Source organism: Sander vitreus, chromosome 15, assembly GCF_031162955.1.
Source record: "Sander vitreus isolate 19-12246 chromosome 15, sanVit1, whole genome shotgun sequence".
Taxonomy (NCBI): Eukaryota; Metazoa; Chordata; class Actinopteri; order Perciformes; family Percidae; genus Sander; species Sander vitreus.
In genome coordinates this window covers 3,847,724-3,919,812 of record NC_135869.1, presented here as the reverse complement: position 1 = coordinate 3,919,812, position 72,089 = coordinate 3,847,724, and the positions used below count along the sequence as shown (strand labels likewise).

General features: G+C 42.0%; 1 protein-coding gene across 2 annotated transcripts; it reads right to left on the bottom strand.

The window, feature by feature from the left end:
* Positions 1 to 16,889: 16,889 nt before the first annotated feature.
* rarab (retinoic acid receptor, alpha b) lies at positions 16,890 to 46,740 on the bottom strand. Of its 2 annotated transcripts, XM_078269209.1 has the most exons (10): positions 46,549 to 46,740; positions 45,506 to 45,732; positions 28,317 to 28,471; positions 27,376 to 27,517; positions 25,941 to 26,101; positions 25,582 to 25,758; positions 25,199 to 25,403; positions 24,870 to 24,937; positions 19,815 to 19,905; positions 16,890 to 19,253 (listed from the first exon to the last, which is right to left on the bottom strand). In XM_078269209.1, the coding sequence occupies exons 2-10, from the start codon at positions 45,702 to 45,704 to the stop codon at positions 18,970 to 18,972; spliced, it is 1,482 nt and encodes a 493-aa protein (XP_078125335.1). In that variant the 5' UTR covers positions 45,705 to 45,732; positions 46,549 to 46,740; the 3' UTR covers positions 16,890 to 18,969. The 2 variants fall into 2 exon arrangements, with proteins under 2 accessions (XP_078125335.1, XP_078125333.1); XM_078269207.1 differs by having other exon boundaries at positions 45,506 to 46,740.
* Positions 46,741 to 72,089: the final 25,349 nt, after the last annotated feature.

The following is a 72,089-nucleotide window of genomic DNA, read 5'->3' as shown; positions in this document are numbered from 1 at the left end:
CAGTGGTGGAAGGTAACTACATTTACTCAAGTAGCTACTGTACTTAAAGGGGTGACAGAATGATTATATAGGTTATTTCACACTGTTCCCTAAGGTCTCCTAATAGGGCATGTAACATTGGTTGGGCTGAAAATTGACCGAATGCTATTTTATTAGGCCCTTAACTACCCTGTGAATATGGCCCTATTTGTAAGAGAGCTTTTCTTCCAAATATGGTATGCTCATGAATATTTAGATGAGCTGCGCGCTGATTGGTTTGAGCGAACCACATACAAACACATTGGAGACGAGACAGCTGGGGCCTGTTGCACAAAAGTGGAATGAAGAAATCCAGGATAACTGATTAAGCGCAGCTTGACTTGGTGTGGTCCGCTCATCGCGGCTTAATCGGTTGCACGTTTGCCGAGCCAGGATGAGAAGGTGAAGCTATGTCAAGCCAGGTGTAGATAGCTGGGATAAGTGCACGTTCACGGCTTTCTTAAATAGACCACGGTATTGATCACAGATTTACTGATGCAGAAATGGAGAAGATGCGTGCGTGTGAGCAGCAGCTGTTAATGGAAAATTACGAGGAGGTGAAACATAATATGCAAAAAAGGGAAATACGGCTGTTATCAGAGAGAAAAAGTCCAACAGACAAAACAACCGACTGAATGCGTAAGGATTTAAAAAGATCTACTTAGGGCCTTCTAGTCACTCCACATTTTTAGAAAAGTTTTAATATGCTTGTTTTGTGTTGGTTTTATTGCTGTATCTGTTTTTATGTGCTGGTTTTACTGTAGTGTCTTTGAGTAGCCTGTAAAGCACTATATAAATAAAATGTTTTATTATTAGCCTACTTTGCCATAAAAGTGAGCAGAGGGAATTAATGTTCCTCGGGCAATTTACCCTAAGGACTAGGCTTAATGTCAAACCCTTATTCATAATGAGAGAATATGTTTTACAACCATATCCACAAATCTCTATAAGCTGTCCAATTCTAAATATCTTTCTACAATTAATGTTCATACAGAACAAACATGACTGGACAACAACTAGAAAAAGAAGTAAGTGACTTCAATACACACTGTAAGCATATCTGTAAAACAATATAGCCTATTATTCATGTTTTTTTCTCACTCCCAAGCTCCAAGATGCGTGACGGCACCAAAATAAAAAAAGATTAAGAAGCTTTGTGGCATTCCAACACATTCTCACTCCCATCTCGTAAAATACGGACGTTTGGTCAGGTGCCATTGTCGTCGTTATTGACGCTAAAAGTCTCCTTTAGAGGCCGCTGTACGGTGTGGGAGGATCCCCCTGCCTCCCCCCGCCTCACGGTGCATATTCACGGGGAGAGCAGCGGAGGAAAAGCCCATTTCCTCCGCATTGTCCCACTTTATCTCCGGTGAATGTGCAACCATTTCTTACCATCCAAACAACTGCAATAGTAGGATTTAAATCAAACTTGTGACCGCAATAGTGACAAGTAATGCATGTTAATAAAAAATAAAGCAGAACACATTCAGAAGACAACGGAAAAACTGTTGAAGACGTTTATTTCGGATCAGAGCAGCAGCTGACTTAACACGTGAGACTCCAGGATTAATGTTAGCCTGGCTGTTAGCCTGGCTGTTAGCCTGGCTGTTAGCCTGGCTGTTAGCCTGGCTGTTAGCCTGGCTGTTAGCCTGGCTGTTAGCCTGGCTGTTAGCCTGGCTGTTAGCCTGGCTGTTAGCCTGGCTGTTAGCCTGGCTGTTAGCCTGGCTGTTAGCCTGGCTGTTAGCCTGGCTGTTAGCCTGGCTGTTAGCCTGGCTGTTAGCCTGGCTGTTAGCCTGGCTGTTAGCCTGGCTGGCTGCAAAGAATAAATCTCCATGGTTACTTGGCTGGGTTTAATTCAACCCGCTTTTGTGCAACCACATCAAAGCTAAATTCATCCAGGATAACGTGAATATCCCGACTTAATCCCTTATCCTGGTTTTGTGCAACAGGCCCCAGGTCTCATATTTCAGACACTGCAAAGTTATACATTGTTTGTCTATTTCATTATTAAATTCACTTCTGAGACATTTTTATGCGAGAAGTCAACTATATGAAGCCCAAATATGGGCCGTGGACTACCGGGGCGTATATTTACAGTTTGAATTTTGTCACGCCACTTATATTACAGCTACCCCAAGGTCTTATAAAGCTAACAATTGTGTCTGATTTCAATTTAATGCATTTTTGTGAATTTGAGGGGTGTCCTTAGGAGGAGCTGCTAGCTAGGCTGTGTGTCCCATTTAATCCTATGGGAAAAGATCGTTACTACACTTGGCATAACTATCGTATATTTACAGTTTGAATTTCGTCACGACATGTATATCACAGCTACCCTAAGGTCTTAACAAAAATCAAATTCAACGTGGAGCCATATTTGGTCTTTGGGGGCAATGCAAAGTCAGGCACTTTAGCAATAGAATTGTCAAAATCTTCATTTCTTTGGAGCTGGGTTTTCTCCATAATTCCAGGGTAGATATGGACACGCTGGGCATCAACGGGAAGTAGGCCTGGTAAACTCGATTCCTTTTAAGGATTTGGGTTATTCTGAGTCACTCACTAAACTGATCCAGGTTGTGCGAGTCACTTGAGTCACTATTGTATGCTACATCCAAGGCGAGCTTTTGATTTGGATAAAATGCCATGTTTTCATTTAGAATCTTAATTTTATTTGGAAAACGTTATATCCATAAATGTAAATGGTCTGAAAGAAAACCGAATATTCATTTAAAAATGACATGAAATTATATTTTGAAACTTTAATAGGAATGACAAATAAGAAAGCCATCCAATGACTTACAACCTCTTTAATGTAAATTCCATGCGCCCCTTTTTCCTGTATGTATGTATTTAATGTTTTCAATGTGTATCTGTACTTGAATAATAAAGTTTTTTGAAGACAAAAAAAAATAAAAACGAGTTGTTGGTGAGGTGAGCTTACGGACTGTCCGCTCGCCCTAACTGCATTTTAATATACTACATTTATACACCAGACCTACAGTAGGCCTAGCTAGGCTACGTGCAGAACATTGTATGTTATTTCAGAAGTGAAAGAATGGCTTTTGTTGTTGATTTGCTTTACCCTGAGCTCGAGGAGAGACTTCACTCGCTATGCTCGCTCGTCTGAATCAGATTCACTCATGACAACGTAGCCAGCTGATTCGGCTGATGCGCGGGATTGACCGACTCCCACGAGAACTCACGAGTCAACAACTAATGAGTCATCGAGGACTCGTGAGTTGTCGGCAACTCATGAGTTGTCTGCGAGCTGAGCCAGCCGAGCCGAGGCAAGCTTGTAATGTTTCGGACTGTCTGCTCGACCTAATTGCATTTAACATACTACATTTATACACCAAAACCTACAGTAGGCCTAGCTAGGCTACGTGCAGAACATTGTATGTTATTTCAGAAGTGAAAGAATGGCTTTTGTTGTGGATTTGCTTTACTCTGAGCTCAAGGAGAGACTTCACTCGCTCGTCTGAATCAGATCCACTCATATAGCCGGCTGAGTCGCGGGAGAACTCATGAATCACCGACAACTCATGAATCACCCGACAACTCACGAGCCCTCGTTGACTCGTGAGTTCTCGAGTGAATCCCATGGTCTGCGAGCTTCCGGCTCTGAGTCTGCGGGTCGGGACTGTCTCTCTGCTCACTCAAGCACTTGAGTTGACTTGTGGAGTTGCTGTTGCCTATGAAATTGTAAGTTATAAAGCTTTTTACAGCTAAGATGGCTAGCATAGTAGAAGCTAATGTTGCAAGAGGTTTGTGTGTGGCGCTGTTATCATTTTAGATTGAATTGTAGTAGGACTCAACTGAACTGTGTTAATGAAACTAGAGACTCGCGATTGGTGAGTCAATTTAAAGACTCGGGATAAAGATCCGAGTGAATCACGACTCCAACAGGTCTAACGGGAAGGCGAGGAACTGTAGTATGTGAATCAGTTTTCAAATTCAACGGGGAGCCATATTTGGCCATTTGGGGCAGTGCAATGTGAGGCACTTTAGCAATAGAATTGTCAAAATCTTGATTTCTTTGCAGCTGGGTTTTCTCCTTAATTCCAGGGTAGATATGGACATGCTTGGCATCAATGGGACCATGAGGAGCTGTAGTCTGAAACAGCTTTCAAATCCAATGGGGCGCCATATTTGTCCAATTGGGGGCAGTGCAAAGTCAAGCACTTTAGCAACAGAATTGTCAAAATCTTGACAAAAGCCAACTCAAATAAATCCAGATTTCGACAATTATGTTGCGATGCCCCCAAACAGCCAAATATTGGTTCCCGTTGAATTTGAAAGCTGAATCACATACTACAGCTCCTCACGTTTCTAGGGATGCCCAACATGTCCATATCTACTGTGGAATTACAGTGGGGCAAAAAAGTATTTAGTCAGCCACCAATTGTGCAAGTTCTCCCACTTAAAAAGATGAGAGAGGCCTGTAATTTTCATCATAGGTACACTTCAACTATGAGAGACAAAATGAGAAGAGGAGAAAAAATCACATTGTAGGATTTTTAATGAATTTATTTGCAAATAAGTATTTGGTCACCTACAAAACAAGCAAGCAAGGTTTCTGGCTCTCCCAGACCTGTAACTTCTTCTTTAAGAGGCTCCTCTGTCCTCCACTCGTTACCTGTATTAATGGCACCTGTTTGAACTTGTTATCAGTATAAAAGACACCTGTCCACAACCTCAAACAGTCACACTCCAAACTCCACTATGGCCAAGACCAAAGAGCTGTCACCAGAAACAAAATTGTAGACCTGCACCAGGCTGGGAAGACTGAATCTGCAATAGGTAAGCAGCTTGGTGTGAAGAAATCAACTGTGGGAGAAATTATAAGAAAATGGTGCCAGACGTGTCCCCCTGCTTAAGCCAGTACATGTCCAGGCCCGTCTGGAGTTTGCTAGAGAGCATTTGGATGATCCAGAAGAGGATTGGGAGAATGTCATATGAAACCAAAATAGAACTTTTTGGTAAAAACTCAACTCGTCATGTTTGGAGGAGAAAGAATGCTGAGTTGCATCCAAAGAACACCATACCTACTGTTATCTCTCTCTCTCTCTCTCTCTCTCAACGTGCAGTAGGTGTCTGCAAAAAAACATTGTGTCAGCCTTCTCATACTCTTGGAAGAAAAGGAGGGACCTGGGGTCTCATTTATAAAAAACTGTGCGTAGGATCCTTACTATAAGTGTACCTACGGCCAAAAGCCCAAAATGGCGTACGCCAAGAAAAAGTCAGATTTATAAAACCATGGGTACGCACACCTGTAAGCAATGTTCCCTTTATAAATCACAGATTACCTACAAGTGCGGGTACGTGAATCAGCCTCTTATCCCGCCCTTTACACGCCCATTTTTAACCATAAATAGTCAATGCAAAGCACCTCGTGAATGCTGATCAGTATATGAATGACACTGGCAGTTGTTACACGTCGTAATCATGACAACTGGCGGAGAAAAAGCTAAACACTTCAGACGTTCAGGATTGCTGCAAATTGAATTACAATTTCAGTCTGTTCTTGCACAGTGTAGGGAAACCTGATCTATAACTACATGTATTAATAATACATCCAAAAACGGCAGGCATTAGGGCACTCAGGGACAGCTTCGATACCAGAAGTATATAAGATTTACCAGAACTATACATTATATCCAAACAAGCCTTAGTGATAAAGTTGAATATTATATATAAATTTTTTTTTTTTAAAAACACTTAGTCTGTTTCCAGAGGGAAATGTCAGACAGCTGTTTCCCCCAGAGTGGCGAGGACCTGTATTTGGACCGGGATGGCACGGTTCCGGTGTGTTGCCCTCTTTCCTGGACCCAATTCAGTACAGAGATCCAAGAGCTCAGCTTTAGGGAATCTAAATCGGTATATTAGCCAGTCATCGTCATGGTCCCTGAAGTCTTTTTTTCTCCTGACTCTTCCATTAGCGTGTCCTCCTGCAGGCCACCAGCAGTGCCATCATGCAGCATTACGCATGGGTTCACCGCAATATTTATGTTTACAACAATTTGTCGTTAACACCTTGTCAACACAGCAGCAACTAGTGGAATCCCCAACCCCGAGATACAATTTGAAGACGAAAGAGTGTAATAGGCAAACACACTTTTCTTCATGCAGGTTTTGTCATGGACAGTATTAAAGTTCGGACCTATAACGAGGACTTTAAGTGTAACGATTGCGCGAGAGCTTAACGGCTGTATTTTCAGACTTTGACATTTGATGATATATGCGCAGTATTAAATATATATATTTAGTTATTTAGGTTACACTGTTCTGCCGTTATCTAATGCTAGGGTATTTAAATGTTATGTATTCCATGCAGTCGGGCCATCACCTCCTCCTGCGCTCCGTAGCAGACAATGAGACGGTGAAACAGCGCCGATTAAACATTAAGAACACATTTTTTATTAAAGATTTGAGTTGGAGGGGTTTATGGAACAATTATCACTCAGTAAAAGCGCAAATAACACTGCTGGATTTAATCTTCATGGTAACGTGGATAGTATAGAGTGAAAAAATGTGCGTGAGGCATCAATACTTAAAAATTCCCCATTTACTTTCTGCAGTCTGACTTCAGTTCACCACCTCACCATCTGCGTCACCAATTCCTATTTTGTCTCCAAAATGTGCGTACACATGGGGCAGAGTTTGCGTGGAGGACCACACAGTCTCTCGTCAAGTTAGTTTTTTATAAATCACATATATTTTCAGAACCCCGTTTTGTGCGCATGCCACATTTATAAATGAGACCCCCGGCCATTGTTCAGAACGATCTGGGTCTTCCAAAGCATGTGCTCACCACTGAGACGAGTACCAGGTAGGGATCACGTCAAATGATGATTCAAAGATTACTTGAGCAAGAGAGGGCCATGAGTCAGGTTCTAAAAGCTGACAAGAAATCAAGGCACTGGGTCTTTAGCTGTCAAGATGTGGATGTCCTAGAGGCCGTCAACAAGGTGTTGAGCCCACTCCAGGATTTCACAAATGTCTTGTCAGGAGAGCAATACGTCAGTGTCTCCTACCTCAAGCCAGTGCTCAGTCTCTTCAACACATCCATTCTTGCTGAGGAAGAGAGTGATACTCAGCTGACGAAGGATGTGAAGAGAAACATTCTAGCTTGAATGAGAAATATTCAGATCAGGTCATAGATGACCTGCTTGACATTGCATCCCTTCTTGATCTTGTTTAGAACCAAGTATATGGATAAAGAAAAGGTGGTGCAGGTTCTATCTAGAGCAGTCAAAGGGATAGTGTCACTAATAAAGGCTCAACAGGACACTCTCTCAGGGGCTGCTGGTGCAGCCGCAGCAGAAGCAGAGCATGTTCCTCCTCCTCGATAATAAAGCCGTAAAGTAGGCTCTTTCAACTAAGGATAGGATTGGAGATAAAAAGTTTAACTGACACATAACAGCGATCAGCTTCGTGGGTGCTCAGTATTAGCGGAGCACCAACGGTATTGACGCCTATGCCCAGCAACCCTTTCGACCCAGAGGTGAACTGTCCCCCCTCCACTTTCCCCTTCTCAAAGCTTCTCTGTGCACGGTACCTCCTCAGCAAGCAGGGGCACCAATTTGCCAATTCCCCACACGGTGAAATGATAGATAATACAGTAGAAAACTGCTTTGAGGATTGTGCCGCCCGCCCATGCTGCCCGCTTTACCTGTGCCAAAAACCACTACTGGGTTACTTTAAACAAGATGCTGAGAAAGGCGAGAATTTGCTTCTTTTTTTCAGCTTATATCCTTGAATAAGCACAATCCCAGAATCTTATTTGACACAATTAATGCATTAGTGTCTCCTTCTGGCCCTCAAGCAACTGTGTCATCTAAATCGGACTGTAATGAATTCCTCACTTTTTTGTAAATTAGATCAGAGATGTTGATGTTAGGGCTAACATCTCACCATCACTTTCTCAAAACTCTGCCTGTGACTTGTCTCCCGCTCATTCTTGGTCCACCTTGAAACCTGTGACATTACATGAGATCACCTCTCTGCTACATACTGTACTTTGAAACCCTCATCTTGTCCTATTTGTACAAGCTTTTGACTCCATTGGCACCTGTATTGTTGAGATGCTCAATACTTCACTTTTAACTGGTGTCGTTCCTAGTTTTTTTTTAAACATGCTGTTGTTAAGCCTGTACTTAAAAAGCCCAGTTTGGATCCACTACAACCTAAGAGCTACAGGCCAATATCCAAACTTCCATTCATGTAAAAAATTTTAGAAAAAGTTGTAGCAGAGCAACTCACCCTTTTCCTAGAGAATCACGAGTTGTTTGACAAATTCAAGTCTGGTTTCAATAAAAAGCATTCTACGGAAACTGCACAACTTAAAGTTTCCAGTGATATTATGTCAGCTGACTCGAAGGAATATACAGTTTTGGTCCTATTGGACCTTTCTTCGGCTTTGACACTATTGATCATAACATTATGATAAATAGACTGTGATCTGGTTGGGATGTTTGGATCAGTTTTAAAATGGTTTTCATCCTACCTTTCTGGTAGAAGTGAATCAGATCATGTCTGAAACTGCAGAGTTGTCATGTGGGGTACCTCAGGGTTCTGTCTTGGGACCTATTCTGTTCCTCTTGTACATATTCCCTCTAGGACAGATAATTAGTCAATTTAGCGACATATCTTACCATCTGTATGCTGATGATATCCAACTGTACTGCTCGTTTAAGGAAACTGAGTTCTCTAAACTGTCTTCTTTTATCAACTGCTTGTCTAGTATCATACAGTGGTTATGTGACAACTTTTTGCCTCTGAACTCTGAAAACAGAAACGCTAATTATCGCCCCTGAAAGTCGAATCCCCCAAGATAAAACAGCACATTGGTGACATACGCTCGTCTGTCCAGCCGAGCCTCAGGAGTTTAGGTGTTTTTGATACAGCTATGTCCCTGGAGCTCCACTCTAAACAATTAGTTAGGAACCATTCCTTCCAACTGAGAAGTATTTCCAAATTAAGAACACTAGTGACTAAAGGGGAGTTCGAGATGATCATTCATGCTTTCATTTCTTCACGTTTGGATTATTGCAACAGTCTTTTTTACCTGTTTGAGTAAGAAGGAGCTTTACCGTCTCTAGGCTGTTCAGAACTCTGCTGCAAGGCTTTTAACTCACTTTTAACAAAAGGGCACACATCACGCCTGTTTTAGCAGCACTTCACTGGTTACGAGTCCTATATAGAATTCAATTTAAAATCCTGGGGTCTCATTTATAAAAATGTGGCGTACGCACAAAACGGGGCTGAAAATGTGCGTCCACGCAAAGGTTGGGATCTATAAAAAACAAACGATGGGAGAATGTGCGGTCCTCCACGCAAACTCTGACCCATGCGTACGCAAATTTTGGAGACAAAATAGGAATTGGCGACGCAGATGGTGAGGTGGTGAACTGAAGTCAGACTGCAGAAAGTAAATGGGAATAAGATTACTCGTAATATTTTCTAGTATTGATACCTCACGCACATTTTTTTCACTCCATATTCCACGTTACCATGAACATTAAAGATTAAATCCAGCAGTGTTATTTGCGCTTGTACCGAGTGATAATTGTTCCATAAACACCCCAACTCAAATCTTAAATAAAAATTTGTTCTTAATGTTTAAGTCGGCGCTGTCTCGCCATCACATTGTCCGCTACAGAGCGCAGGAGGATGCATGGAATACAGGATAGCATCAAATACCCTAGCATTAGATAACGGCAGAACACAGTGTAAATAACTAAATATTGGTCTAAAAAAAACTGTGCATAGATCATCAAATGTCAAAGTCTGAAAAGCCGTTAAGCTCTCGCGCAATTGTTACCCTTAATGTCCTCGTTATCAGTCCTAACTTTAATACGGTTTGTAACAAAACATGCATGAAGAAAAGTGTGTTTGCCCATTACACCCTTTCGTCTTCAAATTGTATCTCGGGGTTGGGGATTCCACTAGTTGCTGCTGTGTTGACAAGGTGTTAACGACAAATTGTTGTAAACATAAATATTGCGGTGAACCCATGCGTAATGCTGCATGATGGCACTGCTGGTGGCCTGCAGGAGGACACGCTAATGGAAGAGTCAGGAGAAAAAAAGACTTCAGGGACCATGACTGGCTAATATACCGATTTAGATTCCCTAAAGCTGAGCTCTTGGATCCATGTACTGAACTGACAGCTAAGACAGACTTTTTTTGTTTTTTTTTAAATATTATATATAATCTTCGAACTTTATCACTAAGGCTTGTTTGGATACAATATATAGTTCTGTTAAATCTTATAGACGTCTGGTATCGAAGCTGTCCCCGAGTTCCGTAATGCCTGCGGTTTTGGACGCATTATTAATACATGTAGTTATAGATCATGTAGATTCCCTACACTGTGCAATAACAGGCCAAATTTATAATTCAATTTGCAGCAATTCCTGAATGTCTGAGAAGTGTTTTGCTTTTTCCTCCGCCAGTCGTCATGACTCGGTGTAACAACTGCCAGTGTCATTCATATACCGATCAGCATTCACAAGATGCTTTGCATTGACTATTTATGGTTAAAAATGGGCGTGTACAGGGCAGGATAAGAGGCTGATTCATGTACGCACACTTCTAGGTAACATTGCTTACAGGTGTGCGTACACATGGTTTTATAAATCTGACTTTTCTTTGGCGTATGCGTATTTGGTATATGCCATTTCGGGCTTTTGGGCGTACGTATACTTATAGTAATGAGCCTACGCACAGTTTTATAAATGAGACCCCTGGTCCTTACTCTTTGACCCCACGGTCAAGTTCCTCCTTACATCTCTGACTTGATACAGCTTCATACTCCCACCCATAGTCTGAGGTCATTAGGTCGGCGACGTAGTGGTTCCCCGCACTCAATTTAAAACTAGAGGGGATCGATCATTCCAAGCGGTGGCTCCTAGGCTGTGGAATGTCTTGCCTCCCTCTCTACGTTGTGTGAATTCTGTTGAATCTTTTAAAAAGCAAACGAAGACTGTTGTTCAAGCAGGCTTTTAGTTAGTTGAGGGTAGAGCTTAGATCGGGCCCGACCACGTTGCGTCCGAGCCCGGCCCGGAACATTAACTGTAATTATGAGCCCGAGCCCGATTTAAACCCGACAATTTTTTAATCCGTGGGCTGTTATAACTTTGATCAAGCATTTGTGTTTTTTTAATCATTACTTTATTAGCCTTATTTGGTGGGGAGAAAACTATGCCTCTCCAGCTTCTCCCGTAGCTCTGGCTATATGTCCTGCACTGATTTGAATGTGAGGTAAACTGTGCAACATCGTGTCTCCCCCGTCTCCAGCACTGTTGTCGGCCAGTGTGTCAGCATGCAGACCGTGGCGAAGGACAGTATTAATTAGGTGATCGAGACAAGAAAGTCTCCTGTATGGTTCCAGGGCTTTGATTATGTTGCTGCCTTGATCGGTTACCCACACTATTCGGCTGAGGGAGCTTATAGGGTCAAGTTTTTTTTACGTTTCTTCGTTCAGATCCATTTGCGATCCATTCCATTCTGAATAAACAAACAGCGCAGTTTACAGGCTTTGTCCTTGTTGCATTACCTGTATTTATTAAGATAATTCTAAACAGATTTCTGTAGTTCAAACAACTCGGAATTGTAGTTGAGAACGTCAGTTATAACGGCCCACGTAGCCTATTAAAAAATTGTCGGGTTTAAATCGGGCTTGGGCACAGTTAATGTGTCGGGCCGGGCTCGGACGCAACGTGCACAGGCTCGGGTAGGGTCGGGTTTGATTTTTTGGGCCCAATCTAATTGTCACTTGCCACAGGGCCGTACTCAAAGCAGATGCTGTGGACCGTCTGGTTTTCCTAGCTCAAAATTTGTAAATGTTGAAATGTGTGATTATTGTTTCTATTATACAGGATAATCCTGTGAGCCAAGTTGCACTTTATATATTTTTATATGTTCAATACTGGTTTCGAAGCAATACTTTTGAAGGAAGTAATAACTAATGCAAGTTGCATAATTAGGGGTCCAAGCCAGAGGGGGCATGGGAACCGTGTATGAAAGGCAACGTGGTACACATCTCCAGCCGAACCCTATTGTTTTTCTAAGGATTATATTCCATCATTATTATTCTTCTCCGCCTAAAACTCAGACTACAGCCTAAACCGTACATGGTGGGGGGTTGCCATTTTCAGGACTGGTCCGAATCTCTGCAAGGACCTCAGGCGCAACAATTGACCCACTTCCACCACTAGGTGGCGCTATAGCAGAAAAAACACGTTTGGCCCTATAACTCCCACACCGTACATTCAAAAACCATACATCCATGCGTTCGCTGGATCCAACTGAATCACGTGATATAGGCCACACCCATTTCCGCCTACTTTTTCGATCTCGTCCTAGACCGTGCGACCGATTGGCACGAAACTTGGCAGGTAGCATCTACAGATTGGCCTAACAAAGTTATTAAAAGAATTTTGATAGGATAAAAATTGCGCATATTATGCACAAACAAATTTGTGTAGCGAACTATGACAACACCAACTTTGCCATATCTCGGCCAAAATAAATGCTATCAACGCCAAACTTTAGCTTCTTGTTTACCATGACCCTCTGAAGGTCCCCCATGCATTTTACGAAAATTGGTCACTAGGGGGCGCTACAAGTACAAAAAGTTTATATCATAAACGGCTCATCCGATTTACAAAATTTGATGGGTACCATCTAGGGCCACCCCTGAGGCCAACCCTAGAGTGGGGTACTGAGGGGTCAAAGTAGGCGTGGCCTATGGGACCCAAGTCTAGATTCATCACTTACACTAATGTGAACAACTTTAAATTTACAGGGTAGATGGACAATGGGTCATGGACCACACCTACCAAAAAAATACACACGTTGACCACTAGGTGGTGCTATGTTTTTTTTTGCCTTCAACTCCCACATTACACATCGCACATTAGAAAACCATACATCCACGTGTTCCTTGAATCAAGCTGAATCACATGATGTAGGCCACGCCCATTTCTGCTTAAAATCTTTTTCGCAATACCAACTTTTTCAAACTCGTCCTATGCTGTGTGACGGATCAGCATGAAACCTGGTGCGTAGCATCTCCCGATGGACCTGACCAAAAGTTACTCAAAGAATTTTGCTACGTTAAAGTATGCGCATTTGACGACCAAACAAATTTTCCTAGCTAGCTACCACACACAGATCATATATCGGCCAAATTAAATGTTATCAGCAAAGAACTTGGGATCCTTGTTCAACATCCCACTACGATGCTCCGTATCAAATTTGGTGAAGATCGGCCTTAAGGGGGCACTGTAAGCAACGTTTATTTGTTTTGGCCAATAACTCAATGCGTTTAAATGGGAAATTTGCAATTGCAATCTCTCTCTGCCACAGTAAATACAATCAACATGAAACTTGCGATGCTCGTTTGGCATGTCGCTCTGAGGCTCTGTACCAAATTTGGCGAAACTCGGCCATTAGCGGGCGCTATAATCAACGTAGACGAGTTTTGGCCCTTTTAATCAATGTTAATGGGATATTTGCAATGGGAATGTACCACGGAACTTGCAGCTCACACTTCAATATTTACTGATGTTTGCCTCCTACCATTACTAGGGCTGTCAGCATTAACGCGTTAATCGCGATGCAATTAAGGGCCGAGCATAACGTGTAATTTTTTTCTTTTTAAAATCGCATGCCGGCATTTATTAATTTATTTTACACTTCACTTGGCTTCGCGTCGTGCCTAACAGGCTACCATTTTGACCCTTTGCCGCCATTACTTATCAAGCTGCAATACTTCCTCCTGCTGCAGGCATGACGGAGAAACACAGCAGCAACACAACTCTGAATGGCGCTTTTTATTTTTCCAAAACTTCCAAGACGGCTCAGTAGACGAGTCGAAAGCCATATGCACGTTGTTTAAAGCCGAATTAAAATATCACCGAAGCACGTCAAGCTTGAGCTACCACCTACGGAGCTAATTAACGTGACTCAGGTTGATGCTACCCGCTAGCATGCTACCCACTCGGGTAAAGCACTATTTTGTGGATCCTGTGGATGAAACCAAATCCAAAAAAAATGACTACAGCTCTTGCGAAATGGGTGGCAACTAACTGCAGACCTGTCAGCATCGTAGAGGACTCGGGTCTTAAAGACGTACTACGGTTGGCATGTTCTGACCCGTCTCATTGCCGTCGAGGGGGACAGCAGCCCCACACAGCCTGTACGACACGGAGAAAGCAGCCCAACTGGAACTGCTGCAAGGTGCTGCAAACGCTGTCTCATTAACCGGTGATCACTGGACGTCAGTGAGGAATCAACATTATTTAGGAGTTACTAAACACTATATTGACTCTGGTAAGGATAGGGATTTTTACTTTTTTAGTTAGGTACTTGGAGGAATTGTGCAATGACAGATTCACACATTTTTCTTTTGTTTACAGGAAATAAATACAAATCTTAAAGTAAAGTTCATAAAGTAACTCTGCATTCATTTGATTCCCAATTAAGATACTGGTAAGAATTGCTTTCCATTGTTAATATGTACTTAAAACAGTTCTGAAATGCAAAATACAATTTTAATCATGTGATAAAATAAGTGAATAATCGCGATTAACTACAGAAATTCAGCGATAAAAAAAAAAAAAAAGTATCGTTTGACAGCCCTAACCATTACGTTTTGGTTTTTGCATTTGCGTTCTCCCCTGGTTTTCTACAATAAAACTTCTTAACCCACCTGACAAAGTTTCTACAACCTTCACAGTGGACGAATGCAACTCTTCATCTTCTTCCTTTCACTTTTTCAATCCAAAATCAACACCATTCATAGGCGCCGATACCGAGCACCCACGGAAAATACTGAGCACCCACGTGTGCCAGACTGCCAGTAGGCCACACTCATTTACAATTGCAGTACAACAGTACAACATTGCAGTTGGTGCTGAATGGAGAGTCTGTCATAGTGACTGGTTACGTCGGTGGCATTGATTCTGAATTTCCCCACGAAGCTGATCACGGTTAAGCGTCAGTTGAACTTTTCATCTCCAGTCCTATCTGTATCTGTGAGGAGTGGCGCTGTCCTGAGTTGAAAGACTACTTTACGGCTTTATTATCGAGTTCATAGGCGTGTGTGTTCGTGTCGGCCGCTGTCCATTTCCTAAGGTTCTGAAATGCGGACAATTTTTGACTATTTTTTTTTGGTTTTTTTAAAGGGCGTGCGCCTGTGAACACCCACGGAGGAAAACATAAATCGGCCCCCATGACACCATTTGCAACAACTCGACCACCTCCCCTGCTCCTTCAACCACCACACCTGCTTCCCCCCCCACCACCACCCTCTCATTTCTCTCTGCTGTCCCCTGTGGTCGTGAAGAAGTTTGTTTATTGTAGAGAATTGTTAAAGGTAGTCTGTATATGCGTGGAGATGAACTGTTAACCAGACGTCGCGGCTCACACCGATGGCAGTCGGGGGCAACTGGCATCGGTGGCTTGGACCCCGTCATAACTGCTTGCAGTTCTAGTTTTGTTTTACTATTATATATGTGTTTGGATGTGTATATAGACCTCAAAGCAATGCAGGTTTCCTTTTTAGGTTTACTTGAAATCATGTGTAATGTACCTGGGCTTGAACTAATGCAAGTTGCACACCTTGTATTTATTATGTAAGTTGCCTTTGCATGCCGTTCAGTTTTATTTTGCTATTTATTTGAATGTCAATATACCTCAAAGCCCATATTAATGCAAATTGTCTCTTCACCACTAAGTCACACTTGTTTTATATTTCCTTTTTAGATTTACTTGAATACTGTGTAATGTACCTGGGCTTGAACTTGAAGCAAAAGTGTAATTATTGCAAGTTGTACAACTTTTTGTATTGGTTTTATAAAAGATGTTTGTTAAATTTGCACTGTAAAAGTTCTGTATTTTGACCTCAATTGTCTTTGCATTCTGATTCCGCTCAACTAGGTAGTTATCTGGAAATTAAAATGCTAAGCTAAATGCTAAACACTAAACCTGCTTTCTGAAACGGACCCCTGGAGGGGTTTGCTTGGTGTTGACTGACCCACCTCGGACTCTGCATAGTTCAGCGTTCGGGAGACGACAGCAGCCTCGGGGACCGCTCCGGTGCTTAATTAGCTCCGCTCCGTCGGCGTCCATGCTAGCCCCGTTGATCCGTTGTTGTCGCCGTTCAGACGACAAGTGTATACGAAAGTTTGTAGTGGGGGAAACAAGCAGGTCTTTGAGTCCTTTGTCTTCCGCAGTGTTTAGCCCTTCCAAAATCGCCAAATCGTCTTACACACCTGTGACTGTCCAGGTTAAATCAGCACACAACCACGTCCCCCTCATGTCACGTCAGTCTGACCCTTCCCACTACCTGAAGGGCCCAAATCAAAACAGTAGCCTCTCATTAAGGTGAAGTAATTGCACCTGAGGGGGGCGGGACCTTTCCATGCGGGAGCGCTTGATCATGTGATCTCCTTGATGGGGATTTATGACAGTTGTATTGTTTGAAGTAATGATGAAGGCCAGGGTCAATTCCTGGAAACAAAGACAATGGGTAATGGGAATATCTAAAAATATATAAATATATATATATATATATATATATATATATATATATATATATAAATATATATATATATAAATAAAATAAAATATATATATTATATTTTTTATATATATATATATATAATTCCTGGAAACAAAGACAATGGGTAATGGGAATATCTAAAAAAAAATATATATATATATATATATATATATAATAATATATAAATAAAAATAATTATATATATATATATATAAATATATATATATATATATATATATATATATAGCGTATTTCACAGTGATCACCATGGTTTAACAAAGAGCACGCATAATTTAGGATATAAGGTAATCATACATTTTTATTAACTCCCTGTATTTTCATATTTTCCAGTGAGTTAAAGAGGACAACAGTGAAAATCGACATTTGTACCTGACAAAGTAAGGGATGTTGTAGTGAGACAGTGGGAGTGACAGTTAGTGGTGCACACTATAAAAACAAAATACAGCTTGTATTCATTTTGGGGCAGCACCTGTCATCCCTGATGATGACATTTCCATATCACCTTAATAAAAGTATAATTCTGCAGAGCTCGACAGCTCTAGTGCCCCAGCGGGTGTAACTTGTTACCGGATGAGTAGTCTCGCATTGCCAGACCTTCCTCCACAACGCTGCTAAGGAAGGTCTGGCTAGTCCACGCAGCATTCCGGGATAGGAGCAAAACGTGCTCTGGTTTATTGGCATTTCTTCAAACCAATCACAATCGTCTTGGGCGGTGCTAAGCGCAGGACGGAGCCACGGTGACTCTGCAAAATAGCCTCGGGAAGGAACTTGTTTTGGTGGAACATGTGTACTTCAAAGGTTGTTTTAGTCGTGCAACAGAAAACTCCGATTGGACAGATAGTCTAGCTAACTGTCTGGATTTACCCTGCAGAGATCTGAGGAGCAGTTAACAATAGTCCTCAGAAATCCACAGAAAAAGTTTAGAAGCCAACACAAAGGAAGAGGAAGGTGACGGACATCCGGGGGCACCGAAGCAATTCTGTAGATGAAACATCATTGATATAGACTGCCAGATGGGAAACCTCTTGTGAGGCGGTGTTTGTACTCCTGGTTAGGGCTGTGCAATTAATGACATTTTTAATCATGATTACGATTTTGGCTCCTAACGATCACGAAAAACAGTAATGGAGAAAAAATGACTTTGCACGTTACATTTTTGCAAGTAAACTCTTTTGTCTTATCTTCTGAATGAGAAAAAAAAAAGTATTAAGGGAAATGTCAGAGTTCAAGGTGTTTTCACTTTGGATTTGTTTAACTGTTTCACTGTTTTTTAACCTCAATAAATGCAACATCTTTCCAAAAGTCAATATGTAATTGTGTTAAATAATCGGGATTTCAATTTAGTTCAAAATAATCGTGATTAGGAATTTTTTTTTCCACAATCCAGCAGCCCTACTTCTGGTATCACAGTTTGTCCACCAGCGGGCAGACATTGTAATTACTTTAAAATGCAAAGGTCTTATGTTTCACAAGAGAAGTCATTTGAGTGGCTTAAACTCCATCATTCTTTCATTCATTCATGGAAAAAAAAGGAAATCCATTTCTACGGATGATGATGCAAAGCGACACAGAGAAATAAATTTAGGCATTTGCCTAAAGTGATAGAAAGTCTCCAATTTACGTTTACATTTTTGATTCCAGTGGAAGAAAATACAGTCAAGGATTAATATTTCCCCTGATTTGTCTGTGAGGGAAGGGGTGGGGGGTGTGGGTATATATTGTGTTAGGTATATTATGATGGGTAAATACTGTATATATACACACATGTACATTTAAGAAAATATCTTATTGTATAAGTCCGCCTTACTCCGACATAACTTCTTTCACAGCCTTTTTTATATACAATATATTACACGTACTGATTCTGCGTACTATACATGACTTTTCATAAGGGAGAACATGTGTGATTTATGAGGAATCTTCTTTATCAGTCCGTCCACATTTCAGAATCTCCATACTTCTTCATTTAGGTTCACACAGTCTGCATATAATTAACCTTTCAGGCATGTGAAATGTTTTTTGTTGTTGCATTTAATGTAAAACCATGATGTCTGAACAACAAATCAAGTCCTCACGGTGTAGTTTACCTGCTTTCATTCAACCTCACACCACCTAGAAATTCACTGTTGCCTCGCTCCTGGCACCCATACTGTACAGTTTCATTAATGTCATGGACCAAACATGTCCCCAGTAACCCAGAGAGTTTATGGGCTCACATTCAGACTTTTTGTCTTCCCGATCATCTGTTATGAGGTGCAGTTCTTTCAGTCTGCTGTGTGGATGGTGTTCTGGCAGTAACACGCCGTGCGGTGGGGGGAGGAGGGAGTGCTGTGTGGAGCATAGGTGCTGGGTGTAGGACTTCAGGTGGTGGGGGAGGAAGACGAGGAAGAAGAAGTAGGCGAGCAGGGCACGGGGCTCGGGCTGCGAGAGCGAACTGATTTGGGAGACGGACGTGGACGACAGCTTCCGACCTCTGTTTCATCCTCTTCTCTGCCTCCTCCTCTACCTTTTCCTCCTGCGCCTCCCCCTTTCCCTCCCCCGGCTCCGTGCCCCTCCAGTCCCTCAGAGTTCTCCAGCATTTCCTGGATGAGGGGAGGCATGGAGCCAGGTATCTCCATTTTCAGTGTGATCACTCGCTCTGCTCCTGTGAAAGAAAAAGAAAAAAGGCAGAGAGAACAAGTTCAGGATAAGAGATTATGTCATTATGTAGGTGGACCTGGGCTAAGTCCAAAGTCTAGGGTTTGAATATTCGTTCAAAAAAACCACAGAGGTTCGAAAATATTAGAATATCTATTTTTTGTGCATTATGTCCATAAGAGGGCAAACCAATACAACAGGAGACAGAACTACTTGTGGAACATCAGTCCTCTTGCTCTCTCTGGAGCGTGCAGGAGACAGGACATCTCAGAGCTGTTTGTAATATGGTCATAAACAACTGAGTCTCTAGCTGTTCCATGAATTTGAACGTGGCTGGAGAAGCCTGGGATTGACCCGCCAACCTCCCGGGTATGGGGTGACCATTCTTCCTCTGAGCCAGAAGCACCCCATAGGAAACCCTCCATTTCAAAGCACCCTCACTAAAAAGTCGAGCAACCCCATAGTACCAGCAAAAGAAAATCTCTGGCACCGCCACTGCACGCAAGTAAAATCGCCGGCCATCACTTGCGTGTGTGTGTGTGTGTGTGTGTGTGTATGTGTGTCTCACCCTTCACACTGATGCTCCTGAGGTCAGTAATCTTCATCAGTATCTTGGGGAACATACAGGGTTTATCAGGCCTCCTCCTCCGCACATAGATCTATGCACACACAAAGTAAAAAAATAATTTGTTTATATTTATGTATTTAATATAAATCAGCAATTACTATCATAACATTCCCTCTGCAATGCTATTAACCACTGATGCTTGAGAGAACTGATACCGATTTGTTTCTGTCATACCACGCTCTGCTCCTTAGGTTATGGTTTTCATTGCGGTATTGATTCATTGTTTCCTGTTTTAATTTGATATACTCACCTATCCTATGGTTTCAAATCACTTCACTTCCTGCCCTTGTGTGATCGTCTGCCCCGCCCTAGTTTCGCCTGTCCCTCATTACCCTACCCTGTGGTGGAGATGGCAGAGTGGGTATGACACATGCCTTTGGTGTGGGAGACCTGGGTTTGATTCCCACTGTGATACATCAACCAATGTGTTGGTGAGCAAGACACTTAACCCCTAGTTTCTCCAGAGGTGTGTGGTTTTGACATATGTAGCAATTGTAAGTTGCTTTGGATGAAAGTGTCAGCTACATGACATGTAATCCTTCCCTTCCTAGTGTATTTAGTCTGTGGCTGTGTTCCAATAGTCCTCTTTGCGTTAACTGAGTGATGTGACCCGGAAGTATTCAAGCGGCCGCCATGATAGGAGCTGGTCGAATTCTCTGAATGATAAGGAAAGGTGTTTCAATGCTTCCTTTATTATCTCATTTAGCATAGGATACACTGGACCACCCTTTACTAAAGGAAAGGAGAAGAATGCCGCCACACAATTCCTTGCGGCAGCAACACTTAAAGGGACACTTAATTTGGTCGTTCATAACCAGCATATTAACTCCTAAAACAGACGCCTGTCGTTCAAGAAAAAGGGATATGAGATGTTTTTATCCCGATGATGATTTTAATTCTACATTTTTGAAACTTAAGAATGATGATAGATACAGTATGTGCAGTCAATTTGTAGGCCTAACACGTTATGCCAATCTTGCATAGATGTAGCAATATTTTCATCATGGTTATTGGGATTCATGCGGGTAAATATGAGTGGACAGGAGCGTGAGCAACCATTCTCAATGTGACAACCTATTTGTTTCACTTTTGTGACTGGTAGCCTATCTTTTTATTTTTAAATTTCAATTCCAGCGAATCCTCAATGCAAGCTAAAGTTATCCATGGTGTTCCACAAGGCTCTGTGCTTGGACCAATTCTGTTTACCTTACACAGTATATGCTTCCTCTAGGCAATATTATTAGGAAACACTTTGGGCCCTATCTTGCACCTGTTTTTGCTAGTTTAAGTTGTCAATTTCCCGTCCAGCGCCCACGTTGTTTAAATAGCAAATGCACCTGCGCCCATCTTTGCGCCCATGGGCGTGCTGGTCTTACAGGGAGGTGTGTTCAGGTGAATTATTGGCGTATAGCTATCTTGAGGCAGCCGGAAGTGATTGCGCCATTGGCCAACAAAAACCTGGTCTGAAGTCAATAGCGCAGCATTTCATTGTTATTTTAACAGCGAATTAGTAAAATGTGCCTAGGCTCGTGCACAGCGTGCGCATACTATGCTTGTTACACACACACACACACACACACACACACACACACACACACACACAGGGAAGCGCAGCAGCACACAACATGCAAAAGATTACACATAAAAATATTACAGTGCAAATCCGCCATCATAATAGCAATGCGCCAAGGTACAAACGCACCTGGTTTTTAAAGTGAATGGGAGATGGCACTCTGATTGGTTTATTGCATGTTACGCCCAAAACACACCTATGAATTAATGAAGACACTAACTACATGTGCCCGGCGCTCGGACCCTTTTTCCCCTCGTCAAACTAGCAAAAGTAGATTTGGACATGCCCTAAACGCACCTGGCCATGCGCTTCACGCCGTGCGCTTAGATCATTAATTTTATTAAAAATAGATTTATTAATTAATATTAATTATTAATTATCATAATTATCAACTTTGACTGTTATGTAATGATAGCCAATTATAGCTATCGATCAAGCAATGTCAAACTAATTAGTTGCCGTTGCCCTGGACTCCAGAACCACCAATCTCAGAGTTATCTTTGATCAGGATATACCCTTTAAAGCCCACAAAAAAAAATTAGGTGCATCCTGTCTCAAAACGATGCAGAAAAACTAGTCCAAGCATTAGTTACTTTGAGGCTAGACTATTGTATTATTATATTGCTGCCCCAATAAGTCCCTTAAAACTCTCCACTTGATTCAGAATGCTGCAGCACGTGTACTGAAACTAGGAAAAGATATCATATTTCTCCCGTATTAGCTTCTCTGCACTGTAATCCAGAATTTAATTTAAAATCCTCTCCTGACCTACAAAGCTCTAAATGGTCAGACTCCATCACATCAAGAGCTCATAGTAACCTGTTGCCCCACTAGAACACGGCGCTCCCAGAATGTAGGGTTACTTCTGGTTCCTAGATTCTCCAGGAACCAGAAGCCAGAGCCAGAGCCTTCAGCTATCAGGCTCTTCTCCTGTTAAACTAGTTTCCAGTTTCAGTTCGGGAGGCAGATACTGTCTCCACATTAAATATTAAAGTGTTCATATTATGCTCATTTTCAGGTTCATAATTGTATTAAGAAGTTGTACCAGAATAGGTTTATGTGGTTTAATTTTCAGAAAACACCATATATTTGTTGTACTGCAGATTGCTGCAGCTCCTCTTTTCACCCTGTGTGTTGAGCTCTGTTTTAGCTACAGAGTGAGGCATCTCACTTGTATCCCCTCTTTGTTGGGAGTCACACATGCACAGTAGCTAGGTAAGCACTGCTAGCTAGTCCGTTGCAGAGCATGAGGGCGTGCCATGCTAGCAGCTAGGCGAGCATTATAACGTGTGTTACAAAGTGACCACGTTTGTCTCTGAAGTAAATGCTGGACTACAACAGAGCTGTTTGGAGCAGTTTGTGAACAGTGTTTTCTGTTGGAGATGGTAAGTCCCTTTGGGGTGGACTTTGGGATTTTTTTCACTTTGTAAACTTATTACATGCACAAAAATGATATATAACCCAATACAGGAAAGGGGAAAAGCAAAAAAGCATAATATGAGCACTTTAAGCTTTAAACTCTCCTCGTTGATAAAGCTTTTAGTAAGGACTGGCTTTCTCGTCTTACAGATTTCTCTGGATCGTGGTTGCAGCTGGTGCCAAGGTCCTGCTTAACGCCCTGCACTGCTACAACTATTATTACTAGTCATAGTTCTATTATCTTTAGTGTTACAATAATAGCCACCGTTCATCATGTCATTCTCTTATACCCACTGCTATAATTAATATGAGTCATATTTCTGTATCTCCCTCTTCCCCAACCCGCCCACCAAGAGCCAGGGTCTGTCTGAGGTTTAGGCCTGTTAAAAGGAAGTTTTACCTTGCCACTGTCACACCAAATGCTTGCACTTAGGGGTGATTTGCTGGATATTTGAGTGTGGTCTAGACCTACTCTATCTGTAAAGTGTCCTGCGATAACGTCTGTTATGATTTGACACTAATATTGAATTGAATCGTATTCCTCTTTGCTACAGAGCTCCATTGTTGTCCAACCACTACTAAAAACACATCAATGAGCCCGCTTTTGCACTGTGTGACATGCACACTGTAGTTTATTTTGACTCAATCCCATATACACCATCCCGCTGCCCCAAATACTCACTAGAGCATCAAATGTGTAGTAATCTGACCCTGACAAATGTACCAAACAATAGCAAAATTCAATCCTGTTTGAGAAGCCTTAAGCCCTGTATAATGAACTATAAATCTATTTTCAAAGACAGTTTTAGTTACAACAAATAGACTTTGTGCTGAGTGACACAGACATGGTAGGGAAGTCAAAAAGAAGAAATTAGGGAGACGGACTAACATATATATATATATATATATATATATATATATATATATATATATATATATATATAGTATATATATATACTATATATATATATATATATATATACTATATATATATATATATATATATACCATATATATATAGATTATAGAATACTGCGACCTTATCCTTTCACCGGGTATCACTGTCACTGTGTCACGAGGCAATCCATTAAGAAATTGCAGTAGCAGCCAACGTAATAATAACATAGATTAATATAGTGCATTTCATGAAACTCACGGACGCTTTACACAAGTACAGGGGGACAAGAGAAAAGAAAATAGTAGGCCAACACAAACATGGACTAAAAGGAATAAAACATCCGCGCTAAATGGAAAGGCAACGTTATTTAATGTCGGCTATTGACGTACAACCACATCGCGCAATCTAAAGTTATTTTATGAATGAAATAGACATATTACATACTTGAGGACCAATTCGGGGACGTTTTTGAATCATTTACAATACCGTAATTGTCTCCATCTGGTGAAAGTCTGACCGAGAATGACTCGATTTCGCTGTCGTCTTTCCCTTTCAGCTTTTAGTTGTTCTTTGATTCATTTCCTTTTTTTCTGTGATGGCCCTGCCCCAGTATCAGCCATAACTACAGCAGATATTTCCTAAAATAAAATACAATTAGGCCTACATAAAGACATCTCCTGCTACCTTTTACCTGCATACTCACCAACACAGGCTTTTCCGGTGTTCAGCCGAAATCTGTGACCCTTCAGAATGTGTGCTCTGTAGCGCTGTCTACCTGCCATAAATCATTTTCTGTCTTTGCGGGAAAAATCGGACCCGGGCAGAGTAATTAATAAAAACTATATAAAACTAGAGTTCTTTTCATTTTTAGTCTCGTTTGCTGTTACAGGTCATTTATGATCATCAGATGGAACATTACACAGTCACAGAAACGTGTACAAGTTACATATAGTCACTTTAACCAAAGCCTTCAGTTATGTCTAAGTGCTTTCTATAAGTAGTACTTGTTTTTGTATTGGAAGTGAAGGATGTCTTCTTCTGGAATAAAAATGCAATACTATTCTGTTAGTAACAATAGTACTATAACAATAAGTAGGTGTCAAACCTTCAAGGCTTCAAGCATCGGCTCCTGAAGAACATCCACCTTCTCTGATTCCTCCAGATCCTGACGATCTACACACACACACACACACACACACACACACACACAAAACACATTAAACGTTTACAGTAAGTAGCCAACAAAGAACATTAGTCTGTACAGCCCTACCCATCATCTCTATGTGAATGTGGGACTCAAGAAGGCAAAAATAATATCTGTCCTTACACATTTCTTCCACCACAGCACTAACACTAAAGCAACTCTGCATTCTTTGATGATTTTCTTTTATTGATTATTTCATTTTGATATTCCTGAGAAATCAAGTGCAGTACCTCCACAGAGGAGGCAGATGGCGCTGAGTAATCCCGTCTCTGCGTCGTCCATCTCCAGCGGAAGCAGCTGGTTGGCAAAGGAGAACACCAGGTCTGTGAGGGGTCCGAACCCGGCGTTGTGCATCTGGGTGCGGTTCAGAGTCAAACCGTCGGAGAAGGTCATGGTGTCCTGGTCTGGGGTGTAGCGGGTGCAGATCCTTAGAATCTAAGGAAAGGGGATACGTTGGCCGAAAGCAGAAGAAAACAACCCTTTGTATACACAGCTTTCAGCCGTACTGCAACTGTGTATTTCCAAATGTGGAGGATTTGTCTTTGTTGAGGAATCGTTTCGTGTAACTTGCTCTTACGGGTGTGTTTATGTGCGACAAAAGTGATGAACTCACCAGTATGTCGAGGCAGGCGGATTTGAGCAGGGTGATCTGATCAGCAATGGTTAAGGTTGTGAAACCAGGGAGATGCTTGGCGAACTCCACTGTCTTAATGATGCATTTGGTGGACAATTCGCTGAACTTGTCCCAAAGACTGACGTCCAGAGGGACACGGTGCTCCGAGCTATTGCTCTGGGGTCAGGTAAAGAATTAAAAAAAAAGACATTTTTTTTTTCTAAAAAGCTGAAGAAAACACATTCAGAGCATTGGCTTTACCAGTATGTTTGATTTGTTTTTTAGGTGTGCGTTATTAAGAATATTTTCATCTGCTTTTTAAAAAATTAAAATAAGCTTGTTGGTGTTGATGTGTGTACCGTGGTGTATTTTCCCAGCTGACAGAGGGAGGGAAATGTGTCCATATGGGCCCGGCGGACTCGTTCAATCATCTGCTCTGTGTCGGCTGACAGGACGTAGATCTCTGTCTCTCCCTGCCTCTTCTCCTCCTTCTTCTTCTTCATTCTGTCATTTCGCACCACTGATGGTGGGGGTAAAGATTGGAAGATTTAGCTCAGAGGTTTATGCAGCAGCTCGCATTGACATCTTAAATCAAGGACAACGAGGCTGCTCTTTCAAAGTTTTTCAAAGTTCAAATGTCACAGCTTCCCACTGGTCTGTACTTTGTTGTAAATCCTAGGGTGGAACTGAAAGACACTGGCATTTACCAGGCATTGAGGTAATTATATGGGAAATGAAGAATGCAGCACTTTTAGAGCCTGACATATATATATATATATATATATATATATATATATATATATATATATATATATATATATATATATATATATATATATACACTTTAGATACCAGGGACTGCAATTTCAGATATTTCATTGCAGCAATCAATTTGACCATTCTTTTGTAATCCTGCAAGTATACTGAAGCACAACAGTACATCTCTAGAGAACCCCTTTAAGATTTGAAAAAGCAGATGTTACAGTGTTGCAAGACACTGGTTCTTCTAAGTTAATGGTGGTGGTTTTGTGAGGCGTGGATCAACTACGAAAGGCCACCAGAGGGAGACAAATATGGAGGTTAAAACACATTGCCGTGCTGCCTGAGAGGAGCACTGATCTTGAGCTGTATTGCATCTCTTGCTTGAAGTATAGAAGTCACTTAGTGTGCTGTGCTCTGCTTTATTATTGCCATGACTAAGAAGCAATTTAAAACATTAACAAACATTAACCCTTTGCACAAGTGGCCGACCAATATGGATTTTTCCATGGCCGATGTTCAGAGAGCAGGGCGGCAGATGGCCGATATATATAATGCCCATTTCATGAAATACAAAATTGCTGAATTTACATGAATTTTTATTTTGTACTGTTATTGTCTGCATTGTCTATGTTTAGGGTGCGTTAAGTTGTGGGCCGTAACTTGCAGCACAGTTTTGAAAAACGCAAAGGAAAACCATTTTCAAAACATTCCGTTGTTGTTTGGGCGGCCCTTTAAAGGCTTCACACTTACACTTTCTTACTTACCTTTCCACAACCATACCAAATAACAAATCTGATAAATGTTTTACTGGTCGGGAGTAGGAATGGGGGAATGGGGGCTGGTGACTCCCATACAATAATTTCTCGAGCCCTGTAAGCTAGTTCAGCTGGTTGAAGTCATTTTCTTGCCTCATGAGCGCAGGCATCAGGCGATGCCGATTGTCTCAAAATGGCATTAATCGGCCCAATGAATCGGCCTATCAGTTCTTTACTCCACACTCAGAATGGCACTGCATCTACATACTGTACTCACACTCCTTGGACATGCCAACCTCGAGGCATTTCTGCAGACGACAGGACTGACACCGGTTCCTCGTCACTTTGTTTATGACACAGACTTTGTCTCGGTGACACGTGTACACCATGTTCTTCTGGATGCTCCTCCGAAAGAAACCCTGACACAGAAGAAATGGAGGCAATGACCGAAATACAGAAGCAGGGGAACAGAGTACAGCACAGCATGGTGAACATTTGGAGGTGCTGTTGTTTTAACCTCCAGTAGAAACAGGGACAACCTTGTACTGTATTAGAACCAAAACTGCACTATCAACTACTATCATCACAAACGGTCTAACGTGTGGCTGTATTTCATTTTTTAAGGATTCCAACGGCAGGACGTACAACAGCCTGCAGCTAAACACAGCGCAGACTCGCTCCACTTTGAAACACCGGGGCCACTGCCGTAGTCAGTTGTCGGAGAAACAAGGCTGGCGGGACCTAATGGCACGTTCAATTGCACCTCGCACCACCGGCATCGTTTAAAAAGTATCGTTTCAGCGCTGGTATCGGAACAAAACCCTGATGATCACTACTGCAAACACTTGAGGAGCGTGCTATTTATTGTTGATGGTCAGCTGGTAGCAGGTCAGTGCATGCGTCAGGGCATTAATTGCATACACAGATTAGTTTTATGTGCGTGTGTGTGTGCGTGTGTGTGTGTGTGTGTGTGTGTGTGAAGGATTAGATGAAGCAAAGAGGCTTACAGATCCAAGAGAGGTGCAAAGGTTGTGACCTCCTCGCTAACACGTTATGCAAACACTAGTCTGAGACTACACAGTAGTCTCACGAAGCTATTTTTCATTCGGGGGTTTATGGCTGCGGCCTGCATCTGTTCACATACGCGGCCCAGTTAGCCAGAATGAGCGCTGTAGTCTGTGTAGTGTCGGTGTAAGTTTAGCTCACTCATAGGCCTACCTTGCAGCCCTCACAGGCACTGACTCCATAGTGGTATCCTGAAGATTTGTCCTGACATACAAAGCAGGGCTTGTAGATGCGCGGTGGAGGCGGAGGTGAGGGGGGGCTGGGGACAAGCAGGTCCTCCCCTGAACTCGTGCTCTCAGTCTCTATTGCTGCATGAGGAGACAGAGGGAGGAAAAAGCAGGGTGAGTTACATTTAGTCATACGGCAATTATCGTGCATTTCTGTTAAGACTATCTATATTTCTCTGCTTTGCACTTAACCTGAGTTGTACTAAGATTTGGGAAACAATTACAATTTCATTTGATTTATTGGAAGTGACAGTGTCCCTTTTATTTGTGCTACTGCACGAAAATGCTTAAGGTGCAAGTCTGGAGAAGAGTTGAGTCAGGTGAGTGGATGCAGGTAAGCTAGCTTCCAGTCATAGATGGCAGCATCCTGACTAACATTTGTAATATTGTAAATGTGCACTGTAAAACCCAAGTATTTGCACATTTGCAGGTTACTAAAGCAGGGTTTTCCTGGCTCAGAATGGACCTTTGGGGGGTGGGGGACACATATTAAGCAGGGGGTCTGAGGGCCCTTCCCCAATGAAATGTTGAGCTTCAAACAATTTTTGTTTTCCTGCATTATGATACATTTTTAAACACCAATATATTTTTATTTACTACTATACTATACTACTATTTAATGCAATTACACAGAGTTTTTAACCGCTTTTAACTATAACAGAACCAGAACCGGCTGCCAATAAACAATTAGCTGAAGTTTCTGGGTACAGATGATACTTTATATCATACATATAAAGATTTTTGGAGGTTTTTTTTATGTTGTGATTAATATCAAAGCTGATTCAGGTTGAGTATGTTTTCAGCACCAACTGCCCTGTTTGCTGTCTCATAAAACAGCTTCTCAAAAGCCAACTTCTTATTTCAAATGAACCTGTCATTTCCCAATCATGATAGCCAGCTCAAAGTAACAGCTGTTCAGTGGAACCATTGTTTCTGCAACTCTGTGGCTTTTAGTTATGAAAATAGGTAAAAGGTTAACATCTAGGAGGTAAAGACACAGACTATACCAGCCCTGCTGCAAGCACTAGCAACACCAGCACATTTGCACATAGCACTTTCATTCTTACAGGAACTTTTTAGATTGTCGTATTGTCTGCACAGTCCTGTGTCCTTCCTTTATGTCCTAAGATGCTTCGTTGATCTTATGATCTTAAGTTTATGTTTTCATGTTGATTTTATGTCAATTTTAGAATAAAGGGGAACAATAAAGGGGACAATAAAGTGTTTTCTATACTATTCTAACACAGTTCCATAGCAACATTTTTTAACTGGTTAGGTTACTAATGAATTAAGGAATACTTTGACAATTTTGGAAACAGAATTGTTTACTTTCTTGCTAAGAATTAGATGAGAAGATTGATACCACTCTCATGTCTGTATCGCTCTGTCTAAATGTTACTTGCCGAAAATCTGCCAACCAGCATCTCTGAAGCTCACTGTAATTAACAAGTTATATCGTATCTGTTTAATACGTACAAAAACCCAGTGTTAAAACGGCACGTTGTGGTTTTACAGGGAGTTATGTGCCAGATGATTTGCTGGCCATGCGCAGTCTCCCAAAAGTGACAAAGTTTCCCAAAATACGATATGTGTATGTTGGTTTATAGTAATATGGTCTATTGGGGGCTCGGTAGATATCCACTTTGTGTTGTTGTTTGTACAATAAAAAAGTATTATTGGCTTCGGGGGGAGGCTTTTTTTTGGCCTAACTTGTATATCTGGGGTTTATGGGTCACCATGGATTTTAGAGCAGATAGTATGCCGTTTTTTCCACTACATGGTACCTGCTCGACTCGCCTCGACTCTACTCGCCATTTTTTGGTTTTCCATTATGAAAAAACCTGGTACCTGCCAACAGGTACGTTTTTTAGTATCACCTCCGTCGAGGTTCCAAGCGAGCTGAGGCGATACCAAAAGGTGACGTGAAAACCTGCAGACTACTGATTGGTCGGAGAGAATCGTCACTAATCACTGCGCCATCATTGCTAGCGACAGGCGGGGGCGTCCTGAACAAACCCGCCATTTTAAAATAGTTTAGCCAGCGGTGGTTTTTTGCTGCCTCCAGCTTCTTTTGAAACTAAATGTGTCTTCTGGCTGTGGCGACAGCCACATGCCGAGAGTCAAAAACAACACACCTTCGACGTTCTGTGTGTGTGTGTGTGTGTGTGTGTGTGTGTCGCATTAGGTCACGGCACTTTCCTGTGGCGTCGCTATGACGACCAGCCACGCTCACCTCACGCATGAGGCGGTACTAAATCTGCAATGGAAAATGGAGGACGGGGCACCACGGCTGAGTCGAGCCGAGCCGAGCCGAGCTGAGTAGAGCTGGTACTAGCAGTGGGTAAGCGCCAACAGATGACTGCTATCTGTTGTATCTCTGGCTTTAACAATAATGCTACAACATCAAATGAATCTGTTGAACAGAAATAGAAACATTATGGTGTATGGAATGGAGCATAATAAGCTGTAAAGCATGTAGATGTGTGATTTTTATGACACATTTGTCTAACCCGTTGTAAGGGCAACCTTCTTAGATAGTTTCATATTTGTTTTGAATGTGACAATGCACGCATAGTGAAAAATAAGAGAAAGTACGTGGCGAGCTATCAGGACGGCATGATTCTGGTCAAAATAAGAATCCTGCTTTTTTCCACTCAGAATTGAGATCATGCTTTCTCCTACAATTCTTAGGACAACCTAAAATATTATTGCAAATCCATATTGTCTTCATGCAGATAGTACACACACCATGATTCATTAGGTACAGGTAAAGGACACACTCCCCACTAATACAAATGATGCAGAATCATTTTCAAATAAAAAACTGGTTGTAGAGAGGCCTGAAACTGTCTTCGCTGACATGGGCTCCTACAGCTGGGTAAACCAAAATTTGCATGCAAAAAAGGCGACTTTTTTAAGAATGCTTCATCGTTGTTAAAATAATTTGACATTTATTTCACTTCAGTTCTGCCAGGTGCCATTTTGTTTGCCATTACTGTATTGCATATGTTGTTTGTAATTCCTACCATGTTGGCATAATGGTGTGTCATTAAACTCTAATCCCATCCAAACTCTAATCTCTGAATCACACATTGCTTCGGTGAGGTGAAAATCAAGGCGACGATCTGGTGGCTCTGCACAGGGAATGTGTTTCCATGGACACGGTAAAATCAACTTCAGTGGTTGGATTATACCTTGTCAAATGGTGACTTTCAGATGTGCAGCTCTGTAGTAAGTAAACCATAACATCCATCCCACTCCTAATTCTGCATCTGGGCTCATTTTTGTCAAAGTGGCTGTTATTTTTGCTCAGAGGCCTGGCAAAGACAGACCGTGACCCATTTTTAAGGTCCTGACCCTTCAGATTAAGATACCAGGAGCAGCCACAACTTCTCTGCTTCTCCCTCTTTCACTCTGTCTCCTTTAACCTCTAACCGAACACACACACACACACACACACACACACACAAACACACAGACACACACACACACACACACACACACACACACACACACACACACACAAACACACACACACTTTCCCCCCTCCCCCTGCTTCAGTACCCATACCAGACATTCCACTTTGGAGGAGATTTGACTCCCCTCTACTGGCCTGCTCTGTTTACATTGAGAGAGGGAGAGAGAGACACACACAGGGAAATAAAGTACCTCCTCTTTAGCCATACCATCCCTCCATCTTCCCCTCTCTTCATCTCTCCTATATGTGTCTTTGCTCTTCTCACCGACACGCCAGCCAACAGTTCCCTTCAGCCCTGTCTGACCTCTTTTAAACTTCTCTTTGTCCCTCGCCTCGTATTTCACGGTGTCTCTTGCTCTTGTTTTCATCTCTGTTCTTGGTAATCTCTTCCTATTGCTTCCCACTTCTGCTTCTGCTTTAGTGTGCGGGACATGACGCACTCGGAAGCATGTACAAACAAAATGTACAGCTTTTCGCTGGAGGTTTCGTAGAAAGACTTTCTTTGTGTTGTTAAACTGAGGGACAAGGCATCTTAACAGAGAGGAACGCCGGTGCCTCATCTTTGTTACTCACGTTTTAATTAGATAAAGATATTAGTGTGAATAAATAGTTAATGCATAATAATTAATCTCATCAGCATCATCATATTGTGTACATCTACAGTCATTGGACTACATATTGTTTTTGACAAACTCACAGATGCAAAGTAAAGTTGTTGGTGCAATTACAAGTCTAGACATTCATGAGCCAGCTCTTACATAATAATTGTGTCCTAAAGTCAGAGAAATATACTATGCAGCTACAATAAATACATTTAACTGAAATCCTTCTGTAGTATGCAAATTACCACATCTGACCAGTGTTTTGTCTTATCAATTAACAAGAGAATGAATGCTATTAGTTTTGGTGATCTGTTGACTTTTCCTCTAGCGCAAAATGTAACACTTTACCCAGCAGGAGAAAAACAGGAAAAACATTCAGTAAGATGAAGGGTTTTCCAAAACGCAAATGCAAAATGTTAAAAAATAATAATAATTAGACTGAACCCTGAATCAAATTTTGGTCTGGCCACAGCGCCTCATCTACATCACAAGTTCACATCACAAGTTCTCCCTGACTAAACAGCGGGGAAAGAAGTGACGATGGGATCCATCGTCACTTCTTTCCCCTGAAAGCCCTTTCACAACTTCACCACATCATCCATTGCCTGGAGGAGAGGCATGCGTGCGAGGGAATGGGCTGTCATACATCTTCCATGAATATGGTGGGTGTGGAGGTATGGAACAAATCGTTTGTTGGTGGACGATGAAGCAGTTGTGGACCAGAGCAGCCCGGTGGAAACTCACGTAGTCCCAGATGACAACATACACGGCAGCAATTAAAAAAAAAAGAAGCAATGTATAGACTCATACAAAAGTAATTAAGAGGGTTCAATCATCACGTGCGTCTGTACTGCTGCCGAAACGCGGTACAACCCTCCCACAGAACACCGGCTCAGCAGTGGAAGCTCGACCGGAGAGGCCAGATGTCAAATAAGCGTTCTACAGACATTGAGCGCCATCGAAAAATATCTTCATTAACCGGTGGGAACATTTCCTCACCGTGACATCCCTACATGACACCTGCAGCTGCCTTACACTTGTTCAGAGCAGAAAGACAAGTGACTGTATGAAAGTCTAATGTAAATACCAACAACACATTATTTACATACATTAATACTAAGCTTGGGGTTTACCCTGGCCTGGGCTACAAATAATGCATGGTTAAAGCCTTTCGACACCTGGGGCATCCTTGCTCCAGGGCTGAGCAGTAGGGCTGGGCAAGGTATCGATATTATATTGTGATATGAGACTAGATATCGTCTTAGATCGTTAAATCGTAATGTATTAAGTGTGGTCTTTTCCTGGTTTTGAAGGCTGCATTAGAGTAAAGTTTTTTCTGTACTTAGCAGACTGCTCTAGCTGTTCTATTATTTGCCTTTACACTTTGCCTTTACTCATTAAATCGACATTTCTGATGATTATTTATCACAAATCTCATTGTGTAAATAATATTTTGTTAAAGCACCAATTGTCAATCCTACAATATCGTCGCAATATCAACATCAAAGTATTTGGTCGAGAACATTGTAATATTTGATTTTCTTCATGTCGCCCAGCCCTACAGAGTAGCCAATCTGTGTCCCCGGGTCAGTTTAGTGAAAATCCAATAGTGATCCAAATCTGACATAAAATGCTGTTAAATGGCCTCCCCAGGCAGCCCTGGCTTTATGCCAGCAAACAGTTCCTGAATAGAGAGCATGCTCTATCAGCTTAGAGACTGGCCTCTCATCACAATACTGAATTCTTCTCCCGAGAGATAACAAGACGTACGGCTAAGCTCTTCGACATGGTTTCTTTTGACATGCTGTTAAGCCTCACTGACATCCATTATCACTGATTTTCTCCTGGGGCGAATCCAAAGCCAACTAACTAACTAACTACAACCAATAAGCACATTCCAGTCTAGTACCATTCTTGGACAAGCTGCTCAGACTAGCCCTTGCTCCACATTCACCAACACCTAGGGGTGGGCAATATGGATATAATCCTTTATCGTGGTATATCCAATAGTAGTCCAATTGAGACACCATTTATAAATAAAATAACCTGATGGGAATGTCTGTTTGTTGCTAATCAAGTTAAGTAATACCTGACACATTTAAGGTATTCCATCATACTGATGTAATAATCCTGAAAATCCAATATTGCAAAAAGGCAGTGACTGCTCATTGATTTGCTCACACTGTGCTAATGTAACAAGATATGTTAAAGAGATAGCTACCACGGGCCCGACAAGTACGTTTTGATTGACAGCTTTTTAAAAGCCCGAACCCATTTACAGCCTGACTGTACAAAAGGCCGTCTATTAGAGTACATGTTGGAGAAGAGCGCGGACACGCGCTTCACACCGCAAGCGGGCACACACACACCACTCGGTGCAAAAAGGAGAGAAAGAAAAACGCACGCACACAGCTCTTTTGTCTTTCGTCAAGAATGAGTAATTAATACATTTTTAACATAATTTATCCATGACTAACGTAGGTTATAGGCCACTTGGAAGTTGGAACAAAGAAATAAAATAAGTCCTCCGTCGGGTCCCGTCGGGTTCGGGCAAATATCTTCAGCTCTAGTAGGGGGTCCATGCTCTGTCTCTCTTTAAGTTGAGGGGTCCTTGGCTTAAAAAACGTTGAAGACCCCTGCATTACATGATTGAAAAATCAAATCCAAGCCAATTCCATGTTATTACTGGCAGACATAAAGGCAGACATACTGTATGCCCATACTAGGGTTGGGCCGGTGTAAACATTTTCCAACCGGTTTGATATGAAGCCAACACCCGACCGGTATAAGGAATTTTACAATTAGGTGTTGCACCCGACTCTGCAGCCGCTCCCAGAGTGGAACATAATGAGACTGAGAGAGCCCATGAATGAAAGCGTGACAGTAATACACCTCTAAACTGGTTTGCCAAGCACCAATAAACACTAAATAGGAAGAAGAAGCACAGAGTGAAGCCGCAACCCAATCAGCAGGACTATGTCAATGTATTTTGGCTCACCTCTTTTGTTGGTTTCAAATCCAAAGTGTTTGCCATATTTGCAGCAGTTTCAGTTTTCTTTGACTGGTGTGTAGAAAGCCAGTCCCTCCAGGATTTCGCGATGTCGCGACCGCGCCAATTCACGTGAATTCAACCAATCTGCGTGAATTTGGTGCGACTCGCAATTTTGACCAATCACCGCAACGTTTCCGCAAATTTCACCAATAACTGGAGTTTCCCGCGACTTCAACCAATCCCAGCAGTCCCACGTGCACTTGAGAGCCAATGACCAAGCGGGAGTGAGAACGGGTCAAATTCATTTCCTTGTTTCTGACATGAAGACGAGACGCGTGCGACTCGAACATCTCACACGAAAGACCGTGCAGAACATTTCAGACCGTCCTGCCAACCTGTATACATTTTAACATCAATGTAGACTGTAACGATTTCACTATAAAGTCGCTGAAAAGCTGCTGCCGTTTCAATCCTGTCGGCTTTCTGTGTCGGCTTTCTGCAGTGGGCGGGGCCCCCCGCGACTGACGCACACACACACACACACACACACACACACACACACACACACACACACACAGGTGGATGCAGGAAAAAGCGGAGATGAGACACGTACATGATGACCTAAATTGAGGACAGCTACGCTCGTTATTGTAAGTGCAATGCTAAGTTAAAGTCCAATAAGTACTTTATCAAACCGTATGAATGTGTGTCCCAGGCCAGGATAGGAAATTAACTAACAATGTAAAGATCAACAAGCCACTGACACATATGTTCAGATTTGATTCATTCAATAAATTATTATTTTTTGTCTTAAATCCACCAGCCATTTTCATATTATACCAACATTTGCAGCATCCTGAGCCTTTTTGGTAAGGTTACTAGGAAAACTCAGCCCAGAGTAATTTTATTCTCCCTAAAACAAGTTTCCCGTGAAATCAGGCATTTTGGGCCGCAACAATCTAAAAAATAGGCCGCGAAATGCTGGAGGGACTGGAAAGCAAGCATGTCTGACGTGTTTTTTACCTGCACGTCTCATGCAAAAGATACACTCTCATTTAAAATCCATGCAGCTGTCTGCACCGGGTCCATGCAGGCTCGGGCCTGCATCAAGTTCCGGCGGCGCCACGCCACCGAAGCTACTCTCGGCCACTCAATTCAATGCTTAACACTGTCATGTCTTGTCTCATAACCCCAAAAAACACATACAATTTCTAGTAAACAAACACAATGTGCACATCTTCCTCCCTCCCAACTGAACTGAAATGTGATCTCCTTCATGTTGCCGGCCTTTGCTCAGCAGACAATTGTGCACGGCCTCACGGACCCTAGTGGCGCCATTAGTCCGTTTATATACAAACACAATATTATGTTAATTATGTTGTAGGAGCCATTTCTAGAGTGTATATAGGACACCAAATGTCCAGTAGATGTAGTAGTTGGTTATAACTAATGCAATACAAGTTTTCTGTACAGGTTGCTGATGAAGGCTACTTTTTAAGTTGCCATAACGTGTCTTAAAGCAACACTAGAGCACTTTTCCCGCTTCGGTCCCCCTACAGGTTGGAAGCGGAATTGTCCATTACATTACATTATGCAAGTTTGCCAGATTGGGTAGTGGATCTGTAGTTTGAATGGGACATTAATGGAAAATTCCGCTTCCAACCTGTAGGGGGACCGAAGCGGAAAAAGTGCTCTAGTGTTGCTTTAACAACAAACGCTGGTTCAGCTGGGTTGGATCAAATCTAACCGGTTTGAGTCGTACATCAAAACGGACAGCAAAACCAGAAATTGACAGAACTATAGCCCTTATTTGGGTTCGGATCACACTGAAAAGCCCAAAATGTCCGGACCAAACAAGGTAGGTGTAAAAGTACCGTAAGTATCTCATGAGGACAATGTGTGCCATATTTAGAAGGCCATTTCAATGTGCCAGATATACATTTAATCAAAAATATCTATAGATCTATATATTCTGCTGCTTTGTATACATTTTTTGAGGGCCAAAAAAACTTGATCGTGACATCCCAGTGTTTCTTCTATGCTGACACGCTGTAGTAACGTTACGGATTTAAAACCGTTTTCCAGGTTAGTGGGGGTGCATACCGCTCAAAACCAACATGAAAAATGTAGCTAGTAATGTTCAATCAGCGTTTTTTTTTGTTAAACTGTGTGTAAAATGAGAGGTGACGTTAAATCACCCTACGGTACCGTCTATTTTCTGGATGCTTTCAAGGTAACGGTCGGTAGCTTACATTAGCAGATAAGCCCGTACTCTGACGTCCAACAAATCCCCCCCCTTTCTAGCGGAAACACTGCAATAAACACTCAATATGTATGGTGTATTAGAGAAAACGTTTGAGGATCTTGCAGGTTGCATAACAGGAACATGCAAACCCATAACAACACCAAAATAACAACAGTATTGAAGTTGACTCTGACTAGAACGAATGAATTAATAACCAGTTTCCACTGCCACTCTTTCAGCATTCATCTGACGGTAGCGCGATCCCTCAAACACACATACAGAAATAAAGACATCTAGTAGATGCAAACACTGACACACAACTGTCCACCTCCTCCCCTTTTCTCACACTCACACTCAGGTCAAACTTGGTCAGTATACCCTCACATTCCCAGACAAACTGTGAGTATCAGTGAATGTGTGTATGTGCGCCAAAGTGTGTGTGTGTGTGTGTGTGTGTGTGTGTGTGTGTGTGTGTGTGTGTGTGTCCAACAGACAGAAAGAGAGGTCATTCAGTGCAGAGAAGTGATGACTGGGCAGCTGACACAGGAAAGAAAGAGGCAGATAGAAGGAGAAATAAAGAGAGGGAGAGATGTAGGTCACATCCCAATTGTCAGTGAGTCATTGCCTTGGATCACACCCAAGCGCGCACACACACACACACACACACACACACACACACACACACACACACACACACACACACACACACACACACACACACACACACACACACACACACACTGAAGCACTATCCCCCAGGCCACTGCTTATGTCGCTGGAGCAGTTACTGAATGTGTGTGCGTGCCTGTGTCTGTGTACGGCCTTTGACCTTTGAACCTGTTTGACGTTCTTCATTCCAGTCACGCACAAAGACCGCTCCCACCCCCACTCCCAAACACACACACACACACACACACACACACACACACACACACACACACACACACACACACACACACACACTAAAGGCAATCCTCCCTGTCGTTACAGCTTAAATTTACGAGCACGCCGACCCCCTTGCTTCTATAATACGTCTTTCTTTCCTTCTGTTTCTCACCGGCCGACCAGAGTCCACTTTGCACTCTCTGTTTTTATGACTTTAACTCGGTTGTGCAAGGGCTATGTCACAGTGACATCACCATGTCAATATCCTTAGGTTACTGTCTCACTCTGAGGCTGGCTGTCTCTAACGTGTGACACTGGAGTGGGGCAGCACTGTCAACTCCCAGCAAAAGGTCCTGTGTTTGTGTGTTCAGGGTTTTCCCCCAGTGTATTGCAAGCCCCACCAGGCCTAAGTTGCCCCCCACCAGGCCGAAATTTAGACAGTCATATTTTCATATCTCCAGTTAGCTTTTAGCACTGGAATGTAATGTAGAGCCCTATGGAATCTGTCTTACAGGTTTTTTAAATTTTCAGTTTTGCGATTTCATCCATGATTCTGTTACTTGGCTGTTCAGCAGGTATAGAAAATGGCTGGATGGAAAATATGCCGAAAGCTGGCATCAAGTGTCCAGTTTTGTTTACTCATTCACTCATCAGATACGCAGTTCCTAACAATACTTGATTTGAAAAGTTTGGCTTCTGTAATGAAAATAAAAAGGGCTTTTATAGAAACCATTTATATTCCTCAAAACAAAATATAGTAAAACGTATGGTCTTGGTAAAACAAAAACTCACGGACCACCAGGAGTCGCTTGCAGACCTCTGAGGAATACTGTTATAGAACAAAAACTTAAAGCTTTAATGCGTAACTTTTTGATATTAATGAACGTCCGTTACATTCAAGCCGTTGCCAAATGAGTTGCTACAAAGCTAATTAAGACTATCAGCTCCACGTAACTCTCTCTGGATTTCTCAGAATGACTATGTTCAGAAGATTGTGTCGTCCGGTGACCTTCCCGCGCAGAAACTCGAGTGAAGATAATGACCTCTTCTGAAGAGTCCATCATGTTATTTTATTTTATTTGTCCTCCTTGGCTACTAGCAACTGTGTGGGGGAGGGGTGGAGGTGCGTGCACGATTACCAGGGTAAAAAATATTAAGCAGCAAAAATATGTGTGTGTGTGTGTGTGTGTGTGTGTGTGTGTGTGTGTGTGTGTGTGTGTGTATGTGTGTGTGTGTGTGTGTGTGGGTGGGTGGGGGACTGGGGGTGTGTGGGTGTGGGTGGGTGGGGGACTGGGGGTGTGTGGGTGGGGGTGTGGGTGGAACTGAGCAGCAGAGAGCCGACAGGATTAAAGCAGCAGCAGCTTTCAGCGACTGAAAAATCGTCACAGCGTACACTGATGTTTAATACAGGTTGGCAGGACGGTCTGAAATGTTTTGCACGGTCTTTCGCTGTACGTTTTGTCAATGCGCCACTTGTTCGAAAAGTAGGCTACCTTCTCTTTTTCTTTACTTTGCCCTCAACAGTTTGTACATTCATAGCTAATGCTGACTCCGCGGCGGGCCTCTTAACACCGGGGTTATGTCGCCACATGTTTTTAACCGATCATTTTCGTTTCGTCTGTACCTCAGCTCAGCTACATGGTGTCACGGACTAGCGCTGAAAACTACTTGACAAAAGTCTGGAGTTGACGGAAATATGCGTGGTCAATGCCCCGGCTGTGAACGGTTTCATTTCCTATAAGTTCTTCACAATAAAATTCCTCCGTTATTTTGGTATTTGAATGTTTTTATTATGAAGCAGAAAAATACGGAAATGTTGGGCATTCATTAGCAGTAACGTAACGCGACTCCTATAAGCATTGCGCATTGTTTTTTAGCAACAGCATTCTTTCACAAAGGCTGTCCAATCCGTTACAAGGAATGTTTTACAATCCACCCGCCACTGTGGCTGGTATACAAGGCAAAGTCACCCGGGTGCTAATTTCCCACCCTGACGATCACGTAAAGATTGTTTTATGCTTCTGCGTCAACTCCATGCCGTAGCTACGCCGTCGCTCCTACGGCGTTGTGACCCTTTCAGTGTTCTGCGTCAGGGTTGAATGCATTTCTTTACATCGCGGTGCATTTCACCGCCAGAACGCTAGGGGGTGTGTGGTTTCCGGAGGGTCAATCGCGAAACTCTTTGTTTACTTGTGCGTTGGAGTGTGCCTCGAGCCGGCGTGTGTATGTGTGTGTGTGTGTGTGTGTGTGTGGGGACTGAGTGGGTGATAGAGCTAGGGAGAAAGTGAGAGAGTGACGGCGATTAGCTTCGGAGCAAGTTGTGACTCTAGAGGCATGGTGAGAGAAACAAAGTGTCTCCCCTGAGCTTTCTGACCACGGTGGGAAATCTGGAGCAGGAAAAGTTAACCCTCTCCTTGATTTCATGTTGTTTATGAAAAAGGAGAACCAGGAAATGAGTAGGGGGAAATGCAACGCTACCAAGCCACGGCCAAGCGTCGTGCGTCGCCGCAACGTGTGGTTACATTTTTCGAGAGGTGCACGTCAGGCTACGGCGTAGGGATCGTGTCTCCACGTACCTACGCACGTAGCAACGGTGTACCTTTTACGCAGAAGTATAAAACAGACTTAAGCCTTGTGTCATGTGAATGCACCGACAGTTTTGTTGTCATTGCTTAGAATTCCTCATGGAGGGGGGGGGGGGTGGCGACAGAAACTACGCACTATAGCTTTAAACTATTGTAATAATTTGTAAGGTGCCATAATCACCTACAAATACACAAGGCTTTTAACTATACTTTAACTAAATATTCTTGTGGTAAAGTATGCCCCCTAATTCCTTGTCAATTACATTAGAATACAAAACACTTGTTATACCGTACGCAATATATATGAATGTCATGTAAAAGAGTAAGTAACTTACAGAATCTATGAAAATCCTTCTAGGGTTGCATACCATATTAATTATTGATTAAGCTGATAATTATTTCTCAATTAATTGCTAAACTGTCTTGTCAATTAAATTAAATGTCAGCAAAAAGTGAATAAAATACTAATCAGAATTGGCTTAAGCCCAACACGATGTCTACATCAGTTTACTATCACATAGGACACAGAAAAGCACAAAACCCTATACATTTGAGAAACTGAAAACTAGGTAATGTTAGGAAATGCTGCTTGAAAAGTGGATTAATTGACTATGAAAAATAGTTGCTCCACTAGCTACCAATGTATATCAACTAAATGTTTCAGCTCTAAATAAGGCTGGGTATCGTTCAAAACATTTACCGGTAGAGATACCAATACCGTTACTTAGATACCAATTGCTGAACATTTCTTATTCCGATACCAATTTTCTAAAATCCATTTTAGTATCGCATTCGGTACCCAGCCCTAGCTCTGAACCATCTATACCATTAAAGGCCTGTGCAGTTTATGTTGACGAGCTATAAACATTCCGAGTTCATTCTCACCCAATGAGAAGCACTGAGCCTGAGGTCATGACAGCTGGATTTGGTAAATGAGTGCAGACAGCTGCTGACCTACTGAGGTCATATAAATCACTTCATTGAAAACATTAACCTAATCTTAAAGTTGCATAACACACAGCATACATAGACATACAGCTACATTAACATCCTCAATGTTAAGGATAGGGGTGGGAAAAAAATCAATTCACTTATGGATCAGGTTTTTTTTTGCGACGATTTATTAAAATCCATTCTTTCCCCCAGATTCAATATAACCTTTTGTTATTTATTTTTTGCCAATGATTCACCTAAGTATTTTCTGTTTTCACGGTACCGCAGACAGCGACTACATCATCTCCGTTTCCAGCAAAACTGACCTAAAGCAGAAAATTAAGAAAATCCATGTTATGTTTTTCTTTACAAATGAAATAAATGTCAGACTGACTGACTGACTGACTGACATGTGATGGGCATTCTTCTTAGAAAACAATTAGTTTTTAGAAATGTCTCATAATATATTGTCTTTAGATGTGTGTTATTTAACTTTTGTTTTTGTTAAAGAAGGAAAAGAAAATCGCAATACTCAATTGAGAATGAGGAGATGGCGTCACGGCACAGCGCCCCGGCCCCAGAGATCCCCCTTCCGCCATTTTGAACTGCTCATGTTCATTGTTTGTGTTGGTTGCAGAGGTCTTCGTTGCAATTCTGTTTTTCACTATTCTAGATTCTAGGTAATTCAATAATTAGAATGCCTGGAACACACTGCTGTGTAAAAAAACTGCTTCAGTTCCACACATGATTTTTGTGGAAAGCGTAGGAACCATGTCTTACAGTTTTTTCGTATCCCTACATGGAAAAAGCACGAAGTAGAGCATGTGTCCGATGTGACAACGAGACGTCGGATTTCTTGAGTGGCTGCAATTAGAAGAAAGGACATTACTTTCAACCGCATCTCCCAGTCGATGAGAGTGTGTTCTCTGCATTTTCAGTCGGGTAAGTTCTCTTAAAATCGCTTTAAATATGTTTGTGTTGTCGGCTCTTAAAGCCACGAAGTGCACCTAACGTTGTTGCCTAGCCTGCTAGCTAACTACAGTGCTAAGCATAAGTGAATACACCCATGCTAATCATTTCACATTAGGCTGTTAGCTGGGTCACTGTCTTCTGTGCCATTTGTGTTTGTAAAGTTTAATGTCCGGTGGCATTTTCATCTCTTTTTATAAGCCGTTACTGTATATGCGTACCGTTAGCAGAGATTTAGAAATGTTTGTGTTTATCAGTTGTAGCTGCAGGATGGGTAAAGCTGCTCCTTGTTAACTTCACTAGCAACGTTCAATGAAAGCTAAAATGTATGAGTAGTTTCCCATGTAAAAAGTACAACGTTCCATAACGTTACGTTATTAGCATTCATAACAATAAACATATTTGCTACATATGTTTGCTGTCTTTTAACAGGGGCTAAGGAACAAACGGTGGCTGCACTAGCATCACTAGAAGGGAGAGATGAGGAGGAGAGGGACAGCAAGAGACAAGCAGGGAGACACAGGCCAAAGAGAGATGTTGAATAGATTATTTGCTATATTACAGATTGCCATTCAAAAAATAAATGCATTTAATTAACTGGTTTGTCTGTGTCATTAAGTTTTTGGGTGTGTATATAATATAAACTGTTTTTCAATGTCTGTTTTTCCATCAAATTATGACCTGGACACAGTAAACTTCTAACTGAATAATGATATTCAGATGCTACCTGTTTTAATAACTCCTTATGTATACAAGCTCTAAAAAGACATTAACGAAAACGCGTATCTTAATTATAACATTTATTCAAACATTACTATATACTGTACACAAGTATATTCAACATGAAGCGACGATCAGACACAGCTCCCGGTGATGGGGTTGCTTCAAGACTGCAGACAGAAGGAGAAAGCTTTAGGTTAGGCCAGTAGTTATCCAACCTGTCCTGGTAAGATTAGAATTGTATCACAAGTATATTTAAGCATACTGTAACATGAAGGTACTTCATGTAACTGTGTAGTGGTGTAGTTTCTTCATCATGGTCTTAACTAACAACTGTTGACCATTTAACACACTTACACCTAGCTACCTTTACTGTGTTAGTGGGTGTTTATCAATGGTAAAACTACAATGGTGTAGCTTGTGTGTTTACAGTACTATTTAGCCTTTCTCACTTGCAGTTTACTAGATATCATACTGCCTGTGGCAACCTCCATTAGCTGGTAGCGTTTACCTTGTTGTAGTTGCTGATCATATTTTGCACTGCATTTGTTTGAAAGCTAGAAGCTACTGGACAATAAGCTAATGTTACATGTATGCAGTAAACTACAAGCTAATGTAAACTGTTAGCTACTGTAAGCTTCATGTAATTAAGATTAATTAATTAATGCAATTCTCCTTACCGGTAAGTGTTATGACAATTACAAAGTACAAACATGAATTCCCATGAGTTTTTAATTTATTAACATGGGATAAATAAGAGAAAACGACTAGCTATTGCTTACATTATTGCATTATCAGTGTCGGTAACGTCACCTACCTTCGCACGTTGCGGGCAAAGTTGCCGACCGAATATTCTCCTCCTGCAAACAGACTGATGCTGATTCACCTTCTCCATCTCAACAAAACACATTGAACAGCACAGTTCACAGTTCCACATCCATTTCGTCCAGTGTTTTGAAATGCAGCGCTCTTACACTGTTGCCCCTGGCAACCGATAGTGTAGGTACGCCAAAATGGTGGACGGGCTCAGACACCTCCAAAATCGTGACGTGACGGCAAGCTACCATGACGTATGTCCTCATTCTCAATACTATCCAACCCCAATACTTCTAGAATCGACACCCATGTATCGTTAAAGAATCGAATTGTGCCAAAAGCATATCGTCCCAGCCCTAGTAAAGGTATATTAGGGGTCTGGCAATCATAATGTTAATACATTTAAAAAAACATATCCACTTGATTTAAATGGTGTGGACACAAACAGTAGCTAGTGTACTGTAGAACAAGCACATACATGTTGTATGGGACTAACAATGAAAGAATAGGAAAGGAAACATGCTGAGCAGGCTAGTAAAGTTAAAGTGAATGGCAGGCACTACATGCTGTATAAAACAGTGGTGTCTTCAAATTCCTATCTAGTTCGTTAGGGGACAAAAAAATGAGGCTGTGGAGCACTTGATAAGCTACTATAGAAGGGACTGGCATGGCATGTGTCCCAATTGGAACCGGTGTACTCATGCATTCATTCCCCCCCCCCACACACAACTGACAACACATTTTAAAGCACAGACAAGGGCTTTACCCGCCAGCACCCCCTTGTTATTTCTCAACTAATTAAATTATCTACACTGACAAATTCTGGTGTGCCCTGCAGTTATTTTGTTTACAAGTTCAAAATGGCAAATCATTTTTCAATGGGAACTCACAGTGGCTGGATCCGCTCCAGTGTCTGCCGGTTACCAGGGACCCTCCGAACGGACGCTGGAGTCCTCCGACACCGGACAGGAGTCCCTTCTCCGGCCCGAGCCCCGGGGGTCTGTGGTAGTAGTCCATGCTCAGAAAAGAACCCGGACTGGGGCTGCTGGGGCTGGGGCTAAAACCCACAACATCCACGCTTTCGTACATCCCGAGAGGCGGGAGTCGCCTTTGATCTCTTTGTACCAAACAGAGAAAAAAAAAGATCAAAGCGTCCTGGACGGCGAAGAGAGAAAGAGGAAGGGAGGGAGGGAAGAGTTCACATCTTCATAACAGACTGATAGGAGGGGGGGGGAGGAGAGAAAAAGAGATGACCGGTCCGGGTGACCTTTCAGCCCTTGGAGGAGTACAGGCAATTTACTGTCAAACTTTACCCTCAGTTATGTCGTTTTTGCACGACCGGAACACGTTTAGACGACAATTTAAACGCTGTTGTCTTTGTTAAAGTCCAAATGCTACAAGTGCTTACCAACTTAACTGCTGTGCTGGTGGAGTTGCAGCCCTCGTTACTTTGTAGCACCAAATAATTAAAAGAAGGAAAGACAAATATGTCAATATGTGTAATATGTCAATAGGCTACTATAGCCTACCAACACACATGTGGTGTGTAGCCTATTATGTTCAAGAGTTTATAATGACCTCACCGTCTACAGCCTGTGTCAACGGGTTTTATACAGGTCCTAACGTCGCTATCGCTAGCAGTTTGTTCGCTGTGTTCGTAGCCTATAGTAGCTGAAATTGTATAATGTAAACCACAGTGGCTGACCATCAGCCACTTATCTATATCGGAAGCTAGTGGCCAGCCAGGCGAACAGTCTCTTAGTGGACAGACTACTCACAACCACAACTGTTTAAAACACTTGTGCGCTGTACATGAATGTAGCCTTCGCCGAAAAGTAAAAAGATCCAGTCGCTGCTCCGTCCGCTCGCTCCGGATCACAGAATCCAAACGTTGACGACAGAAAAACAGCCCTGACACATAAATGCTACATACGTAACTTGCCGCTTTATGTCCAAGTAGCAGAATATCCAAAGGTGAGGTAGGTCGAGCAGATATCCGTGGCAGTTTGGGTTTGTCCGTCTCTGTTGCTAGTTGTTGAGGTCCAGCAGCAGTAGCAGTGTCCTGTGGTACCCTCGCTGTACCCAACGGCCTCTCTCTCTCTCTCTCTCTCTCTCTCTCTCTCTCTCTCTCTCTCTCTCTCTCTCTCTCTCTCTCTCTCTCTCTCTCTCTCTCTCTCTCTCTCTCTCTCTCTCTCTCTCTCTCTCTCTCTCTCTCTCTCTCTCTCTCTCTCTCTCTCTCTCTCTCTCGTTTGATGAGTGACACCAGCTGCGCAAGAGCTCCACCTATCTGCCCCGCGCGTGCCTCCAAAATGCTTTCTTCCTACTTTCAAAATGTGACTATTGCACTATTTGAACTAAAATAACTACCTTACTACTATTTGTGTTTCATATTATTATTAGCCTATTATTACCTGACATACAGTGCTGGGTTATAACTACATAGCCTACATATAGGCTACACAAGTCCTGTACAAGTCCTTAAAACTGTAGGCTAGCCTACAGTTTCAAAGCGGCCTACTTGTCCCCCTGCCACACGCACACACGCACACGCACACACACACACGCACACACACACACCCTTTAATCCCTAGTTTTATGTGATGCATCCCTGTATTGATTAGCTGCTGGTTAAAATATAAGCAGAGAAGGGGGAAACACATCACATTCATTGATGCCTGTTAATCGATACCGGACATTAAATCTATGGAAACTAAGGAGACAGGGGAGAGGTGAAAATGGGTTTGGGGGGGGGGGCATAAAAAAACAAAGAGCAAGATGAGGATGGAGATGAACGTCAGGGTTAGTAGGTTAATGTGAAAGCAGCAGGAGAGAAAAGATTTAAGGACACCAAAAGGCATCAATAATCCCTCACAAGGGGCACAAAGATAGTATTGATCTCTCAATACTATCTTTGTGCCCCTATATGGTATATTGCCAGTGTAGGGCAATGATGGAAGAGGTGAACAATTGTTGCACAGTGACCAGTTACACCTGACATTGGCTATGTCATATATTTATTGTACACAAATATATCTGAAGCGTATTTACGACACTGATCAGATGTAGCTCCCGCACTGATCTCTATCACTATGAGCTGAAAAAGTGGACTTTTGGAGTGAAAGCTCCGACAGCCGGCTGCATGGAAGCATACAAACCTGCACAGTTGTCATTCAAAGGTATTTGTGTGACTGATTCTTTTGTACTTTTATGGATTTGGATAGTTCCTAACCTGTTTTCATCAGTCACTAGTGGTGTGGCTTTATGGATAACACTTGTTGTACTGTTCCTCTAATTCTCTTCAACACACACGCACACGCACACACACACACACACACACACACACACACACACACACACACACACACACACTAATATACGCACACATGTATGTACTGTATATATACATGCATGCACATCCACACAAAATATGAATAGAGATAGAACTCTTGACACTTAACTTATCTAACTATAAAATCGAGGACCCCCGTGTGTGTGTGTGTGTGTGTGTGTCTGTGTCTGTGTGTGTGTCTACTTCACACTTGGCTTCCTGGACACCCAATGAAATTTTTTTTACTGACACTAGATACCCCCCCAAAAAAGCCAGACACTTTATTGTATTAAATTGCTGTGAGCTGTAAATTCACCACTTCTAAGCAGTGGGCAATAGATAACGTAATCCCGGACTTGGAGCCTGACTGGGCAAAGAAGGCTTTTCTTCCTTTGTCTCACTCAGACTCACCCTAAAATGTAGTTGAAACAAAAACTTGTTGTTTTGCACTGGAAGGACTGCATTCATTTTCGCTGTACATGTACAATGACAATATAGACTATTCTATTCACACACACACACTTACATTGCCGGCGCCGGCTAAGTCCGTCTCTGTACTCGGTCTGGTTCTGGTGGGTGATTAACGCAGAGTTTTGCTGATTGGCTAAAATAACGGGCCGGATGGGTGGCTCATGGTGCACAGCCATGAGTCCATGAGGAAAATGTCTGTGATTACTCCACATTTTAATTGAGATATTTCGTGATTCAAATATGAACCTGCAATGTAACCAGTAACATTTCTCTGTCAGGTAAACATAGTACTACAATGTTTGTTTTTCCCATGAAGTACAAGTACACAGTAAGTCAGTAGTATACAGTGGGATTACATATAAAGTGCTTTTGGGCTCAGCAGTCCTCTGGCAGGCTTGACACACTGTCTGCTCTCTAGCTCTCTCTCACTGACACACACACACACACACACACACACACACACACAACACACACACACACAACACACACACACACACACACACACAGCTGTAACTGCTGCAGCAGCTATGGCCTGCTATGTCTTCCATGTCGAACCATCTCTTCGACCTGGATTCTTTTCTGTCTTTGCTTTCATCCGCCATTGTAGCTCAGCCGCTACTAAGATAAACATGTTGACAGGCGGGCAGGCCCAGACAGACAAACAGACAAAGAGATACAGAGGCAGTAAAGATTGCACTTCACTTTAATGTGGTTGTGGTTTATGTTTATTTCAACTGAGGAAGCAGAGATACAACTCACTGAAGCTAGTGAAGGGAATGTGTGAGGGGGGGGGGAGTATGATATATGGGGCATGAGCGGAGGATGGGGGAGAGGAGGATTTGGGAGAGGAGGGGGAAGGTGTGAGAGAGAGCCACATAAAAAAACAAAAACTGTGTTATGCGAACAATGTATTTTTATTGCGTGTGTTAATTTGGTCAGTATGGCATTCCGGCCAGACAAGGATAAGGTGACAACCACATTTAAGGGAAGCAGTGACTAAAACATAATGGTTGCAATAAATGATGGCTAAGGGAAATGAAGCTGAAAATACAATGCCCAATAAGATGTTTTTTTTTTTGTATGGAGCTGTCCAGTACTGGTGGAATAAGTAACTTGACTTAAGTAAAAGTACTGATAACACACTGTAAAAATACTCCATTACAAGTAAAAGTCCTGCATTGAAAATGTTACTTAAGTAAAATAAAAGTATCATCAGGGAAAAAAGTACTCAATGCAGAAAACTCCTCTGTGAATACACCAAAAGTGAATACAGAAGTGACACATCAGCAGAGAAAATGGGGAGACAGTGGGATCCCACAACATCTTCACACTAACCTAACCATATGTCCAACGTTACGTGTGTTAGCTTAACTTACAGACATATAGTTAGCCTAAAACTGGGTTATTTGGATTTTGGACTTGGTAACAAAATGCTTGCTGCAAACGTAACATGGGACATAACGTTAGCTTTAGTATCAGGATCCCACAGTCTCCCCATTTTCTCTGCTGATTCCTCACATCTGTATTCATTTTTGTCTTCATAAAAGCTCAGTTTTTTTGGGGTCGGCAGCTTATTCAAACTTAAGTCATGAGTTCTTTACATTGTTTGTAGTTCATGCACCACACAGCAGCCTTTAGGCATTTTTCTGTTGTTTGCTACTAGACGAAATTGATGAGGAGGAACCTTCACGCAATACGAGTCTCACTGTCTGTAACAGTAGGCGTGGCTTGGGGGTGGAAGCTAAAGCAGCGAAGCAAGTGCATTCTGGGATTTGGTGTCTTTCATCCACATGAGCCAAAAACTAATTTTCTGGCTCTTCTCGGCCTAGAAGTCACCAATTTCAAAAAAAATAATCACATTTCTACTACATAAGTGACCCAATTTAAAGATATATTCATCTTTCCAACGGTGAAATATCCCTTTAAGTATGCTGCGTTCATGTGTGTAGGGAGTGGGAGCTTAAGATTTAAGGTCATAGCGTGACTACACCACGTAAGATCATGAAACAGTAAAATGAAGCAGATATCTGAAAGTAAAAACAGGAACGCAGGAGAGAATCTAAACTTAAAACCACAGACATTTAGTTGGAAGCTACAAAAGTAAAGAGAGCTGAACAGTACACTGAACACAGACTTTTAAAACTGTCTCTCTCTGTCTCTGCACAGACGTGAGTTGAGTCTCCCAACATTTGAGGGGGCTGTCAGGTTGCCGGTTGGGTGCACTTTGGTGGTCCATCTTGGGTGTGGCTCTGCACAGCTCAGCGCGCTAAAACTGGTAATGGAAACGCAAATCTGCGAGGCATGGGTCGTCTTGACACGGTCAAAAGTGTTAATGGATAAAACCCCACTACAGGCCATGTGCTTTAAACCCAATTTGATTGTTGCCAGTTGGATAGGAATCAATATTACTTTAAACCAGGGCTGTAGTACTTGAGTCCAAATGACTGTCACTCATTTGGACTTGTTCTTGACTCGGTCTTGACTAGTCCTAGAATGTGCACGTTTAAATAGACGAAACACATAATATGTTGACCAGGCATCCAACCTGAAAAGAATTTGAATAAATACTGCATTCCATTTGTACTCTGAAGTTGGAATTTACGAGTTCAAACTCGGATTATCGAGTTGGGAAGTCGGAGAACCTCACACTATCCCAAGCTCAAAATCCAACATGGCTGCTTCGTGCATCAACAGAAGTGAAAGCTGTAGTAATATACAGTTTATTAGAACTACTGTCTTGTTTGTCTCATTAAATCAGTCATACACACAGTCCTGTCCAACTTCTATCTGTGGACATGTTGCTACACTGTTTGTATGCACAAAATACAGCATAATGCGTTGTTATTAACTGGTATTGCTAACAATGGCTAAAGCTAACCCCACTGTGAATTACGACTTGTTAAATGGAACACAGTCAACTCCGGTGTGAAGTCATTCTCAGCTCTGGCTTCCGACTTCTGTAAGTAAATGGAACACACTATCCAAATAATAAGAAGTCAAGCAGTGAAATAAATCCAGATCTCATGGCAGAGCACACAAGAATTCAATGAAATGCTGTTGAGAAGATAAATCATGACGAGGCGAGTAACAGCTGCCGTAACAATGACAGACAGTGTTTGTGAAGGAGAAGAGAGTGTGAATAGAGGGGTGTGAATTGTGGAGGCGATGGAGGATAAGGTGGAGGGTTAAAGAGTGTAAAGGAGGGATGGAGGGGAAAGGTGGGTAAGAGGTTATGTACGGGTCAACTTCAGTCAAATTCAGTGCAGTGAACTGTGAACAGATACAACTTTCAGACTTTCTTTGTTAGTATTTAAATTAGTGCTGGACGGTATGACCAAAAATATGTATCACAGTATGTATTTTCTTTCTTTTGCTTGACTGAGACTTTATATAGGTTCATAATGGCTTATTCTACTGTCAGTACATAGAATATATAAAAAAAAATAAAAAAAATAAAAAAAAACATTCTTTATAGTTATAAAGATACAATTTGCCTGTTCCCAGCATTTGCACAACACTTTGCGATGGCTAGCTTGTTACCTGTGACGATATATGCTAAATGTAACGCCTCTTTCACATTAGCAAGTGACTGACCTATCTGGGTGCGTTTTGTGATGCCTGATGAAGTTCAACGTTGTTGATCCAACATCATTTATCTTGGTGCCACACACCTTGCATGTAGCTGTTTACGAAGTTATTGAAAGCAAAACTAATGAGAAAAGGCACAACTCCAGGAGGACTTGGTGTCGCCATCGTCAATGCATTTTTTGATATGTGAGTGTGCGCACATAAGGCATAACGCATGCGTTACGTTGCACATTATGGCAAAGGGCAGGGGACATGCAGCTCGTCATATGTTTCCCCAACGTATATGCGCCAATAAAAGAAAATAGAAATACATGAAAACAGGTTGTTGACAAGTCTCGAAGCTCGAGTCCGAGTCAAGTCTGAAGTTTTTTGGGTCGAGTCGCAAGTCAAGTCGGAAGTCAGGTGTTTGTGCGACTTAAGTGCGACTCGAGTCCGAGTCTCAGACTCGAGTCCCCATCTCTGGCTTGAGGTGACATGTCTTTAACGTTAGCAGGTCAGAGTAATGTTAGCGCGACGAGTAACGTTAGCGCGACGAGTAACGTTAGCGCGACCGGCAAACACCAGTGGCTAAATTATGTTGGATGTTTTAAAAACAAAAAAACTTCGGAACAGCAGACAGCTCCTCTCTTGAGCATACATTGTTTGGCTGTATCTCCGGTCTTTCTTCATCCTCTATCTTTCTTCTCTGTTCTTGAATGTGCAGTAGCGACCAGAGCTTCTCCCAGCTTAACAGACTGTTATGCTACCTGGCTAGCTAGCAGCTATAATGTTACCCAGCACGTTCGGCGGTGTAAATTTGTAAATGTACAATTATTAATAGGGGTGTGACTAGACACTCAGCTCACAAGACAAGACACAAGGTTGGGTTCACGAGATTTTAACACTGTTTTAAAGACTTTAAAGACATTAAAACAATTAAGAAATATGACTGAAAAAATTGTCTTTACTCAGAGAACCAAGGTTACATCCTAACCAAGCGTTTCATTGCAGCAGTAAACAAGAAAGTAGGCTGCTCTTGTATTGATTTATGACCATTTTAAGAAGAGGTGAGAACATTTCTCTTTGTTTAATAATTATAATTAAAAGTAAAGACAGATTTTTCTTTCTGCTTCTGACTCATTTAAAAAAAGCGGCTGTACCCTCTAACGTTCTAACGCTGGGTTTTACAGGTAGCTTTTTACAACTGCAACTCCGCTGCCGCTCTGCAAAAGTGAACTCAGAGTCAACTTTGGCGAATGGGCAGGGGATCTTCTATACTATTTTAGAGGTCCGAATCAGACTCATCTTCAAAGCCAGATGTATTATAAGACCAACCAGGTCAGACTCCTACTGGCTGCTGCTCTGCACTTGTGACGGATATCGCAAGACAATTTTTACCTCGACGAGAAGCCTCGTCACATATTAATCTCGTGGGACGAGCTCTCGTCACACCTCTGATTATTAATGTTACAAATTGTTTATATCACAAATGGTTGTGTGCTATAGTGTTTTATCCTGTTAAAGAGAGTTAGTTGTGGGTTATTAATTGTTGTTATAAAGTTACTACCATGAGTGAGAAGGGTATGCAGTTAGCAGGGGTTCTGTTCTCAATTTACTCGCAGATTACTGCGGTTGCTGTGCCCCCCGCTATTACGGTATATTAAAAAAGTTAATATCCTATGGGAAATTAATACCGGTATACGGTATGAACTGCCCAAATACAGATACATTTTTCTTGGAACCAGTTATTTAGAAAAAAATATTTTGTGAAACAATAACACAATATAATCATATTATCACAATACGATTTCACTGAAAGTCGTAAATGATTATGTTGAATTATCGCTAGAACTCCGCAGAATGTTCCGCAGATTTACAAACTAAATACAATTTTTTATTAAACTCAGAATGTTAGCGTAACTCTCACCAAAATGCAACCTAGGGTCTTTTTGTGAATGTACCCGAGTCAAACATTTGTTTAAAAGCATAATTAGGGCGGAATCGCCACTTTTAAGATTTACCGTATTTTAGTTTTTCGGTCAAATGGCCTTTTGAATGGGAGTACTAGGGACACCACTATGATCGCATCAAAATCGCTATTTTTAAAACACTAAGAAGGCTCGACACAACATGAAACTTTGCTCAAAGTATCACCAGGGGCTCTACACATGAACTCGAGTATTGAGAACATTGTTTGTGTACACAGAGTTTACTAAAAAGAAAGGTTTTGAACGACACATTTTGACTGGCAAGATGGCGGCGACCGGAAAAACCAGCCGCCTTGTCAAAAGACATGTAAACAATACGCGTTGCTATGCTACCGGCGGTGTTCTGAGCATAGCGGGGGTTTTTTGTGATAAAGTCATAGATTTATTAATGAAATGAGAGGACGGCTGGAGCACTCGCTCGCAAATATCGCCGCAGATGGGATTACATTGTTGTTAGTAGTTGAAAGCCCCCATGCGATGTAGACGCCAAGTATAACTCGTAGCTTAATAGTAATTGTGTTGTTGTGTCTGTACGTAGTGTTGTGTTTTATGGATGTATGATGTTGAAACAAGGAGGCAGAAAATACAACTGAGGGGGCAAAGCCCCCTTTTTCCCCCTCGTGGCGCCGGGTGCGCATTAGGCTGTGAAAAAGAGAGAGGGTATCGCTTGGAATGGTAAGCTGTATTTAGCATCTTTGCTAACATCCCACCGTGTTTTACGCTAAAGTCTGCCCGACATACTTTGCAAAACGCATGGTGTTTGCTGACGCGGCTAGCAGCTAGAAAAGGGAAGGTCTCGCACCAAGAGGACAGACATTTTGACGCATACTTCTTCTTTTAGGAGCCGTTTCATCCATTTTCAGTTCAGTTGACTCTGACTCGAACGTAAGCTTGAACGTGGCGAGTGATGAACAGCTGGGTTTTTAGGATTGGGTTGCCAGTAGTCTCGCATTGCCAAACCCCATCTCCAAAGCAATGCGGAGGAAGGTCTGGCTCCTCCACACATAAATTGCAGGATAGGAGAAAAAACGCTCTGGGTTGTATGCATTTCTTTAAACCAATCACAATAATCTTGGGCGGGGTGCTAAGATCTGGACGCAGCGATTGTGGCTCTGCAAAATAGTCTCGGGAAGGAACTTGTTTTGGTGGAACATTTGCACCCTGATGAAAGAAAACGCCACAATGAAGTTAACTGTTCACACAATACTGTAACGTGAGCTATTTCAATTAGCTGGATACAAGGTTAAACGTAATCTATTCTTACCAGTGTATCAATGTGTGTAACTTTACTTCGTCCACAGCAAACCCGCCAATCGCTCCCAAAACATCCCAGTTAGAGAGTAAATGCCGTAAACATATTCTTTGTTGTTTGGCAACTGTAAGTCAATCCAGACGAGGTTACCAGGCATATCCTACAGTCTGGACACATAACAGAAACTGTGAAATGCCCATTTGAGTCATATCACTATGACAAATTACCAATCGGGAGCACGGCACGACAAAAGATTACAATTAGCGAGACTCCTGTGTAAATAGGCAGTGTTGGGGCAGGTATGCTGTATTTCACAAATGGCAAGTTAAGCCAAAATCACAAAAGATTTCATGAGGTGTTTTATTGGTAAATGTAGTCTTACTTCTGTACAAACCGTCAAAAGAAAAAAAAAGAAGTTGAAAGGAGAAAGGAGTTGCGAGGAAGGGCAGGAGGGAAGGGGAGCGGAGCGGAGATCAAAGTCAGGATCCTGCTGATGGAGATGCTGATAGTAACCGTTTCTCCTCCATTATTCATCAGACTGCTGTTCTGTAAGTAGGTTACACTTTTCAGAGAGAAAGGAAGAGAGATGAGGAAGGGGAGACAGGGATATAGCGAGGAATAAGGAAGAGAGGAATAATGACAGCAAATTAGGATTGATAGACGAGGAAATCAGTGAGTGACAGAGACAGGATGGAGGGGCGAGAGACTAACAGAGAGACAGGTAGAGAGAGAGAGAGAGAGAGAGAGAGAGAGAGAGAGAGGGATGCAGATGAAAGAGGGGTGGAAAGACAGAGAAGTGTAAAAATAGAGATGAAAACTGTAACCGACGAGAGTGGGAAAGAGAAGGCGAACAAACATGATGTGCCAATAGTGGGATTCTGTGTGCCTGGGGTAAAAAGGAAACTGTACGCACACACACACACACACACACACACACACACACACACACACACACACACACACACACACACACACACACACACACACACACACACTTGCGTTTAGAGAGGCATTTATGGTTGACATCGCACATGAAACATAAATGATCACGCAATGTTGGAAGAAGGCAGAGAGCATTCATAGGTCACGCAGAACACATGAACACATGTACTGTATACTGTACACGCCATGTGAAGCAGGCCGTGTACAGTTGGGTGTTACAGTGTTTTGTTCCATTTGGGTTTGATGTCTCCCGGGCCTTGTGTTCAATGAACCCTGGTGTTCAGAAAGGTACAGAATGTTGCTGAGACACAGTAGATGCCATCCTACACAACACGTTCTCACCCCAAGCGCGTCAAAAACCGAGGCTTGGTCAGGTGCCTATGGCGTCATTTTTTGGATTTAGAAGCATTGTTTGGACACGTAAATAGAGCATTCAGAACATGCGTCATGTGCGTTGCTATCAGGGGCGGGGCTAGGAGGGGGGGCATGAGGTGGCACCCTCCCCCCCCCCCCCCACTCCCTCAATCGGACAATTGAGTACTGTCACTTGGCTGCCTGTTCTGACAATCTTCCCAGCCCTTGTCACATGACCAATTAATGTTTCCATGGTGGCTATCCAAAATTCTGATACCATGGAACCAACACTGAAATAGTTTTTTTTAAAGACAGACTGAGCCTATAAAAAATGTGTATTGTATTTGGATATGAATTTTTTTTTGAAATAAAAACAAGTGAGACTAACAATGAATGTTAGGTGTTTTATTTAGCAGAAATACATTGTGTTGTTCTATCCTATCCAATATCTCCTATATTTCTAAGCAGATTTTTAATGCTGTAGTCTGACAAGACCCCCCCCGTGCCACCCAACTTAAATAGATCCTGGAATCGCCCCTGGTTGCTATGGTTGTTGTACACAAACCAACCAGCCAGCAGTTTGCAAGGCTGCTGTAGAGATGCATACCAAAAGAAAAGGAGACACACAGCTACTTTTAAACATTATGAAAGACTTGAATATCAACAGGTCACAGTCAACAGTCACTGCCACAGAGCACCAACAGCACCAACACCAGCATTTCCAAGCCTTTTATTTAATCATATTTACAGCCTTCATGGGTGAAGGGATGTGTCTCTTCAGAGTTTGGCTTCATGCTAAAGGGAGGGCTTTACTGTTACTGCACTGCTGCAAACACCAGGAGGGCACACAATTCAGGGCATCGCGTGTGGCATATGTGTAGATGTGTGTATGTGCATCTGTGTGCTTGTGTATTGGCTGCATCAAATATAGATATATAGCATTGCACGTTATGTGCATGTCCTGGCCAGTGGGATGGTGTAGATTTTTGTGTATATGGGGCAGTGACTTATTTATGTATAGCACACGATGATGATCCTCTGGGGTGTGTGTGTGTGCGTGTGTGTGTGTGTGTGTGTGTGTGTGTGTGTGTGTGTGTGTGTGTGTGTGTTCTGCCCTGCTGGTGGATATCCCTTTGTTGTCATTATTTACAGGTCAGTGAGAAACAAATCCCAGATGCAAAAAAAACAAACAAGGTATAACACAGGGCCATCATGCACAGAGCAATAAAGGATAGCATCATTTTTTTTAATTTGTTGCTTTTTTGAAAACACATATTTACAACCTTTACCTTAACATTTCTTCACCAGCAAAATGACAACACAATTACACTGATAAAATAAAAAGACTTAAAAGTGAATCTGTTTAAAATATTTAAAGAGGCCCCTTAAAGGAATTTGCGTTACCTTGTTATCACATTAGCACAGCCCTAGCATGTATACATTATCTTTGCACACACACACACACACACACACACACACACACACACACACACACACACACACACACACACACACACACACACAAGGCCATATGAGCTTAAGAGTAAACCTAGAAACAAGCTGCTCCTCTTCATTCATTTGCTGTGTGTGTGTGTGTGTGTGTGTGTGTGTGTGTGTGTGTGTGCCCCTTGCGTGAGTAGCGTAGAATAACAGATCAAGTTAAATTTAGAGATATGAGGGTGCACACGGGCACACACACAAAGTGAATTTTCTATAATGCTCAGGATTCAGGATGTGTGTGTGTGTGTGTGTGTGTGTGTGTGTGTGTGTGTGTGTGTGTGTGTGTGTGTGTGTGTGTGTGTGTGTGTGTGTGTGTGTGTGTGTGTGTGTGTGTGTGTGTGTGTGTGTGTGTGTGTGTGTGTGTGTGTGTGTGTGTGTGTGTGTGTGTGTGACTGATGGGTTGGCTGAGCACAGCAGGGGACAGCACAGCTTACTGTATAGAACATAATGGGTTTGTGTGATGCCAGATGGAGGGACTGCTGAGGATATGCAGAGTACTGTTTGCTACACAGCCAACAGGAACCCTGTAACTAGAACTACATGTAGCCATACATGATTACTTACATACTTTTTAAACACAATGTACATTTTAAAGCTTTATTTGACTGTGCTTTACCCTTCCAGCAGCTACAGTTAAAGAGCTAAACAGTGTTTTGTGTATGTAATAGATGTATAAAGTACAAAAAAACACATTTCCCTCCAAAGGGAGCTTTCAGACAGCACTTTCCTCAACTGCCTGAAACGCCTCGCCTACATTCCTTTTTGAAATTCCTCAATCAGTGATTCACTGTCACTGCCCAGCCCAGTTTTTCATATGTGCTGCCCATTGGTGCTGCCTGAGCAAACAGCCCATCAAGCGGCTTGTTTGAATTTGGTTGACCACTCACAACAGAGTGGGCCAGCTGACCAATCAGAGCAGACTGGGCTTTTCAGGAAGGCGGGCCAAGAGCATGGACAGAAGCTGTGTTTAAAACCGTTTCCAATCACGGAAATAGCGCACTCCATAGTGTGTTCGCCATTTTGTAGAGTTGTTCGAATTCTCCGCGGTTAATTTCATTCACTATACAGTCCACTATAAAATACCCACAATGCACAGCTAATTTAAGTGTACATAGTTCACGGGGATTTCTCTGAAATACATTTACCTCAATATTTGAAGCTTTAGGCCACGTTAAACATGACAATCCAACATTATACCATTATAGATATGACAGACAATACGGAAAAGCATAATAGTTCACCTTTAACAAAAACGTTTCCGTTTCTATCAAATCGTATTTGCTGTTGCAAATGAAGAATATTTTTTGTAAGAGACTGGGTTTTTGACTGCTTGCGCAGTCTGTTAATTCGCCTCTGTACATATGTCAGCAACATACGGGGCCACATACCATGGAACACCAGTTCATTCTAATATTTTCCTCCAGTTGCTCTCTTTTTTCAACAAAGTCATTCTGCCTCACAATAACGAGATCTCGTCCCACAAGATTAATATGTGACGAGGCTTCTCGTCCAGGTAAAAATTGTCTCGCGATATCCGTCACAAGTGCAGAGCAGCAGCCAGTAGTAGGAGTCTGACCTGGTTGGTCTTATAATACATCTGGCTTTGAAGATGAGTCTGATTTGGACCTCTAAATTAGCATAGAAGATCCCCTGCCCGTTCCTAAAGTTGACTCTGTGTTCACTTTTGCAGAGCGGCAGCGGAGTTGCAGTTGTAAAAAGCTAACGTTAGAGGGTACAGCCGCTCTCTCTCTCTCTCTCTCTCTCTCTCTCTCTCTCTCTCTCTCTCTCTCTCTCTCTTCTATTCTCTCTCTCACTCGCGCCTGACACACAGACTGCAGCGTGCAGTTCAGTGTGGTGCAGATCGCTCTCTTTCTCTTGTCTTTTTTTTTAAATGAGTCGGAAGCAGAAAGCAAAACCTAACTTTACTTTTAATGATGTTAAAGCTATAGTGCGTAGTTTCTGTCGCCCCCATGAGGAATTCTAAGTAATGACAACAAAACTGTCGGCGCGTCAACATGATACAAGCCTTCCATGATCGTGCAAGAGTTTCTGCGCGGGAAAGTCACCGGACGACACAGTCTTCTGAACATAGTCACACTGAGAAATACAGAGAGAGTTGTGTGGAGATGATAGTCTTTATTAGCTTTGTAGCAACTCATTTGGCAACGGCTTGAATGTAATGACGTTAATAATATCAAAAAGTTCTCCCTTCATCTTAAAATGGTCATAACTCGAGCAGCCTACTTCCTTGTTTACTGCTGCAATGAAACGCTTGGTTACGTTGTAACCTTAGTTCTCTGAGTAAAGACCATTATCCCAGTCATATTTCTGAATTGAAGTTTTTGTTACAATAGTGTTAAAATCTCGGGAAGGAAAAACTTTATTTAAGACAAAAATAAAACCGCTCCCATGAAAAGTGGCACTGAACAAGAGCCTGAAAATAGTTTTGTATTGCCTCTGGCCGAGGCGTTGGGCTTTGTCAAAATGACAGTACTCTAGCCCAGTGGCGTTGGAGTGATGAAGATAAGCTAACATTCCTCTTATTAATACATAAAATACACAAAAATGCCATATTTCCATCACATTTTCTACATTGTTTTTATGACGTTTGACTGATTTTTTGGTTTTTATTATGTCATCTGTGCCCCGCCCTTCTGCAGTGGTTTAATGGCACCTAGTCTGGAACAACAGAAGCACATTTCCAGGATGATTGCCTGACATCGCGCCAGATGCCCCTCACCTTTCGTGTGTTGCTGTTCTCAAACTCCCTTCACTACAGGAAACAACAACAAACTTCGAGCTAGAACACGCTGAAAATGGCAAGTTTTCAAGAAACTTTGGAGCGTGCAACAAGGCAGGTCTGCATGGCTGTTTTGGGGAATGATTGTAAAGATTTAAAAAGAATATGTTCACGCCATTTATTCTCTAACTGGGACGTTTGGGGACCGATTGGTGGGGATTGCAGTGGACGAAGCAACGTTACACACGGCAATACACTGGTAAGAGGAAATGACGTTTAACCATGTATCCAGCTAATTTAAACAGCTCACGTTACTGAAGAATTAGTGCCATCAACTCTGGTTATTCATGGAAAACTTTGCCACCACTAAATCCATTTATTATCACTTGTTTTGTTTTGTTTGTTTGTTCTGTTTGTGTTATACTTGGTCTTCCTTCATGTCAAGCTTCCTCAGGTCCCTACAACAATCCAAGCTATTATTATTGCCAACTGATCTTGATACGCTGAATTGCTAATATTCACAACAGTAGTTCATGGCAACGTGCATTGATATGCATTTTCTTTTGCTGTTTTTTTGGAAGTTCTGTTGAAATATGCAACCCATTAAAATGGAAACTTGACGACTGAGAACCATTTTGTACTAGGGTAAAACCCTAAAGCTGACCAAGGTGGTATAAAAAAAAAAGACACAGGGGGCACCCTGGTAGTTCAACTGGTAGAGCGTGCGCACCATGTACCAAGGCTCAGTCCTTGATGCAGCAGCCCAGCGTTTGATTCCGACCTGCGGCCCTTTGCTGCATGACTTCCCCCTCTCTCTCTCCCCCTGTTCCTATCGATTAAAGGCCAAAATGGCCAAAAAAATGATCTTAAAAGACACAGCTGGAGCAAAGGACGTAGCCAGATACATCTATACAGGCTGACAGAGACACCTGAGACTACATACAAAGGAAGAGAGACCATTGGGCCTGAAGGCAAACAGACAAAAGAGAGGCGGCACAGCTAGCTCTCTCTGACCCCATTACTACACTGGGAGTTCTGTGGCTGAAAACATCCTGTGTGTGTCTGTGTGTGTGTGTGTGTGTGTGTGTGTGTGTGTGTGTGTGTGTGTGTGTGTGTGTGTGTGTGTGTGTGTCTGTGTGTGTGTGTGTGTGTGTGTGTGTGTGTAAATAGTTGGGTCTGTTGTGTAAGGTCAGACAGCTTTGCACTGTGCAACTAGTTGCACAATGTGATCATAAGTGCAGTCACTCATCACATCAGCAGTGACTGGTTCCCAATCTGTTCAAAACCACAAGGAATCTCCTCTGCATCTTTGAAGGGTAATTTAGTTCCTTTCTTTTCAACCTGCACCCTATTTTCCCATGCCCTGGAAATCCAGAGTTCTTGCGAGAGCACAATTTGAATTTGCTCAGCGAATCACTCTGGCATTGAGTAATGATGCTCATTAACTATGCCCTTGTAGCCGAGTTGCACCAATCACATCGGTGTATCTGGCGGGCCAGAGGCGAGCTAAACAGATGACGACAGTTTAATCTACCCGTTAGCTCCGCTGGTAGCTAAGCGTATGGGGCTCTGTATACGTCACCCCATATACTGTTGTGATTGGTCGTAGTGTCCAATTGTGTGCAGTGAGATTTTCATTACTCAATGCCAGACCCTTAATCTTTCGGATTTGGGTCTGGATTTCCAGGCTAATTTTCCCATGCACTGGTGTCTAAGTGACTAATGTGGACAGAAATCTTTGACATTGGTCCAGTATTGAGTGAGAACACTGTAGCGGGCAGCTGCGAACAGGGCAAATATAATAGGGCAAATCTGCATATTTTGCCACTGACAGGCTCAGATTATTACTCCAAGTGTCTGACAACATTATGGAAAAAGATAGGCCTTTTAGTTAAAGAGGAAGATCCTTTTTGTTTAATCAGAAACATGAGATCGCTACTGCTAAACCCACCAGACTTCATTTAAAATAAACAATCATTTTAGCATGCACAGAGCCAGCATATTTTCACATGTAAATAGGTGAATCAAGGGTTTATTTCAACCAAACCAGAGTGCCGATTGTTGGAACAGTGGAAAGACAAATCAAGACGGCTTTTGATTTGGTTTTATTTTGTTTCTGTTGACTTCGAATGAAGTGTGTTTACGACGATAAAATTACTGTTTATTTAAATGGAGTCTGGTGAGTTTGGTGATAGCAATTTCGGAGCTGTTTCTGGTTAAACAAAAAGGATCTTACTCTTTAAAAAAAAGGTAGACCTCCTTAGGGATCCATTTCCATAATGTCAGACACTGACTGCAGTGTTCTTGCTTAATACTGGACCAATTTCATGTTGTTCCCATGAGTCAAAAAAAAATCCGGCAAATTACCCTTTTGATAATGTGAAAAAGGTTGTGCTGCTACTTTTCGCAGGAGACTGTATTTTATTTTAATGAGTCATAGACTTCATGTCACAATAAACCCTCTGTGTACAGACGCATGTTTGCCCCATGGTTCTAATTCTTGCATAAGACAAAGCAGGCTGAGTGTGTAAATACACTGCTGTCACTGCTGGCCTCTGTGTCAGCCCAACAGGGGAATGTAGGGGAATCCCATCGTGTCACAGCTCCCCCATTGTTTTATTCCCCATCTGCTTCAGGCATCGAGCTTCCCCTCCGTCCGTACCTCCATTGCAACCTCCCTTCCTTCACTTCCTGTGCCTCCTTCCTTGCTTCCTACCCTCTGTTTCTTCAAGACTCTCTTCACGGGAATAACAGTTGTTTTTACATTTCGTCAGCTGCCCCAAAAATGTGACTGTGAATTATTGCAGCTTATATATATATATATATATATATATATATATATATATATATATATATATATATATATATATATATATATATATATGTTCATCCCTACAGAAGAGGATTAGGGCCATATGAAACATTTATTTGAGGTCTGAGTTTAAAGTCAGAATTCTGAGTTGGTTTTTGTTTGTAAAAAAAGAGTCAGAATTCTGACTTTAGTCTGCTGCATTTACATTGCTACGTTCGGGTTAAAAAACAAATCACTTTTGCTACATTTACACCTCTCATTCCCCCTGCTCTGGCCTTTCAGAGCCCCTAAACCGGACACATTTGAAAACACTCCTGACCCGGTTTTGGTTTGGAATCTGCGGGGTTGTGTTGCAGTCTCAACGGCCACAAACGGACACCTTTGGCAACACCGACACTGACGCCAACGCTTCGCCGCCTGATTGGATCTTATCGGTCACGACGTCTCATCGTTCTCTGAGACTAAGCTACTAATGTTACCATGGCAACTACCAGCAACGAGCGGAGTATACATGCTGCCTCCTATTTACCCCGGCACCCAGTATAGGAGAATGTTCAGGAGATATGCGGTTTGATTTAGTTCTTCTACTGGAGCTAAAAACACTTGTGTGCTTGGAGATTGCTCCCATTTTTTTTATCATGGGAGTTTTATATCTTATTTTCTTTTTTTTTTTTTCGTAATACATATTTGTTCTCCTTCTTTGTCTTTGTGAGCTACCTGTGTAATATAGTGTAATGCAATTTAGTTTTTTAGATGATTTATTTCGTGGGTTTTTCTGGTTGTTTTTCCTCTTATTTTGTTTTATACTTGTTAGGTTGTTTCTTTTCTTTTCCTGTACGTGTCATGTAATGTTTTAATATAGGCCCCACGTCTAGATGTCAGCTAATGGGGATCCTTAAAATAAACTTAAACTTAATACATATCAAGCACTGTAGACCATTTTCCTGGCAGACATTTCGTCACAGAGCATAGGTGTAATTAATAACTGTACAAGAAAAAGAGAGTTAGATGAGAAGATGGATACCACTCTCAGCCTCCCTTTCAGGCATAAAAAGCGAGACACATTCACACAAGTCACACATTCAACATCAAATATCTCCTAATACCAACAGGACTATTTTGTTGCATATTAGAGTATCAGCTAAATGTCTACAAAATGAAAGTGAATGCCTTCATCTGTATATCTATTGTTAGCTTAATAACTAGATGTCACATGCCTCCGTCCTAACTGTGGTTGTGGCATTTCCATACTCATGTTTGTGTCTTATAGCAAGGAAATACAGACTGAACACTGAATCTTCTCTCCCATGAGCCTTTGCATGTTGCACTTCCTCTTTTTCCCTGGGCTGACGCCTACAGCAGGATATCCTGTGTCACCAGCCTGCGTGTGTGTCTACTGGTATAGACGTCAATCATTCTGCATTACTCCCCTTCTCTTGTGGGTTCCTCATTTTCTTTCTAAGATGACATGAGTATACTCAGGGTGCGATTTGTGAAAAAATCAGAGGGGGGGGTTTGATCATGTACAACAAAACATGCAAGAATTAAATCCCCCTTTCAATACCATGGATATAGAGCCACTCGGCCAGCCATGCCAAAAACACTTATTTATGAACTTGGGGAATCCAATGGGAAATAATCTCTAAATAAAATAGCACAACGTTGTGTCAACATAAAACACAACGCTTTCAAGCCGGAGAGCGGAGTTCACTTCGCGACGAAAACGCTTGTCCGTTCCTCGGGAGTGGTTTAGTCCAAACCGAGATCTTTTTCCTAAACTTAACGAGTCGTTTTGGTTCCTAAACTTAACTGTCATCGCCGCATGACGCTCACTTTTTCTGGCTAAACTCCACTACCACGTTCCCTGAAAGGACCGTCATCTGGCGGTGCCTGTAGCCGGCTCACAGTCACCTGTTGGCGGCTAAACAACTGCCGCTGGTAGCCGGCGTCCCGGAGCTCCGTAGCAGCTAAATACAACCAGCAACTGCCACTAGGATTTTAATGTTCTCTGGCACTATGGACTGTTCACGTTACAGTGCTTTACTTAGTTTAAAATACTTCTATTTTAAGTATGTAATATATGGTCTACTGGTGAAGTAGCATTGATCACTTTGAGGGGGGGGGGATACATTTTCATAAAAATAATTCAGCAGAGGCAGGGATATATAGACCAGAAAGGAGAAATCTCACACATCCCCCTGGAAAATTGCACCCTCATTAGCTGTGCAAAGTCACCAAGCTATGTAATGACTTTTTTTATATTGCAGATCAAAGTATCAGAAACGCACCATTCCTACATTCCTACCAAACAAAAAATTGAGAAATTTAAACATGAGACGATGATTATGACACCAGCAGTGGTGGAATGTAACTAAATATTGTACAGTACAAATGTTGAGGTACTTTTCTTTTCATGCCACTTTCTACTTCTACTCCGCTACATTTCAGAGAGAAATATTGTCCTTTATACTTCACTACATTCATCTGACAGCTTTAGTTACTAGTTACATTACTTTTTGAACACAAAGCACATGTAGTTTAGAAAATAAATGAAACTACCCAACAATATAACGGACTACAAGTCCAGCTGAAATGATTAGCAGATTAAACACACAACTGTTTGGATCGTTTCCAGTTTCTAAAACGTGTGTATTTTTCGGTATTGAGTACTTTTACTTTTATTACTTTAAATACATTTTCCTGATGATACTTACATCATTTCACTTAAGTAACATTTTCAATGCAGGACTTTTACTTTTAACAGATCATTGTTACAGTGTGGTATTAGTACTTTTACTTAAGTAAAGGATCTGAATACTTCTTCCACCGCTGGACAGCAGCTTGCTAAAAGCTCATCGAGGTGATTATGGAAGCCTAAGGCTCCCTGTGGACAAATTCAACTCCGCGGTGTGATGTGCGGTTGACTGTCTATCTCTTCCTCTGTCCCGCCTGTATCCTCACGTCTGTGTCAGTCGGGGAGAGAGGCAGAGAAAGCTAAAGGATTGATTAATTATTGACGATAGCGACACATGGCTTCTCTCTCCTTTTATTCTCCCTCTGACCTACATAGGGAACCACCTGATCCCCGCTCCAAAACAAACCTACCGACATCAAGCTCGCTGTCTGCTTTTGTGTATGTGCATGGCTGCATTCCAGTGGTGGAAGAAGGATTCAGATCCTTTATTTTACTTTAGTAAAAGTACTAATACCACACTGTAAAAATACTCTGTTGCAAGTAAAAGTCCTGCATTGAAAATGTTACTTTAAGTGCTCATATTATGCTCATTTTCAGGTTCATAATTGTATTTAGAGGTTGTACCAGAATAGGTTTACATGGTTTAATTTTCAAAAAACACCATATATTTGTTGTACTGCACATTGCTGCAGCTCCTCTTTTCACCCTGTGTGTTGAGCTCTCTGTTTTAGCTACAGAGTGAGACATCTCACTTCTGTTCCATCTTTGTTGGGAGTCACACATGAGCAGTACCTAGGTAAGGACTACTAGCCAGTCAGAAGCAGAGTATGAGGGCGTGCCCTGACAGTAGCTAGGTAAGGACTACTAGCCAGTCAGAAGCAGAGTATGAGGGCGTGCCTGACAGTAGCTAGGTAAGGACTACTAGCCAGTCAGAAGCAGAGTATGAGGGCGTGCCCTGACAGTAGCTAGGTAAGGACTACTAGCCAGTCAGAAGCAGAGTATGAGGGCGTGCTCTGACAGTAGCTAGGTAAGGACTACTAGCCAGTCAGAAGCAGAGTATGAGGGCGTGCCCTGACAGTAGCTAGGTAAGGACTACTAGCCAGTCAGAAGCAGAGTATGAGGGCGTGCCATGCTAGCAGCTAGGCGAGCATTATAACGTGTGTTACAAAGTGACCACGTTTGTCTCTGAAGTAAAGGCTGGACTACAACAGAGCTGTTTGGAGCAGTTTGTGAACAGTGTTTTCTGTTGGAGATGGTAAGTCCCTTTGGGGTGGACTTTGGGCTTTTTCACTTTGTAAACCTATAACATGCACAAAAAACATATATAACACAATAAAGGAAAGGGGAAAAGCCAAAAAGCATAATATGATCACTTTAAGTGAAATTATGTAAGTATCATCAGGAAGGTATCATCCTAAAGTATTAAAAGTACAATTAAAGTACTCAATGCAGGAAAATACTCACATTTTAGAAACTGGAAACGATCCAAACAGTTGTGTCAATCAACTAAGGCCCTGTTTACACGACAACGCTCGCCGGTGAAAACGACAAAATATCAGATGTGCCTTTCGTTTAGACGGCGACAGCGTTTTTGGGGCTTAAAAACGCAAAAAAGTGAAACCACCCTCTAGAGTGGAAATCTTAACAACGCTCCACCGTCGCGTTCCGCGTCTAAAGGGTAAAAACGCAAAAGTCTGCTCCGATCTGCTCACGGTGGCTCTCCCTGTCCCTCTGATTCTTTGCTTCCTGGCACATATTCAGGAGGAGAGCCTGTTGGTCATTCTGGTGGCGCACAAGTGTATCCTGGTTCCCAACCCTGGTTCAACTACTGGCGGGGCCTCCATGGCAACTGCCGTGGCACAGGGACGCGCAATATCCCACCCCCCGGTAATAAGCCAACGGCTATGGGCCTGGCCGCTAAGCGGGACCGCTTGGAGAGGCTAGGCTTGTATTGCCCCCCTCCATGCGATTTGGATATTGTACTAGTCCATATTGAGATTTCGATAAAATTGTGATTAAAGAAAAGACTCAAGCAAAGTACCTCAAATTAGTACTTTAGTACAGTAGGCCTACTTGAGTAAATGTACTTAGTTACATTTCACCACTGGTGCGTTCACATGTCATTTCATCTCTTTGAACCGGCGTGCACACGAGGAGAGAACACGTAAGAGAGAAGAAGAGGAAACAGAACAGAGAGGCAGAGATGAGAGCTTATGGTTTAGTGCCTTGATCTTGGTGCTAATGAAATCAGCCACCCCCATAAGCTGCAGGAGAGAGTGTGTGTGTGTGTGTGTGTGTGTGTGTGTGTGTGTGTGCACATGCTAATGTACATTCATGTGCATCCATGTGAGGTATTAAGCGTATGTCAGGGGGCCCCAAAGTATTCTGCGATAGAATGGAACGTTGGGTCAAAGGGTAAACTCACCACCCTCATTTTTCTCTCTTTCACTGCTCTCCCTTTTTCTTCTTCCTACATTACTTCCAGCACAGCTCCATCAAAGGTGCCTTTAAACATCTCCACCCTCACAGCTTCTGTAATTTAACCAGTGGTGAAATGTAACTAAGTACATTTACTCCAGAACTGTACTTCAGTAAAAATGTTGAGGTACTTGTACTTTACTTGAGTCTTTTCTTTTCATGCCACTTTCTACTTCTACTCTGCTACATATATTGTACTTTTTACTCCACTACATTCATCTGACAGCTTTAGTTACTAGTTACTTTACAAACTAAGACTTCTGCACACAAAACACATGTAGTTTATAAAATAGGATCTTTTATTTTAAATAAATTAAACTAGCCAACAATATAACGGCCTACAAATACATCTGAAATAATTTAACAATTAAACACAGAATTGCTTTGATCGTTTCCAGTTTCTAAAATGTGGGGATTTTTTTATTTACTTTTAATACCTTAAGTACATTTTCCTGATGATATAAGTAACATTTTCAATGCAGGACTTTTACTTCTACTTAGTATTAGTATTTTTTACAGTGTGATATTAGTACTTTTACTGAAGAAAAGGATCTGAATACTTCTTCCACCGCTGAATTTAACAAACTTAAAAACAAGACATTGTTTGGAGGTATTTACTGACACCAGCAGCAGTTAGCTTAACGTTAAGCTTGGTGACTGCAAAAAGTACTCTAGAAGTACCGTCCTCAGAGTGAAACACCGTCTAGTCTCGCATTGCCAGACCTAGTTCTGGCTACACCACTCATATATTCTGGGATAGGAGGAAAAAAAACGTTCTGGGTTGTTTGTATTTCTTTAAACCAATCACAATGGTCTTGGGTGGTGCTAAGCTCCAGATGCAGTGAAAAAAAAACATAATTTGATCGTCAATGCCCTAAAGGTGAAGCCTATACTTTGGCTCTAGAGGAGCTCATAGGACGTGTTAATACCACTGGCGGTTTGCTAGCTATATGTGGCTTTTGCAGAAATGTATTAAACCGATATCACAGAAGCTTGTGTGAATGGGAACGGATCGGTACATGGTCAAGTCAATGTGCATGCCGCTGCCAGAGTTAAAAGATCAACGGCGACTGGCGATAGCCGTGTCAGAAAATGGATTTGACATCGGGCCCGTTGGCAAACATGCTAGCCCGTCCCTGATAGTAAATATTGTAAACATAATCTTTGTTAATCTTTACAATTATTCACCGAAAGAACCAAGCAGGCCAGAGTTTTCATATTCTGCATCCCTACTATATTTTCTTTATTTTTTATATTTTCTATACTATTTTTGGAGTCCTTTTTGAAGGCTCCAACCACGGGGTCCAAATATTAAGCGAAGGATCCAGTAATGCAAATTATTCAGTGTCTGCATTATAGAAAAGCAATCAATATACGATCATAATATTTTACTTACAAAGGATCCTTTAGTGTTTCCTGGAGGTCCTCTTTGCTGTGAGGCGACAGTGCTTACCACTGCAGTGCCATGCTGCGCAACAATGCATCATAATGTCTAATACCTTTTTCACACCGCTGACCAGGGTTGGGCTATGCTTGTCTGATCAATGTTTAAAAGTGCACTATTAGTTCCTGCATGGTTTCAGCGTGATGTCATTCATGTCTCAAATCGTAGGCATCTCTGCTTGATCCGCTAGCTGCCTGCCCCCTGAACACACTGTGAAAAAGCCCGGTCTCGGGAGACAACACAGGGGTCGTAAACGACAACGTCAAACAAACACTAGGGGCACAAAATACAACAAACCACTCCAGCCAATCACCGACAAGATGGTTGGGGGAGGGGGTGGGGGTTAGTGACAGTTAGTCAGGTAGTCATGACAGTTACGGAAACATGAGGGGGAGGGGCATTGCTCAGTTTTGTTTGGAATTTACTTGGAATGTCAACAGAAGTGACCATGCAGGAACTCATAGTGCACCTTTAACCCTTCTTTTGGGAATTTAAACCAAGCCAGTCAACATGGGTATATCCCTGGTCATGATAATTCAGAAATCACCTAGGTCACAACCCGGGAGCAATCATAACAGTTACATTAAGTGCTAGAAATGGGCGGGGCTTTACACGTCATATTCAGTGAACAGCTAACATCACATACTCCAGTCCATCTTTAAACCAGCAGAACTAATGTTTTGTAGCTACTTGAATCTGTCATTGTACAGTAGGGAGCGATAAATAAAGTTTACTTTATGATTGTTTCACAGTGATTACGTTCTAAAGCACAAATAAATAACCATCAAACACTTCCCAGATGATTTCGTGCGGACAGATTTCTCCTCCTCTGCATATTTATTCCAACAGCTGGACAAAGAGGTTACGGGCTTTGCTGTTGACTTCACGACTCATTTTTTTTTAAAAAGACAGAGAAAAAAAAGAGAGATCCGCGCTACCCAGTCCTCAGATGGGTGTCTGGTGGTGCCGTGAGAATTAAACTCAACTTACCGTACTGAGCGTTCTAACGCACTGTAAGCGGACTGTTCGGATAGGAATTGAACCGCTCCGCTCTGCTGTTGTTGAAGCTGCCTGTAATAATCCTAGTTTCATACAGTCTATGGTGTAAACCCAGCGTAAAGCACAGTGAAAGAAAATGTATGTTGTTGTATCTTTAAAGTTTGTGGTGACCATGTGACGAGTGCCCAAATCTTATTTCCAACCAATCACATAATTTGTCCCGCCCCAGCTGGTAGTGACCCAGGTTGTGAGCAATTCACATTGAAATCAATCCTAGTCATACCCTGAAGCCGAGTGGATTGAGGAGGGATACCCCACTGAAACACCTAGTCAACCTGGGTATAACCCTGGTTGAGCCATTGATGTGAAAGGGCTATACGTGTGTATGTGTGTTTAGCCTGTGTAGGTCTGGTAATAGTGATAGTTTCCAGCCCATATGACCCATGAGACAAGCAGACAATGAGAAGGAAGATTATGTTTTTATTATGTTCCCTTTTCAGTATTTCAGATATACAACTCTTGGCAAATTAAGTTAAAAGTTAAAATGGTAATCAGACCCAAACAGAATCTGCAGATTTTTTTTTTCTGCTAGGGGTGAAGACGTGCGTGATGAGTTTAATTACATTTTTTATTTTTATCAGTTTCAAATCTGCAGGACAAAAAAATTCTGCAGAATTCTGCATCCGCAGATATCGTGTGCAGCTAATGATAATGTAACAACCTCGAGTTTTCTGTTGTATCGATCATCATTTTTGTAGAGATACACATGAGACTTTTTAGATTGAAGATACATATTTTTTCTTTTTTTATTTACAGAGAAACACTAGTAGATCCTTGGAGAACAGAAACCCCTGCCTTTAGGTAAGAATTACCCTTTCCAACGATGCCCATCCCCACCCAGAAC

Coding starts and splice junctions, on each gene's coding strand:
- rarab (XM_078269207.1), bottom strand. CDS start 45,704: ATGTACGAAAGCGTGGATGTTGTGGGTTTTAGCCCCAGCCCCAGCAGC. Junction 24,938..25,198: donor CATCTGCCTCCTCTGTGGAG/GTACTGCACTTG, acceptor GTGTGTGTGTAG/ATCGTCAGGATCTGGAGGAA. Junction 19,254..19,814: donor CAGGAGCATCAGTGTGAAGG/GTGAGACACACA, acceptor TTTCTTTCACAG/GAGCAGAGCGAGTGATCACA.